Source organism: Pezoporus flaviventris, unplaced genomic scaffold (assembly GCF_033815535.1).
Source record: "Pezoporus flaviventris isolate CSIRO_AGI_PZ_B2104156 unplaced genomic scaffold, CSIRO_AGI_Pfla_v1 ptg000036l, whole genome shotgun sequence".
Classification (NCBI taxonomy): domain Eukaryota; kingdom Metazoa; phylum Chordata; class Aves; order Psittaciformes; family Psittacidae; genus Pezoporus; species Pezoporus flaviventris.
The window spans coordinates 20,847,148-20,919,236 of record NW_026892584.1 but is presented as its reverse complement, the minus strand read 5'-3'; the positions used below and the strand labels follow the sequence as shown (position 1 = coordinate 20,919,236).

The 72,089-nt window shown below is 37.4% G+C and overlaps 1 long non-coding RNA gene across 1 annotated transcript; it reads right to left on the bottom strand.

Annotated features, from left to right (window-relative positions):
• Positions 1-23,311: 23,311 nt before the first annotated feature.
• On the bottom strand, positions 23,312-32,463 carry LOC133274767 (uncharacterized). Its single transcript, XR_009745247.1, has 3 exons — positions 32,086-32,463; positions 31,029-31,163; positions 23,312-24,126 (listed from the first exon to the last, which is right to left on the bottom strand). It is a non-coding gene; the product is annotated as an uncharacterized LOC133274767 (long non-coding RNA).
• Between the last annotated feature and the right edge of the window lie 39,626 nt (positions 32,464-72,089).

The following is a 72,089-nucleotide window of genomic DNA, read 5'->3' as shown; positions in this document are numbered from 1 at the left end:
AAAATGAGGGGAAGAATGCATGATTATTGCAACTAAATATAGAAAAGCAATAAAGCTTAATGAATGCGTCACAGTCATGATTCCATACTTGTTTTTTCTACATATGGCATGATTATACACTGAAGAAATGTTGAAGTTGCTGCCTAGTTTTTAATAAAATATATATACCCTTGTGCATTTTCTTTCCCATCAACATTTCCTGTGAACAGTAGTAAAAATCTAATGTAGGATAATTTAGTATAATTGCAATGTGTTTGGATACTGCATCATAGTTATGTTGTCCTGGCAGTACAGAGCATTTTACTATGCTGGCCTACTTATTACTGCTGATGCATACAGCTGCTACCTTTTTGAGTTCATCAGTATGAATAACCTTGTCTGTGTATCTCAGGACAAACATACTTGTATGTTTCACGCTGTCGTGGTTTAAACCCAGACAGACAGCTCGTTCACTCCTCACTCCCCCAACTTTCCTCCCTCTTTCTTTTCTTCCCCCCCACCTTCTCCGCTCCGGGAAGGATGGGTAAGAGAATCAAAAGAGTGCAACTCCCACAGGTTGAGACAAGAACAGTCCAGCAACCAATGTACAACACAAATCACCACCGTTACCACCACCAACAACAATGATAAGAGAAAATAACAAGGGAAGAGAATACGTTACCACCCACCGAATAATGAGTCTGACCCAGAAGACCCCGTGTCCTTCCGGGTAACTCTCACTTACCTCCCTGGGCATGACGTGCTGTGGTATGGAATACCTCTTTGGCTAGCTTGGGTCAGGTGTCCTGTCTCTGCTTCCTCCAGCTTCCCCTCCTCCCTGGCAGAGCATGAGCCTCACAAAGTTCTTGGTCAGGGTAAACGTTACTTAGCAACAACTGAAAACATTGGTGTTATCAGCACTGTTCCAGGCTGAAAGTCAAAACACAGCACTGCACCAGCTACCAAGAAAGAAAAAAATTTACTGCTACTGTTAAACCCAGGACACACGCTTGGTAAGTGTCAGATCTGACAGACTGTGCCACAGCTCATTATTATCTTGAGCTTTCAGATCATCTAGACTGCTGCTTGATATTGCGTTTGCTGCTGAGGGTACCAAACATGACCACTCTCTCCAGGATTTGATCATTCACAAACAGACAAAACCATAGTTTCCCATAAAGTGCATGCATGTGCTTATGTCTTCCATTTCACTTCATCCTTGCTTCAGGCAGGAAGACTATAGGACTGCCCGTGTTTTTGAGGAAAAAGAATGACAGCTGTCAGTCCTGATTGAGATGAAAGTTTACTCATCTTGGCAAGAAATAAAATTTGGAAATGCTTCAGATCTTCCTTAGAATCTGTATGGTGCTTTTGGGCAGATGAAGTGGTTCAGTGTTAGCAGCAGGTACTGCAACATGAATTATTCAAACTTGATGTTGTATGAATTTATCCTTATGCACAAATTTTCAGTGTTAGTAGCTGCAGTAATGATGGAATCTAGAAGTTACAGAGCTTCTACTTTGAAAACGATAGCAAAGATGCCCATGTTTTTTCCACATGTACAGTCATACTGTTACGTTTCTGTCAATGACACCAAAACATTTACCAGCATACAACAAACTACAGTCCTTCTTTGGCTGATGGGCACTAACAGGCAGCAAAAAGCCTATTATATGTAATTTAGTCTATTTTTGAAAGAAGGGGTTTTCTACTCTGGTTAGAAGAAAACATCAAACAGGTGGATTTTTTTTGTTTTGTTTTGTTTTGTGTTTTTTTTTTGGAGGGGATTATTTTAAACTTTTCCTGTCATGCCCCTCCCTCCCAAACTATTGAGCTACAATTACGTATTCTTGGTAGTGGGAATATAACCTGGCAAGGGTAGCTGAATTCTAAAAGCATTGTAGACAGGTAACATGGCAACCCCTGGATGACAGTGGGTGTTTTATTACGATTTGTCGGGGGGGGATTATAATGGAAGCTGTGCACAAATTCTCAGTGGTGTGACAGACTGATGCTTCTCATATTCTGCATAAAAACAGGTGAAATATGACATTTGAGCTTTATGATTCTTAATGGAATACTGAAGGCATATACATTTCTTGTATCTGTCGGGGCATTTTCTTGCAAATTAGTCCTTGAGAGTATGTAAACCCTGGTGGAGTTATAAGAATTTCTCATAATGGAGGCTGACAGCTTATTCTAAAGCACTGATCATTGATTTCCAAGACTGCTGTTTTAGGCTATGAATGAAAAGAGAAAAGGAGGAATAAAGGTAATCAAATCCTGACTGGAGGCATTTAAGAAGTGCTCATGAAAGACAGTCATCTCTATAACCTGTCTGTCAAAAGTGAAGGAATGCAGTTTCCAGTCTAAAGCCTGGAGATTAAGTAATAGAAATGCAAATGACACAGAATTATGCCTGGTAGCTCTCAAGGTTAAAGTTTGTTTGGTACATGTGCTTCATATTTACATTTGTTTATTTTAATATTTTAAATTAAGATAACAAAAGGAAACACTGACCAGAGAAATTCACTCTTGGGATTATGGCACAGATGCATTTCCCATTATAATTTAGAAATGTTTCAGGTTCATTTAATTTATAAAGCACATTAAAGAGTGCACTACTGAGATGTTTTAATATGAAGTTTATATGCATGCTTACAAAAAAGTACAATTAGACTATAGTTAACAAATCCATTGTAGTTGTTTGTTCTTATTAAATAAAAATATAATACAAACCTCCTATGTAATTTGACATGTATGTGACTTGAAGCCCTGAGACAGTACAGTTCTTGTAACACACAAATGGTTCCCGCTGGGTACATGTGGCTGGATAAAATGCATTTCAGACAGTGGGGATCTATGTAGAGAACTTAAACAAGTAAGAAAACACATGCTTTTTACTTCTTCAGTTAAAAGAGTAGCTGTTCTTTGGCAATTTAACATGGGTCTTATAGCTGTCCACCAAAGTGGGACATTATTCACTTTTGTAACAATTTTTAAACAAATAAACACCCAGAAGAGTACTGTTGAATCACAGTCTGGGCAGAACTTCCAAAATGTTCACCTGCTGTTCTGGTTAGCCAAAGACTGGTGTAGATTGGGGTTACTGCTGAAGGGGCATGAAGGAATGGATTATCTCGGGTTGGTCAGAGCACCATTATGAAAATCCTTCATTGGTATAAATGGGAATAAGTAAAGCATAATGCAGGTAGCTCTGACACTGCAAGTCACTAGTGACTGATAATGTGTAGGATTCGTTGTTCTAATGAGAGAAAATGTAAACTCAGAATGACACACAAATAGGGACATACATCTGTACAAACAGGAAATTTAAGAAACATCATTGTGAAATGTTATGCCTCATTTTAATTTAGTTGCTATTGTTAGTGAGGCAAGAAACAAAATTATGTCTTTTTTGATTCACAAATGCAAACTGCACATGTAATAAAATTTCCGTTTTCATCTCCAGTGGCGAACAAATATTTTTCTTTGTTTTCCTTTTTTTTTTTTTTTTTAAATGCTTGAACTATTTTTACATTAGGAATGCTAGATTTTTATTTTTTTATTTTTAGGGAAACAGTTTATTGTTGCAAATTCTCTCCAGCTGTATGTTAAAGTTCATGCACTAATCAGGCACATACTATTTTAGATTGTCTGATGAAGACATTGAACTCCAAGCATGCCTGGAACAACTACAAACTGTGATCTTAATTGCAATTTCAAAAGGAAGGGAAGATAATGAATTAGACTGCTGTGACTAATGCAGTTTTACTTTTTTCAGTACCATTAGAACATCTCTCTCAAAAATAAAAGTAGCTGTAGTCCATTATCCCTAAATTCTCCCAGTAGTGGAGGAATTTGGCCATGCAATTCCATTATTCTGAGGGCTGAGTGACTAAATCCAGTGCAACTCTGAGAAATTAACTCTGCTACACTGATTTATCATCATCACTGTCTATTAGTCGATTCCAAACCCTAGACCTCATGACAAATAAAGTATTCCAGTAAGTGCAGCATTTTAAATTCCAGTTAAATTACATTGTGCTTTTAAAACTAAATTATCATGAAATCAATTGCAAAATTTCTTCTTACTATTAAGTATGAAGAAAATCATAGTTCTGACTTACAGCAAATGCTTAATTTTCATGCTGTTGCATGATTTATGATATCCTTCTGTATGTATTTAAAGCAAGGTAAAAGATTCTTAAGGTCAAATAAAGTACTCTAAAAATAGCATGTATTGAACAGAATTAGAAACAGTTTTGATTCTAATTTGTAAAATTACTCTTGTAAAACATATGAAGCTCTACAAGGCCTATGAAATGCAAAAAGAGTAAAAGAATGGCACAAGAGTAGGCTGTAAAATCTGACTTGTCATTGGTTGAAGACATCTGAATTACAAGGAAGAACTCTGGAGTTTGAGAATCTGGGATCCAATTACTAGCTGACTTCTTTGGGTGTAGTTTTTTATGCAGGACTTTGCAAAGCATACTATATGTAGTTTATTCTTAACCTCCATTGAAGTCCCCCTCAGAAAAGCCATACTCCGTAAGATCCTCAGCCTGTTTATTTATGATGAAGCAACTAGGACAATTCATAACCCATGCTTGAATGAAACACAGATCTGTGAATTTCTGGAGTGTATTACATAAGGTACTTCCTTAGAACGAGTTACAGTGGAAATGAAATCCCACTGTAACCATGCGGAAGTAATATATTTGAACACTTCATTAAATGGTTGATATATTAGCAGAATAAAAAAGATTACATTTTGCTTATCAAAAGATTATGCATACTCAAGAGGAGCTGTGGAAGATGCAAACTGCAAAGATGGATTTTATTTTAGAAGAAGGAAAATCTGTCTTTTGCTATATGTTACTATCATTGGAAAATAATGTACCTGTGTGTGTGACAGGGAGTGATTAGATCATTACTAACAGAGTCTCATGTACCTCCCTGCAGGAGAAATTAAGTTAACTGAAACTTCAACCAACTAAAGCAAGCAATCAGCTGAAATAACAGAGCTTGACTCAAGTGGTATTTTTCTAGGGCCCTGACAGCTGAGGTATATCTAAATTGCCAGGAAAAAAAAAAAGTATTTACAACTGTCAGCATAAAAACTGCATGTTACATTTATTTTCTTTCTGATAACTCTTGTCCAAGACACTTTACAGTCAATATGCTTTCTGCATTGTGCCCCTTATAGAACTGAGTTATTTGACTGAATTTCTCATTTGGAGGAGTTGTGGAGTGAAGAAAGTGTGTATGTGTGTGCAAGTGTGTGGCTTTGCCATAATCCTTTGCTTCAGAAGAGTTGAGAACTTCCAAGCTTCTGTCAAATGCTTTTCTTGCACCTTTTCAACTGTTAACTTGCATCTGTGTGACTGAGAGTATATAAAGCTAATTTCTATATAGCTTTTCGTTTTAAGCTGTGTTACTTTGATATCTCCTTCTCATGAGCTAGCTACTGAATAGTATTTATCAAATGAATATCTGAAAAGGATCAGCCATTAAACAAAAGGAATTCTTCATTGTGAAGGTTGTTATTTCTCTTTTAAATTGTTTTTGGCTACATTAAGGGGCAAGAGTTCTGAGACCACATCTAAGCAAGTTGTGACTTTCCTGATCTTGGAAGTTCCTTTCTTTGCTCTATGCTTCCAAGTCTGTGATATGCTCCAAGTACTCTCTATGTCATCCTCCTGCTGCACTTACTATGCACTTCCAACATGATGATTTTAAAAACAAGAGTGCTAGTTGCAACCTCTTTACTTTACTCGCTTCAAAGTAAAACTTTCCTATATAGTTGTAGGCCTTTCCATAGTCCTTTTGCTTTGCTTGCTCCTTGAATGGATTTCTGAGCACTGACAGAGTGAAATAGATACTGCATGTCTGTTGAATGGAGTCAAAGTAATTTGCAACTTTCCCAAGCTTTCATGATCACTAAGATACCTACATTTTTATCTTTTTGGTTTTCAGTTTGTTTTTTTTGTTTGTTTGTTTTGTTTTGAAAGGAGTTTCTTTAATGACTTTATTGCTGATATGTTCTTTAGTTTAAAACATTTAAACTGTTTTAAAACATTAAAACTGAGCATTTAAACTGTCCAGAAGTGCTATCACAGCTTTTGGGAATAGAAGATTTTTACAGGATATTATTTTAGCAGGAAACTTTATTTATGGGCCAACATTTCCTTAATTTGAGCTATATATGAGTGTAATAAATGAAGTATTCCTTAGGTATATATGCTCATGTCAAGTTAAGCACCTCCATACACCTCTGTTTTCTTTTGAAGCAGTTATTTAGGGAGCACATATTTCCACAGGATAGAAACTCATAATTACATAGTCTTTTAAGTATGAACATTTAGATTTATTAAAACTTTTCTTTATAAAGACAGTGAATATGTCATCCAGAAAATACCAATGAAAAATAGTTAATGGAATCTCTATAACATAAATTTTATTTCTAGGGCTCTGTCAAGTTCACTTTTTTTTTTAAAAATTGATTTTTTTTTTTTCTTAGTTCTACTGCCCTCATTTATTAAGCTCTTTTTCAATCTGAGTATGTGTTTAAGGATTTATCTCAAAGTCACCAGTAAGCAACTACTTATTTTAGTCTTGATGATATCAATTGATTTCAGTGGAAATTAGGTGTCAAAAGTTCTTTGAAGATCTGGATGTAAATGACTCACTGATAATTCCTCAAAGACTAAAATTAAGTCATCTGTCTGCATACATGAATTAAGTAATTAAATGCTTCTGGGGATCCAGTCTGTAGAAATTAAAGATTTGACTATAAATTTCTGGAGTGTTTTATCAAGAATTCGTGTAGGAAGGTGGTGGTAAAACTAAGAAAGAATTCTTGGTGCAGTTCATCTTTCCATCTTGCAGAGTCATCAGAAAGTCTCCCACTCCTGTCACAGGTTATTCACTCTTTGTGCTGTACTTGCAGTCAGGTATTGACTATTTGAACAGTGATCAATGAAACCTTCAAAGAAGAAAGTTTCTATGTGTTCAGAAGAACACTCCCATTTTTCATGAAAATTTACAGAATACTTAAAAACTGAAAATCACAAGTTTAGTTAAAAATTAATGTGCATAAGCTACCATATGCAGAAGGATCAGAACCAGTAGTGTTTTTAGCACTATGTATTTTTCAGGCTGGTAAACTCAAAACTTAAATTTTCACTTGTTTCATCCCTTTATCATTCTGAATTGGGAGTGAGCTGTGTCTGATAGCTCATCAATGATCTTCATCTTCCTCTTGCTTCATTAGGTCTGTTGCCTTACTGAAATTACTTTGCATAAAGATGGTTATGATTAATTCCTTGTACAGTACAAAATGTTTAATTAATGAAATTTGTTCTAGGTTTGTTCAAATTAAGATTGGTATTTTTGTTAGCAAGCTTTATTTCTCTTACAGGAGTACAGGATTGGAAAGTATTTCTCAAGTCACTGAATTCAGTCTTCTGTTGACAAAGAGTATTTTCATAAACTTGAGCTCCCTGACATTGAGCTCACTCTTGGAAAAAACAAACATTTGCTTCCAGAGATTGTAACAGAACCCCACTAGGGGGGTATCAGCTTTGGATTTTCTCAAGGTTGCTTTATATATTTTCTCATGGACAGCTGATACAGAGTTCACCCAGTCCTTTGTTTTAAACAACATGTTGCCAACCAGTTACTTTTTTTCAATAAGAATAAAAATTATTTTGCTCAACTTCGCCACTACACATTGATTTGAGGGTGGGGCAGGAGGGAGGTTGGGGGTTGGTAATTCCCCTTCAGTTAAGCATTCTGGAGTCATGCTTTTCTGAAATAACGGTCACAGTGATGAACACTTCTTGATACTAGGTCCAGAAATATAAACCTTTTGAAATGCACATTCAGGAGATCAGAGACTACCTTTAGAGTTCGGCGCTGGTTTGGTGCTGTCCTGATTGAAGGGACCCTTGAAAGACACAGCAAGGCACACATCCAGGGGAGCATGCTGGACTGAGCAGCACTTGCTGACACTTCTGACAGCCATCTGTGCTATCAGAAAGCCCCCTTGCAGAGAGCACAGAAGATGAGAAACCATGTGGGTTTCTCTTGTTGTCTGTGTGGCAACCTGTGGGTTGCAAGGGAAATGAGGGAAATGTGACACCTGTAAGTGAAATGTTCAACCCACATTGAAGCTTTAACTTAGACTCTAAAGCCCATTAAATACTTAAATATGCTGGGTATTTTTTTTTTGACCTTCAACTCCTTATATACCTTTTATTTTTGATGGTATTTCTGCTTCTCTTAAATCTTCCCAAAGGGCTGTAATCACAAAATAACATGTTCCACAGTGCAATGTACTATCATCTTCATTTATGAGATCATTAAAAAACAGGCTGCACTTCTCAACCTTAACTGCTCAGCAGCTTTTTGCCTTCTGAAATGAATAGTGGTTTGTGGATAGCTTGGTGCATTGGCAAAGGTTTTTAAAAGAACTTTTCACTCCTAGTGGTAAAGAAAGCAAGTACTTCTGCTGAAGATGTGTGTGGAGATCAAAACGTAAAAAAACACCATCTGTGACCTAAACTGCATCTGTTGGTTGGCCACTAAAAGAGGAGGAAGGTTTTGATTTACTAGCCAGACAGCTTTCTCAATTTTCTTGTCAGGAAATATCTTTAAACTGCAGTACAGTTATGACAGCTTGGATAACAGCATTTAGCTATACTCCAGCAGCTTTTAGATTTTACATGCTGTATGCCTAGGCCTGTCAGAGAGACCTGTGCCAGACACAACATTTCTAAAATACTTTTTTTTTCTCTTTTTCATGCACTTGCTGAATGTGGAGTCTCCTTGTTTCTTGGTATGAATTTTAGAGCTTTTTTCCCACAGATGTGGACTTTGTTGTCACTTTAATATTAATAAGCAGAACTAATAGTCCTTCATCCCTATTTAAAAGAAGTTGAAAGGAATACTCTTCATGAAATAAATATATCACCAGCACATATGTCTTACAAGAATTTGAAAGATTGGTAGGCAACTTGTTTTCTGCTGTTGGGTATTTTCTTTTTCTTAAATAAACTTAGTATTTTTTTAATGGCAGCATCTATTAGCTAACAGATCTAGTGAGGTAGTGAGTAAGCAATAGTACCTGCTTACCTTAATGAACAGTGCATTTTCATGTGGCTCTGCTTGTAACACCCCAATTGCAGATGGTTAGTAGTGTTTTTTCAATCCAATGGGACCCATTTTAATAGAATAACCAAAATTCTTCAAATACTATGAGTTTTCTCATAAACATTTCTTTACCTTATTTTCATATTTGCTCACATGCTTGTACAGAGAAAAATACAATTAATCCATGGTCTGTTTCTATTTCTCACTTAATGCTGCTCTTCATGCCTTTTAAGCACTTAAGCTTATCAGCAGAAGGATATGAATCTCGACAGGAATGACTTATCCCTGTCTTCCTGTTCTCCTGTTCTTTCTACAGAGCTGTGAATGAGTGTCATGATAAATTAAATGTGGACTGAATTTGCAGAATTACTGGTTACACCCATATAAGCACCTTGGTGGCCCAAATGTCAGGTGGACTACTGTATAAAAACCTCAGTTTGTAAAGGACTAGTGATATTGCTAGTAATGACTGCTATGTATGTAGGCATAGTAATTTCTTTATCACACAGGAAATATATATTTTAAAGATATTAAATCATAAGCCACTCAAGTATAGCTCTGTCTTATAGTTAAATTTCTTTATACTTTTGACTTAGGCCAGCATTTATCATATATACCATAAGCAGTCCAGAAGTCAGGCATCTAGTCCAGGCTTGTCATCTAAGCTCCCTTCCACAGACAACTCCAACCATAAGTTGTACTTCCCATCTTAAAGCTCCAGTGGGACTTTTTTGCAGCATTCCAGTACCTAAAAGGACCCACAAAGAAATCTGGAGAGGGGCCTTTTACAAGGGCATGGGGAAATGGTTTCAAGCTGAAAATAGGGTAGACTTAGATCAGATATAAGGAACATGTTCTTTTCTGTGAGGATGATGAGACATTGGAAGAGGCTGCCCAGAAAAATTTTGGATGCCCCATCCCTGTCAGTGTTCAAGGCCAGGTTGGACTGGGCTTTGAGCAACCTGATCTAATAGAAGGTGTCCATCCCCATGGTAAGGGAGCTGGAACTAGATGATCTTTAAAGTCCCTTCCAACAAACCGTTCTATGGTTCTATGATGTGATTCTGTGATTCTGACTATAACTTTTTGGGACTAGATAGGCCTAGACTGAAACATCATGCTTAAAATCTGTGTGAGCTATGGGTTGATTCAGTAACCTTACCGTGTTTCATTTTATTGCAATCTTTCCTGGGTTTTTTATACATCTGATTAATTGTTTGGATCACTGTAGAGCAATGAATTGGCATTTTGGTAGTGCTATCAATTACTATTCTGAAATACCATTTCTAAGTAATGATAGCTCTTTATACATAGAATTAGGACAGTTTTATTACAATTAAAATTTTAAATTTGGTTTTACTTCAGTTAATCCTGTTTGAACCCCTCATTAATGAGCTGAAGAAACAGTTACCAATTTTTACCTTTCTTTTTATGTCTGGTTCATGGTAGGTGATTATTTCTTTCTCCCATGCTTCTGGACAGCTTGTAGTTTATGCTTGGTTAAGTCACTAAATTTCTGAACTTTTTTAGAATGTTAAGTTTTATCTCAGATGTTCTTGCTAGCAATGGTAGTAAGAAAGTCATCAGCTGTGCCTATGATCCCTACTCAAGTCTATTCTGAAGTTTAGTAAGATTTGAGCTATACTATTGGAAAAATTCCACTTGTAATGGAAATCTTTCAGTGGGGAATCAACATCTGTGTTTACTTTGCAAAGTACATGACAGATATACTCTCTCTTATGCATACAGTCAGCATTCTGAGTTCCTTATCAGCTGCTTCTATGTGTCCTCTTTTCTTTTTATTACTAGTTTATTATTTCAATTAAAAAAAAAAAACCAAACAGCAAATAAAACCCCCAAACAACTAAACCTAACCATTTCATAATTCTGAGATGTCAGACATTGAACTGGTGGCTGTCCTGGCTTCAGTTATAGTTAATTTTCTTAATTTCTTATTTTTTTCATAATTTCTTAATTTTTTACCTTGCAGCTGGTACAGTGCTGTCTTCTGGCTTTAGTCTGAGAACAAAGCTGATAACAGCATTCAGTTTAGTTGTTGCTTAGCAGCATTTACCCTGATCAAGGACTTTTCAGTTTCATGCTCTGCCAGTGAAGAAGGGCACTAGAAGCCAGGAGAAAGCAGAGACAGAACACCTGACCCAGACTAGCCAAAGGGATATTCCATACGACAGGGGTTTGGAACTAGATGATCTTAAGGTCCTTTCCAACCCTAACTATTCTATGATTTTATGATTCTATGTCATGCCCAGTATATAACTGGGGGGAGTTACATGGAAGGGACCAATTGCTGCTCAGAGATGGGCTAGGTATTGGTCAGTGAGTGATGAGCAATTATATTGTGGATTACTTGTCTTTTTTTTGGGGGAGTTTATTCCCATCTCTCTGTTAATAATAATAATGATAATAATATTGTTACTGAATTTATGTCAGTTATTAAATTGTTATTATCTCAACCCACAGGCTTTACATTTTTCCTATTCTGCTCCCCATCCCACTGGGGAGGGGAGAGAAGGGGAGGGCAAGTGAGTGAGCAGTTGCATGGCACTTTAGTTGCTGTCTGGGATTAAACTGTGACAGTGACATTTAATAACTCTGGAGTTTTTGTCACTAGTGAGTAAAAAAAAATAAATAAAAAAATTAAAAAACCTTCATGCAGAGAAGGTACAGAAAAATAACGCTTCAGGAAAAACTACAGCTTTTAAAGAGATATCATGAGACATCTCTAGACTTTTATTAAAGAGTTTTAACATAGTTCTATAGAAAAAATAGAGATAGATAGGTTGTCTGTATTCAGAATACACTTCAGGATTAAAGTTGCTGGTCCCTCATCTGGTGTTTTTCATTGATAGCTGAAGACAATTGTTCAAGTGCGTGTCTCTAGTTCATTTTTCCAGATTCACGCTTTAATATGTGCATCTTTTCTCAGACTCCCACTGAAGTCATGGGTCTTGCGATTTACAGTTTAAACGATTCAGATGTCAGCTAGTAGCTGTAAGCAAATGTGCTTATACAGATAATCTTTGCACAAAGTTTTGGAACATACCGTTCCTTGTACTTACGAGGATAAACATAAAATATTACAGTCATTGGAAAATCACATATTTTTAAAGAGGAATGCATTTTTATCTAGCTCATATTTTTTAGGAGATCATGGATATTTACTCAGTTTGAAGAAGACAGACAAGGTGTTACTTGTCTTGATTCACCTCGGTTGGCCTTATATCTACGTTACGCTCTCTTCTACAAAAGGAAGCTCAGCCATATCCTTTCGCAAACTGTTTTGGTGTCTGTTAAAACTTTTCCCAGGGGAATCCTGTTGTAACTTATTTCATGCTCTTCTTAGACCTTTTTTCAGCCTCTTTCTCCTGTTGTAATATTGCTGTCAACTTTCTCCTATTCAAATCCCAAACAGCTTTCTAAAATGAAACTTAAGTTGGTTTGCCAAGATCTGATTTAACTGTTTACTTCCTTAGTTGTATGTTAAGCTTCCATAGTAGACTATTATCCTTAGATGAACAGATACGTTTTAAAAGTCTGAAAGCCAAATGAATGGAAGAAAAACTTTTGATGTCTGATAAATCAACCAGAAACTGCAAGCTGGTCAGATACCTCAAATCATCATGCCTACAAACAGTTATATTGTTCTCCAGCTTAGAAGGGATTTTTCAGCAGCTTGTAATAACCAGTTTTTAGACTTGAAGTTTCATCTCCTTGCAGTTATTGTATTCACTGGAAGGTGATGAAGGCTTCCTGCAAGCTTAATTGTAACTCTTAAAAAATCCCCAAGGTACTATTTTTTTTACTTTTTTCTTTCTTTTTCTCTTTTTACTTTCCTCTTTCTTCAACAAAAAGACATAAATTAGTTCCCTTTTTTAGTTAACTTTATTATCTTAGCAGATGATGCTGTTATATTCATAAATAGAGGGCATTCTAACATCCTGAAATTATCAACAGTCTGTCAGAAAAGAAACTTTACTTTGATCCTGAGATGCTACTTTAATGAAATGATAGACAGGGATTAAATACAAGCTATGAAAATATTTGTGCCTGACATCTAGTGTGTGGAAGTGGGGAGCATTTCTGAGCTCTATACAAACTAAAGCTCTCACAGCCCCAGCTCTCCACTGGGGCATTTTTTACAATTGTAATTGAAAATGCCCAAGGTGATTTCTTAATCAGTCTGTTCTCTAGCACATTAAAATTCACCATGACTTGCACAGCTATCTGACTCACGGGGAGAAATCTGATGTAGGATTGTCTCACAGAAATACTCTGGTTTTAGCACATTCTAGTGTCTCACCTGATCATTTCTGTCAAAGTACTCCTCATCCTTGGAGAGCATGTTAGCATAGTATAAGGGCAGATATTAGTTCTCTTTGCTTCTAGGGCTGTTTCTGTTAAGTCAAGTGAGCATGTGATTCTCAGCTTTTAACCTCTGTCCTCCTCAGAGGCTCTGAGGCAACATGGAGGTAGTATCCAGCATAGGTAATCTGACTTTTCAACCAGCTTCTTTTCCTACTATATGGCTTTAATTGATTTTGCCTACTCCTCAGTCTTTGGTTCTGGCTGAAACAAGATTCTGATAAACAGATTGTTCCTTGCATATTTATGCTATCATACGTATCCCTTTATCCTCAGAAGCATGATTGCATGATGATCTATGCGACCGCAACCTTTGAAGCTACTGTAGTAAATAACTCATGCAGAAATCACAGTCTTCTATAATTTCCCTGAAGATATATATTTAGCAGAAAACCCTATCAGAATAAGCCTCTTTCTCTGCAATATTAATACTTTAGTGATACCCCTGAATTAGTGCATTCTGAAAGGCACTGGTTGCAGTAACAAAATTTATTTCAAAAGCAGAAGGACCACATAATGTGATAGTTGGATTTTAAATATTTTCAAACTTAAATAGTAGATACAAATAATCTGTTTTACATTCTGCACTACAAATTCTTACTCTCTTTTTCAATACTTCCTTTTGGTAGTATGAAAGACTACTTTCAAGTCCCCTGTGGTTTTCTAGCTGACAGCATCAGTTTATGACAAACCTCTCAGTAGCTCTTCATAGCCATCATTCATGTAATCACAAGTGGTGGCCACACTGTATTATTCACTCCTAATTTGTCTTTGATATTTTGCTTGGGCAACTTGTCTATTGGCCTTTCTTCAGCTTTGTTTATGACTATCATCTGGCAGGGAGCCTGCACAGAAAGCAGCTCATTTTGCCCATGTAACTCTGGCAGCTTATTTGCACCACAGACAGGTGGAGCTTTATTTATTTATTCAAGCTACTTTACTAGGCTCAGCTTCTTGTGGTATTTCATTTAGAGTGAAGGAATAACCTTGAGGTTGTAAATTTACCTTTAAGTCTAATACCTTTAAGGAAACCCTGATTTCTGCTTTTACATCTGCAGCTAAGATGATTGTGTCCTCTAGGATTACACAGTGTGTTATCATCCTTCCTCACCTGGTTGTTAATTTTTCTATGTTAATCTACTTCCAGAAGAGCATATCTTGCAGAGTTCTCTTAAAACGTGTTACTAGTCAAGAGATCTACTCTTGCTTGACCTGGTAATTTACAAACAATATCCCTGGTAAACAAAAATGTGTGAGTTGCCATTCCTGCCAGTAACTCAAGTACCAAACCTTACAGGACAGTAGGTCCAGTATCGCTTGAATTTTTTCAGATTGTGGAATGTATTTTTGCTCTCTTGAAAACTTTGTAACTTACTGTAAGTTCCATTTACAGAAGTCAAATCATGATCTGGAGTTGTCACCTTTAAATATAACACAAACTGGCAACTTGGTCTTCCTTTCCATCCTGTAGGACACACGAACACATATATAACCTGTCCTGAGACAAACATGGCATCAAAGTAAGATGACAACTTAAAGATACAAGCATATATTATGAATATTTACTAGTATTTATAGTGTAGTTAAAATTAATGGCACTGATTCTTAGAGTATGTTTTGGGGCATTGATTGTTTTGGACAACTTTTACAGGCAAACATAGGAAACTAAACCACTAGAATACAAAACAAAATATTATTAAGAGATTATCTTTTTTTTTTTTTAAGAAAACATTATATTTTAGTAGTAAGACTATTATTCTTTAAGCTGGAAAATTTGATACTATAATAGCAAAAAATACACTATTTCCATACTGCTTACAGGAATCTTTTTCTCTGCTGCACTACATCACCTGATGATCAAAAACTTCTGCAAAAATCGTACGACCTTTGTTGTGTGCAGTAAGTGTCAGATTCATAGGGAGCCTAAATATTTCTCTGGTGATGAGTTTCTGAAATGCTGTAGTTTTTCATCTCAGTAACTGACATATCTGTCACTTGGAGACCTTACTCATACAGACTTTCTAAGAAAAAAATGTTATCTTTTTAATAACATGTAAAAACAATGCATCAATCATGGGGATATATTGTTATCTACATTTTTCAAATATACTTTTTTATTTTTAAAAAATTAAAATACAAAATGAATTGCACCAGAAAAAAATGCAGTTTTTATTTGGACTTAACTGCAAATGATAACCTTTCAGAACTCTTGATAAAAATACAACAGCAGATTTGAAGAACTACAGGGAAATCTATTATCAGCATTATATTATGTTCTTAAAAAAAAAAAGTACATTCTAATTAGGTATACTATTCAGAGTAAAATGCACATTCACATGATTAATTATCTAGCTGTTGATTTCTCTCAAGGTTAAAGCTATTTCATGGCATATTGAAAATTCCTCCAAAGTCTGATTCAGTGGATACTCTTGTTTTCTATATTGAATTGTACGCAGTAGACCAGTAAAAGCAGTCTGATTGATCTATCTTGTTATGATTTTGATGGCTTCTAAAGCACTAGCTATAAAATAAGCTAACTGGAAAATCAAAGCTTTAGTAACCTCTGAGGACTCTTCATCAAGTTGGCTGTTCTAAATCATGTTATTTTAAATTTAGATAGTGCATTCACAATACATTTTATGTAACAAACATTGCCTACTTGTGAATAGCCTCCCTCCCCAGTTGAACATGGAGCCTATTAAGGAAAAGTCTTCAAGTAGCTGGGAACAAACCTTTAACAATTTAGTGAAGTAGTGAATGTTTGGGTACTAAATCTTCAGAGAGGATACACACTTGCAAGCCCTAGTTTGTCAATATCCTAAGTTTTCCACAACCACATGCTTCCCCAAGCCTCTTCTTTTGATCATTTCTCAGTTACTAATTTGTATAACGAGAATCTGCACCTGCAGAGTTGAAAAGAGCACCTCATATAGTTGACTCATCTATAGATTGCTCTGGGAAGAAAAGAACAAATTTTCTGTTTCTGGTCAGAGGAAAATGAATTTATACATTTGCATTACTTCAAATACCTTTTGTATATTTAGAAATAAATCTTGTGAATGAAAGCCATAAACTTGTATCAAATTCATGAATAATGAGGTTAACTATTTAAGTTTCTGTTGTGTTAATTTTCAAATTATCTGATAACCTCTATGAACACTTTAGTTGCAAGTACTTGAAATCAGGACAGAAACTTACTGTTAAGTTTCTGCTTTGTGATAAGATGATAAAAGACATTACTTGAGAAATTTTAAAGGTCCTTGCTCAAAGCTAAAAGTGGAAACTTTTCTATTCCATTTTTGAATGTAACTTATTGACAATGTTATTGCGTGCTCTTGATAAATCTGGCTTGATCTGTAATTGAGTTTTTCTTTTCTGCAGAGTTTCTACTTATAAAAGTTGCAATCATTCTTTAACAGCATTAAAGCTGATTTAGGATGTCTTAAGTGAAACTATATTGCATGAGTTTTAATTTGAAGAAACAAAACACATTGATTAGTTAAAATTCACTGCATTGATTAATACAGGTTAATCCTATGGTGTTAGATTTTTACAGCACTCTTCATCCTTTCTGAGCTACAAATGTATCCCTCTGGTGAAATTAAGTCCATCAAACAACTATGAGGAAGGAGAGGGAGGGCAATTTCACTTAAATAGTGTCAGAGGATATAGTCAAATGGCCCTTCTCTTCATAACATATAACTTAGTGTAGAGGCTGCTGGCCTTACACCATTAGAACTTACTGAATTTCTTTTCTTCTGAAAACTTTATAAACAAAAATTGAATGTCCACATACTGAAACTTGTCTTAATTTCAAAACCAAGAAGCCTGGAGCCTTGACAATCTCTCTGCAATGGCTCACATCTGGTCCCTGGCAAGTGGCAGTCCTGTGAGACAGCAGGTCCCTGTGGCACATGGTTCCCTTGTATCAGCAACTATTTGACCACTGTCGTGCATCACTCTTTGTTGCCCTGATCTGATCTCAGAATCTGTCACAAGCAGCCCAAATGCTTCCACTGTCAGAACTTGTTGCCCTCCACCTGTTTTTCAGCTGAATATTTTTCAGAAGAGAAAGACCCACCCTCCACTCCAAGAAGTCACATGCCGTGAGGCTCCACCATTGTGAGAGTCCCTCTGCCTGCTTAAGCATATGTGTTTGTTCCTGTGCCATACGTGACTTTGGCTCTGTACTGCAGCATGGCCATAAAGAGCCTGTTATCTCTATTTTATCACCCCGGTCCTTCCTCCACCTGCTGACACAGAAACTCAACTCCCTGCAAGCCATACTTCTGCTTCTGCCCTCTGCATCAGCCTCACAAAGAGCGTGGGTTACAAGAGTGCCCTGAGACCTTACTGCTGAATGGCCACATCCTGCCATTGAGTGTGTATTGAGGGCTCTGACCTTGGAGTCACTCTATACAGGACAGAAGACCTGTGGTACCACCTTTGTTATTTCAGCTCTAGCAGTAAGACGCAGCCCTGAGCAAAGCCTCTGCAACACCAAGTGCCCACCTGTGTCAAGTGCAGCCTTAACTGCTTGAATTTCTTTCTGCACAACCTGCTGGTAGTGCTCCTGCTTGCCAGCACATCCCTGATGTGAATAGGAAACTGGGTGCAACTTTGATGTTCTCCCAGTGACATTTTCTAATCAACAGGCAAGTTCTTGCTTCTGACTCCAGCTGTGGTTCATACCTTGTGAACGCTGTATTTAACACCTCTCCCTGTGCGCCAAACAGGATGCCATTTGTGGTCCTAAATTCAGTTGCTAATAGCCAATTTTTAACGTGTGCTATTGTTTTGAATAAGTAGCTCTTTTTCACTTGTCTTTAAATAAAATACCTAGCAAATAATTTATAAAATTAAAGACCATGAAATATTAAAATGTCCCAAGAATATCCAAGGAATGTGGTAAAGGATGGGAACTATCAGACTTACAGCTGTTTGTGTTTGGGAGGATGTAGGGAAGGCTTAGAAGAGAGCCCTACTCTGCTGAATCCCACTACTGTAACTCATTTTAAACCCCAGTATTTAAAAATATTGTAACTCTTCGCCATGCTTAAAGCATTTTCTTTTTTGGAAGTGACTTCCATCTGAAAATTTTTGAGAGTTAAACCATTAGCAAAGAAACATTTCTTTCAAAAGTAGTCAGTTTCCCCATTTTCTCAACAGGTGTAAAAGGGACAAGATTTCTTTTTTTTTTTTTTCTGTATTTTCAACAGATGAAGACAATTGAGAGGAACTGATGACTACATCAGAGATAGCTAATCAGCATTTTAGTCCTATTGTCCTAATGAAAGGAAAAATATTGGACTGAAGAAAGAAAAGTCAAACAGAAGACAGCATATTGCATATAGTTCAACTTCACTAAAATAAGGGAATATGGAAAGCATATGTAACAGACCATTCAGTGTAGAATTGCATGAGGAAACTGCTACTCTTCAGCCTTATTTAAAAGGAATTTTTTGTTATAAACCCCATCAAAAGTAAATGTTTGCTACAATTGATTTGATTGTTTAACAGAGTCTTTCCCTTATCACCTTTTCAAAAGAAGCTTGACATTTCAGCTACATTTTAATAATTAAATCTAAGAAAATAGTAAGAGCTAACCTGAGTTGTACCAAAGTGTTCATGTTACTCCATCTCTCCATCTCTAGCAAAAGTCACTACAGAGTTTGAGAGTATAGGGTGAGAACAGACTGAAATTTTCTCTCCAGGTTCTGGCACTCCAGGACTTGTAATGGCAGTTATAGTATTTGCATAGGTCTTGACAGACCTGTTCGACAGGTGGTCTTTGGTGAATTTTTGACAGAAAGTCCTCCTATTCGTTTACAACGTTTATGAGGACTTTACTTCTTAAGGCAGCTAAAATGTCCAGTGGCAATGGGTTCCATATTATAGTTGCAGCTTTTATAAAGAAGCATCACTTTCTGGTTTTATTCTCTTGCCTTTGAATTGTATCTTCTATCTGTTGTGATCTAAGAAACAACAAATTCCTGGTTATCTTCTCCTTCATTTGATACATATATTTGAGACATATATTTGAGACATATATTTGAGAATCAAAGTATACAATTACCTGTATCTTTTTTTTTATCCAAAGCAACTTCAATGTTATCTGTTTCAAAATACAAAAAAACCAAAACCCTGCTGAACTTCTGCGAGGAGGCCAATTTTATCATTACTGTGATGTTAAATTAGCTACCAATTTACTTGTAAAACCTCATAAAATTCAATTATACCTATAAAAAATAAATGCTGTAACGGGAAGGATTGCTGTTTTTCTCCCACACATCTGTATGAGGTTGAATCTATTGATTCTGTGCTTCAACCGCAAAACTGATAGTTAACTGCAAGGGATATGTATGTCCATAATTCTACTTGAGTGATAAAAGTCATAAATTTATAATGTCTGTACTGTAGCTAAATAATGTAATATTCAATATATTCATGAGAAATATAGAACCAAAATAATTCCATCAATGCTTCTGCCCTACACCTCGCTTTCCATGTGCAGATGCAAGACAGAGATAAAATACATCTCTACTGGATTCATTAGATTATATTGCTTCCCTGCTCTTCTTGAAAAAGCAGGTTCTACTAGTTGGTGTTTTTTTAATCACTTCAGGCTAGCTATAGAGGAATATATACTATATATGAATATATGCATCTCAGCTATGGTCAATCTGCCTGGTCATGCTCACTTCTGGAATACTGCTCCTCATCTGTCCCTTCATGTAAAACCAATCTTTTTCCAGCCCATGTATGTTTTGGAGATTGCCTGTGAAAGGAAAGGTAACTTTTCCAAGTAGCTGGAGCTACATAAAGAGGTGATGAATGGAGGCAGCAGAGATGCAACTGATGTTTACCTATTTTAACTGAAGGAGAACAGGCCAAATGCAAGCAGGGTTGCAATAACAGTTTTGGGAGGAGTAAGTTTCCCTGATTCAGTTCAGTTAGGGTAGTAACTTTAAAGCCTTATGATTATTCAACTGGCAAATTAGCCATTTTTCCGCTAATCAGAGGATTCAAAGAGAAAAGGAATAATGATTGCTGATGATTTACATTCAGAATGCGTATGGAAGAAAGAATTCAATTGCTTGATAGAGATCTGAAAAATTTATTGTGGTGTGTTGTTTGGTGTTTGTGGTTGACAAAACATGCATTTGCAAGGTCTTGGAAAGCAATTGCTGGTTTTGTCTGTAAACCACTGCATAATTTCTGCCGTAAAGAAATGTTCTTCTGTTGGGAGGAATAACATAGCTTTTGTGATGACAGTTTTGGTTCCATAAAACTGAAGTTTAAGAACTATGATCTACCACTTTCCCTATTTTCTTTCCTGATTTCTCTTGTACTCTACAATCAAGTAAATGAAGCTTGAAATGTGCTGTGTTTTAAAAGTGCGTTCTGGTGATTAGTAGTCTGAGCATGACTCATCAAAGGGACTGTGGAAGTGAGTGAGGGAGATTATGAAACTGCAAACTGTATTATTTATTTGAAGGAACTGTATGACAGAAGTAGAGCCCATGTAACTCTACAACCCAGTATTCTTGTTTCAGAAAGTGAGATTTTTTTAATTCCTGCTTAATTATGTGAGAGTGAGCTACTTTAAACCACTGAATTTTAGGGTTTACTTTAATTTAATTTAATTTAATTTACCTTAATTCTGATTGAAAATAGAAATATAAAGATCTGTGACATTTTAATTCTGCTAACATCCACAGTTGTAGCTGTTTGCAAGTTAGGATTTCACCTTGTATAGACAAGCCTAATGTTTTACATAAAAAAGAATATGCTACAGGCAGATAAGCCTGCTGAAAGTACATAGAGCAAACAGAAGAAACCACTGAAAGTCAAAACAATACACATACAGCACCAAGAATACATATTACTCTGTTTGGAAAAGACACATACGCAAGATATGCTTATAGTTTACAAGTTTTATCTCAATTAAAGTGAACATAATGGTGCCTAAGTTTATATCTGGTAGTACCTAATTTCTTAATCCTTAATTTCCATAGTATTTTTAAAATTACATACTTTTTAAGGAAATTAAATGAGTTCAAATGGTATAATCCAATAAGGTGGAATAAGGTGGTTTCTTTAATCATCCTGAAAGTAATGGACACTGGGAGTTGAATAATATTTTCAGTTGATGTGTCACCTACCACTTTTTATGAAAAACAGTAAAAACAAAGCACTAAACTAATTAAAATACAGAATGGATGAAAACATTTGCTTGGTTCATCTATAATTACTTTTAGGGTGCCTAGGTTTCCTATGCTGGAATTGAGTATTCAGAGAACAATAAAAAAGTCCACTTTGTATCTCAACATGTCATTTAAAATATTACACACAAAATAATTTCTGAAATAGGCTTTTCTCATTTCTCCCTCTTCACAGACTTTTAATAAGAACAGAATTACATCCCTTTTCTTATTTGAAATAAGAATTGGTTTTGTTGTTTTTGTCAATGATGGAAATACCAGAACTTTGGTTTTATTGATTTATAACTTCCAACAAGTAACAACTGACATGGTTACAATATGCTATTAGATGACATATATTTATATTTTTCTTTGTAATTTCCCAAAGGTAAATATGAAGGGATGCATATGTATGTGTCTCTGTATGTGTAATTTCCAAATCGCTCCTTAGAGACTGGTTTAAAATTTGTAAACACGGCAATCTTGTTGTGAGAGTGAAAGTAAAGATTATACAGGGTCGTATATTCTGTGCTGGACCGTTTCACACTGCTGGAGTTTACCTCTTCAATTAATTTAACTCACCTTTTAAAAATACCTCCAATGGAAGCAGGTACATTATTAAAAGAGTTACATTGCTAGAGTATGCTCTAGAGAATACTGCTAGTTGAGATTTATTTCTGGAAACTTGTTTTAAACTACAGTTTCACTTTTTTTTTTTCCTTAGGCTTTCACTGCAAATAGTCTATGAACTCATATAGGGGATGCCAGATGTTTAGAAATATTAATTTTGCGAAGGCATGCAGCTCTCCTGCTGTGGCATGAAGGCACACAGAGATAAAACAATGAACTGTGCAGCTAAAACATTTAGGTTCATCTAAGTTTAATAAAGCTCAGAATTTGTAGATGCTATAAAAGAAGCAACAGACACATGTTTTATTGGTTATTTTTTTGTATCTGTAGCTGTTTTGGACTTCTAAGCTTTAATGTGTTGAATTAGGCTACTCACATGAGTCTTACTAAAGCCAGTGGAACTACTTACGGTAAGAAAGGAATGCTCATGGCACCGGATATGGGTCAACATGTAGGTTTGTGTCCATGTTCATATTGCAGGAATCAGAAATTCATGTTTCTAGTGCCATATTGGTAGCTAAAATAGGTAGTCTTTGAGACTCCATCAATGCTACAAGATCTTCCATCTTCAGATGAGAATCTGTGATGAGGACTGAAATATTTTGTGCTCACAGTCTAGACAGTGATGTATTCAACAGAGAATACTGATGCTGTTACATACAGTAGTCCATTTTCTATAAAACTATTTTAACTTCTAGGAATAAATCTTGGATTAGCCTCAGATTTTGACAATACTGACATTTCCCTCACCAGTTTTCAGCTGTTGAGAAATATTGGCTACAGTTCTTCTTTCTGAGATTTCATTTTTATGGAAATAAATAGTGAAGAAAAAAAACTTGTCCATGCCTGTTTTTCCTACAGTGTTTATTAGCTTTTCCCAGGTTTTCCTGATGTGACTTTTCTCTCTTCTGCTCTTCCACTTTCAGAAGATGCTCAGGTGAGTAATTTTAGAAATGATAATGGACTTGGCCTGAACTTGAGAATTCTGATTTTCAAAAACTTTGGAAAGTCAACACATCTGGATTAATTCTAAATCAAAAACAAGTGACCAAAAAAAACAACCCAAAATTAATCACAAGCAACACAGGCTAAGAAACACTGTTTAGCTATCTTTGAAACAAGTATTTTTGCACTGAAATGATGTTTCCTGGGGTTGTGTTTGCATGAGATTGCTCTCCTTGTTTTTCTAAAGAAGCCAGAGGACTGTCTAACTTTAAGATTCCTGTACTGGGTTTTCTGGTTCAAGATGAAGAGCACAGAGTTTAGGCTCCTGCCTTTCTGGCAGGAAGCCTGAAGCACCTGAAAACTGTTATGTAGTAGAGCTTACCTGAAGCTGCTGAAACCAGTTGTTCACTATAGAGTTCAAATTTAACCAGCCTGCATTTCAACAAAAAATGGAATCTTCTAGTTAGAAAGGATTCAGCTGTAAGGATACCACCTTAAAAAACCTTATTTCTTTTATAACAAACATAAATTCCTGTTTTCTGCAGGAAATAATCAGAGATCAACTACTTTTCCCACAAAGAGACTGTTTATAGGTGTTTACTGAAGGTGCCACCATTTTTTTCCATTAGCTGATTAGTGTACCCCAGGCTTCTAAGAAACATTTGAGCCCACAAAGGAATAAAATTGTCAGTAGCAACTATTCAAAGAAGTGGAACATGTAGGATTTCTGTCCCTATGCTTTGCTAAAGTTGAAATATAATAAGATGGAATCTCAGTAGAGTTAATTACCCTAAAGATGTATTGTCAGGAACTCTTGAGGCAGATTATTCTGAAATATGAAAAACAGGAAGGAATGATTAATTTCTCTAGCAATGGGGATGGATCTTGTAGTGAGAATATTAATAAAGGATCAATCTGTAACCAAGTCAGCTATTTAATGTTTACTTTTAACATATATTATGTGGATTAAAATGTGGCTAACTGAAATAATCTCCTTTCCAAAGCGGATGTGTATAACAGATGCCATTGCTACACAATAGAAATTATTCAGATCACTATTGTTCTGATGTTGCTGTACTCAAACATCAAAACCATTAATAAGAAAGAACAATGCTTCCATGTAGATTGTATACCAGACAAATGGCTAAATGTTCTTCCACTGATAATGGCTCTTGTTAGAATCAGACAAATAAAAAGACTTTTTAGATGTTTTCAGGTTTTTTTTTTTTTTTTCCCTCTTAAAATACGTGATCCATTCAAGAAAAGCATAAACTGATACACAGTCTCTTCATCTTTTCTTTTCAGGCTTAATAACTACCAATCCTTAAAATCCTGCTGGATTTTTTCAAATAACTTTTTGAATGTCTCTATGCTTTTAATTTCCATGATGTCCTGCAGATTGATGTTTCATAGATTAAATGTGAGGCTTTTTGTTTCCTTTTATATGTGTTGCCTATAGCGTTCAACAGCGCATCCTTTAATTCTCATTTCATGACAAACAATGAACCATTCCAACTTCCTCACAGGCTTGAGGGGTGGAAAACCTAGCAAGAAAAAGCTAAAGTTGTAGAATTAGCTGTAGAGTGAGACTAGCTAAGGTTAAGTACTCAGGACAGTGAGCTCTGGAGAAGCTGTTAAACTACTTGGGCAGCTTAAGATTTTTGTATCTGACCTCTTGAAACTGGGGTATGTCAAAATAAAAGGCCATGTTAGATGATGTGAAGCTTCATATTTTCCATCAAAGAGCAAAGCATTAACACAAGGAGGACACATATATTCTCAGATATTGAATTACCCCCCAAAACAGCTAAAATTAGTTAAATGTAACCAATTTTTAATAAGAGTACTGAAATAAAACTTGTGTGTTCTCCATTTCTATCACGTTCAAAGGCATGCGAAAGTCCAGAAAAGATCCAGGGGAATTATGAACTTTGACACATCAGTTATCATTGTACTTCAGGTTACTAGGAAACACCCCTCTTCTTTTATCAGAACGAATATATATTTGGTAGACATATTTTTCTTCCAACTTTTGCATTTCACTCCAAAATCTAGCGCATGATGGCCCCTTTCTATACAGATATTTTCTGCTATATGAGAGCTATATATGATATTCCAAAGAGAAATAATGGTTCTTCTTTTTGTGCTTGAGAAAATAAAGAAATAAAGGTATGTTTTAGGATTATGAAATGACTCATTCATTTATGTTGACAAATTACTGTATCTAGGTACCCTATTAAAATACTAAAAGTATTATTCTTCCTACAAATCATTGTTTAGCATAATGTCATGATGACAAGCTCTGATGAACTCCTAGAAAGAAGGCCTAAATAAAGGCAAAAATCAAGAGGCTTTTGAGGTTTTATCTGCTGTTTCTCTTAGAGACCATTTTAGGAAGATCTTACAGCAAACACTAAATGTAATATGCAGTTGAGCTTAGAATGTGTTGTTTCTTGAAAACTAGTATCTTGTATAATAAAATAATTTGATTTTTTTTAAAGATTTTTCCCACTATAATCTGGCTAGTATTTTTAATTTTCTTTTCTAAATATAAATTTTACAAGAAAAAAATAATAATCAGAGCTTGATTATATTTCTACGCAAAATTTACTATTCAAGTGTAGGAGAAAACTAATAGAAAATAAAAGGCAGAATATAAATCAATTGCTCAGTTTCACTCAAGAAAGCAGTTACATAGTTTATCTAGTCACTATTTTCCCAGGTGTGGTTTCTTTGTATTTTTTTTTAACTAAAAATATGTAAACCTACAGTTAATTGAATATTAGAATATATATACTTAAACAGTCTTCTTCTTCTCCCCCCCTTTTTCTTTACTTATAGAAAACTTTAAACCATTTTTAATTTTTCCTAAAAAACAAAGGCAAAAATTCTCTTAGCTAAATAAATATCCCTGAAACAGACTAGCAGAATATCATAATAGCCCGGGATTCTTTACTCCTTTGAACTATCAGAAAAACCAAAGGTCATGGCTCTCTAGCATCAACAGAAATGGAAAGAGTTTAGCCAACGTATGCAATGATCTTATTTAAATCCTTCTTAATGTTGCAAAGATCTGTGACAGTGAAGCTCTAAATTTGTGTCTCTGTAAACCATGAAAGCACCACTAGATGGTGCTCAAGAATATATATAGTCTCTCGAATTTGCAAATCCCATGGACTAAAAAACAGGATTGCATTTCTCGTGATGCTAAATATTTTATAACTCCAGAGGTTTAGTCTCCCAGGTAAAAAAAAAAATCTAGAAATAGCTATTAAAAAAAAAAAAAAAAAGTAGAAATTCTCCTCCCTGGTAGGGGAGGAGAATTAAGCATTTCAGAACTGATCAGATGACCAAAATTCAGTGAGCTTCCCAATGGCAGCCATGCACATAAGGATAGACTTGATGATAGTGCCTTAAAATTCACTCCATTCTGAGAAGAAAATGTCTTCTCCAGGAAGGCTGCTCTTACGCTCTTGGTAATGAAAGGCTCTTTGTATTCTTCCTCACAAGGACCTGGAGCTGTTACTTTTTCAGGCATGTATGTAAGATCTGTTGCTCTTGAAATAATGGGCAAGATACATGGGATTCTCTACTATAACGATTACGAGAAGTCCAGAAGGAGAATTCTGACTTATGGCCTTTATTTCAAAAACTCTTCAGTCTTAATCTGAAACAACAGCCACTATTCTGTTCCTGTAAAGCACCAGAATATTTGTCAGCTAGGAGAGATATTTGGATACCTTTAGGCAATGGAAAGTATGAGGGGTTTTAGTTTCACTATAGTGTGTCTATAATCATTAAATTATTATATATGTCAATCACCAAGTTTAAAAAGAAAGCAGCAGCACCATCTTCATACTGTATAGAACTTCACTGATTAGCTTTTCTCTGAGAGCAGTTAAGCTATGCTTAACCTAGCCACACAGGACCTTAAGCAGAGGTGGACTGTAGGTGCTTAGATAAGAATTTGTGTTGACCAAAACTGATCTGTTTTGCTCATGTACTGTAAGGAATCTTGAAAGTGATAAAAGCAAATCTGAGGTACTGATGGCACATCAGTCAAAATATAAGGTTGTGTTTTTGGGTGCCTGCTTCCACTTTAGTCCAACCTAACCAGTCTGGTACTGGTTTTGACATTCACCAGACAAAGCTTACTGTGAAATGTCTATGTTGAACAGTTCTTTCTACATAGTTAGTGAGCTTATCTGGCTATATGTGATAAATCACCATAATCAAAATAACTAAGGGAAAACGTATCTATTATTTCTAATAATGTCTGTAAATAGTGATGGAGGTATTACTCTTTTATAGAAAGGAATTATTGACTGTCGCTAAGGAAGTAGATTAGAATTGCAGATTCCTCAGAACAAAATTATGCCCATTTTCCACAGGAAATAAAAGAACCCAACAAAACCCACAAAAGAAATTTAGAGTGGACAATGAACAGCCTATGAAAGAGAGAAGGCAAAACAAAAGAGACTGAACCTCACTTTGTTTTCCTTGTGGAAAATGTCTCTGGCTTAAGAAAAGAGAGAAGAATGAAAAGCTTCTTTGATTGATTTTGCAGCTAATAGAATAGCACAAAAGCATGCTGATTGCTTTAAAATGGAGATGGAGAACTTGATTCAAAACTGGCATGAACATATTTAGCTTCCACAGAAGTCAGCAATAAGCGAATACTATGACTCTTCAGACTGCGTTCCAACAGAAGCGCGCACATGCAAAAGCATAAGCCATGAGTTATATGGCACTCACATTTATATATTGCAAGTGAGAGTTACATTGCACTATATATTTCTTGATTATATTATAGTTTTATCAATATGGTGATACTAAACACTGCACTAAACTTAGATTTTAGTAGATCCAAAGTACTTCATGACTGTAAGGCCACGGAAGATTATTGAGTGAAATTGCCATTTGAATGAGGTTTGGACCTATCCAGTTACCATATGCCTTGTATACTTTCATGCTAAGCTCTTAGAAAATGCTGGTAATGCTTGCCTTAGTAAACACTGGTGAAACATCCTCATAATTTGGAAATGCAAAATATATCAAAATTATCATGACATAAAGATATTAAGTTTGCAATAAAATTGCAGTGCCATATCCAGAGCAGGAGTGAAGAAAAGTCTTTTTCTGTTGTCACAAATTCTAAAGCAGCTTTTTTTCATAATTGCAATACACAAATCAGTATTACTCTTCTATACAATATACCAAATGAATGTAGTAACAACAGCTTCCTACCACTTGCACAATTTCTTCAGGGCTATTTTCAAGCTCCAGTGCTCTTCAGTATGGGAAAGTGAATAAGATGTCAATGAGATAGATTTAGTACATTTAGGATCAATTTAGTACATTTAGGATAGATTCAGTACATATTGGCATTGTAATATTTGCCAGCTCTTGATTAAGCAGATTGACATAACTTAGCTCTCAAATTCAGTGAAATTAGGTAAGGATGTGAACAAAAGTGGGAATGCTGTTCTTGAAGATAATATATAAACAGTTAAATAATGTTTCACCTGATATTTAGAAGTAGTAATCTCTGGACTAGTATGGAAAAGGCTGGATGGAGAATAGACCATTTATAAATCTATATAATACAGGTTAGTTCAAATGAAATGGAAAGATATTGAATAAAATTACTGAGTTGTTGAGTCGTAAAATTGGCAAGCTATTGTTGCAGTACAACCATATACTGCAGTCTCTTCACCTTTTATGTTAGGAAGGCCATGTACAGTTCAGTACTTCGACTTTAGATACCTGAGTAACGCTAGCTGCAGTGTAGTTGTAGTAGATTTGGTAACATGCCAAGAAACAGCTTCCCCCGACTCAATTAAGGATCATACAATAAAAAAAATATGTAATTTGTGGTCAGGTACAGCCTCATCTCTCTGTGTCAGAGGAAGGTGTTAAATTCAGTTATGGATAAATTTCATCTCTGGCTCATTATTTTGCTCTTTTATGCTGCATTTTGCCTACATAAATTCCAGTGGAGTGCTGTAAAATTGTTACTGTATTTTATCCTGGTAGTATAACTACTTCTTTAGAATTGACTTGACAGTTCTTCATTTGGAAACTAATATACTTCATCAGGGAATGCTGAAATGATAATGCTTAACCTTAAGCTTCCAGAGTTAAAGAATTGCAACCAAGCAGCTATTGTGACGGCAGTCATGGTAACAATACAGCACAGAGTACTAAATGTTGTTTTTCACATGGTAATGTAGCTTCTATAAATTATAGGCTATGTGATTCAACCCTTTATCACTATGATTGGGCATTCTATAATCACTGGAACATACATTAACAGTAAAGCATATCAATCCAAAATATGTAGCCATGAAATACAAATACTGTGCTCATTTCATGTAAAAGGATGTTCAAACTGACTAAAATGGCAGTATGCATGAGATCGGTTTATGAATACCAATAGATGTGGAAGCAGAAATTAATCAGGAAGCAGCAAGGGAGGTGCTGGCAAAAGCTGGAATCATATAGGGCCATAATACATGCTTTACACTTTATTGCAATTTTCCAATTAACTAACTGCTGGAAAACACCCTGCTTTAGTGTGTTAGCAGCACGGTTTGCTGCTGCTCCTGGGTGTTAGAATGCAGAGGCAATCACACCATATTGAGAGTGTTATGGACAAACAGAGCAGAACCACCCATGTAACCTTTTAATAATTAAAATTTTCTGCTTTTCTAAAATGCTTTCCAAGTGTTACAGCAGGTTCAGGACCCAGTTCGTGTCTTGTGTGCTGAAAGCGTTAATGGTTTACACACCATTTATGAAAAATCTTAATTAAAAAAATATTCTGAAAATGACATTTGTATTTTCTCTTCTCAGTCCCCAAATGAGCCTCTAAGGCATCTCTGTCTGAACAGCTTAAGGATAATAAATATATTGTGTAAATTAAAAGAAAACAGACCCTTTATAGTCTCTGATCACATCTCCAGAATGTGAAAAGACTGAATCGATGCACTGATGCACGTTCTTAGTGAGTCATCTCAGCCAAATCCTTTTCACTCTTTTTCTCTTGCACTAAGGTTTTTGTTTCATGTTTTCTGCTCCTTCTTTCTGGTATAACTCAGAGATACCCCAAGGAAGGTAAACACATTAGGTTATGTAGTTCACCATGTTTCTATAAAACAATGTACTGATTTAGGACGAATAAATATCTGGCTCTAGAATTACTAATAACTGCTGTTGTACTGGTGACAGGAACCAAAACACAGCAGAGGGTTTTGTTTACAAAACAACATACTAGAGGAGAGAAAATAGCAATAAAATACTGTTTCAAATTTCTTCTTTGGATGATGACAAGAATAGCAACCCTTATTCATCTGAGTTAGATCCACTAGATGTCTAAAGTGGTATATAAAGGCAATTTAGGAACTTGGTACTCTTCTTTCCAGATATTTTCATCACTGAATGTTACCTAACATAGGAAGTATGTATCTATGTTTTGCTAGAAATCTCCATAGGCTTTCAGGGAATGCCTTAGGAACACAAAAAAAGAGAGTGCAGGGTTGTGTCCTCCTCAACCTAAGGAGTTTGAAACATCTCGCTCCTTCTGGGAGCCATGATGGATGAGCTGATCAAGAAATCAAAGGCGATAGCATGGTCTTTCACCCTCACTGGATTTCTCCTCTTTTACAGAAATAGATATAGAAGTCAGAGAGAGAGTGTAACCACACTGTCAATGAAAAGAAATGTTAATACCTGGAAGTACGAACAAGGACCCAACTCTAATTCCACGTCGTAGACAACAGGCTCTAGAGACATATGTATTGTTTGCTTCTGGCACTGGGACATAGCTTCCCCATGTTGGCTAAACCAGTTTCCTAGCATGCCCTCCTGCAGCTAAGAAAAAAAACCACACCAAAACCACAAATGAAATACCATCTCTTCATTCTAGAAAGAATTTATTCCAGTAAATGGAAAGGAAGTGAACTGAACTTTACACTGGCTTTATTTGTATAACAAACAAAATTAAAAAAAATCCCATAATAAAGTTAATGTCTTAAAAAAGGAAAAGAAAAAAACAAAAAATCCAAACACACTGCAAAATAAAAAAATAAGTGAGAATTAAGCTTGTCACAAAAGACTACAATACTTTCCTTGAAAATTTAATTCAAACCTTTTAGTCTGATAAAAACCATTTTTTTCCTGAAAGAAAATTAAAGCTCCGAACCAACAAAAATGAATGAAGGAGAAGACAGGAAGTTATAAGGGCACAAAAGATACTCTGTTAATATTCTCTAATCCTGCTAATGTTATTTTGTTATCTGGTTATTCAGTATTGTCAGAACCTTCTCCAGGTCTTCATAGTCAAGGTTTGCTTGTGCATATTTTGAGCTGTACAGATTTGAACACTGATTTCTGTGGAACTAATTCCAAAGCAATAAATCATTCATGTCAAAATTCCATCTTTGTATTCTACTCTTAATTATGAATACATGAAATTACTTTCTCTCTAAATTTCATTAATTTCACAACAGGTCAGCGTCTATATGAGTTCCTTTTGATAAGCCTTTAGGTTGTATAAATAAGCAGCACAAATCTAGTCTTTTCATAAATATTCTTGTTTAGTACTTCAGCAAATCCTTTTCTACAAAAGTTATGGGATTCATACTTGCTTCATTAATGTGTATCCACATATATGCTAACTTTAGTGTGTAACAATTTTTACTAGCTTGACAGGTACACGTACCAAGTTTCTGTTGTTACATGGATACCATTCAGAGCACTGTTTAGGAATTGTTGTTACATTCCTTACCTTATTCCTGAGAGCAATTTAATCAAGAGACTATACAGAAAATTAACTGATGGGAAATTTCAGTACTTTCTTTAGCAGTCTCATGTGAATAGCAGCTGAACTTAGCCTGAGTTTATAGTTTATTCTACTTTCTTCACCTGGTTCCAACTTCTTTTTTTAAGAAGGAATTTTTATTTCTAATGTTTTCTCAAGGTACTGCAGACACAAGAGAGATTTGAAAAGAATCTGTGGCCGTCTATTTCTACTTATGGTTTACCCTTTTAAATTTTCCTTTTAGAATCATAGAACTGTAGAACCAACTAGTTTGGAAAACAACTTAAAGATCAAGTCCAACCTCTACCCCAGGACTCCCAAATCCACCATTAAACCGAGTCACACTTTGTCATTCCTCTTCTGGCTGTTGTGCAGGTTTTTTTTTTTTTTTCCTTCTTAAATACATTATCCTAGAGGTGCTACCACCGTTGCAGACGGGCTGAACCTTGGCCAGCAGCGGCCTACTTTGGGGGACTACTGTCCATGTATTTGTTGCTGAAAGGTATTAGGAGTCTTAAACTGTATTCCCGTGTCGTGTGCTGATCACCATCACAGTCAGCAGGCAGGTCCCAAGGATACCCAAAGGACATTCAAAACCTTCAGAACTCTCAAACGATGCTGCTGTACTTGTCACTGGGGCTGGTGTAGCTGCTGTGCTTGCCGGCCCTCCCACCACCAGCTTCTCTTTTCGAGTCCAGCTCTTCCTCCTCTGCCTTGCTGGGAAATGCTGCGTGGTCTCCTGCATCCTCCTGGGGCTCGGCGGACGGCTTCCGGGTAATGCTCTCGGCCGTCGGGGGGCTGGGCTCGGCCGCGGGGCGGGGCTCCTCCGCGGGGCTGGTCGCGGCCGCGGGGCTGGGCTCCTCCGCGGGGCTGGGCTCCTCCGCCGCCTTCTCCCGCTGCGCGGGAGCTGCCTCCTTCCGCTCCTCGACCGCCCCGACCTCCTCCACCGGCAGTCGTCCCCTCGCGGCTTCCCGGCCAGCTCCCCCCGCCGGTTGCTCCCGGGGGCCGCTCTCGAGGGCCGCTTCAGCAGCCGCCGGCTCCCGGGGCCGCTCCCCCTCAGCTCCCCGCGGCCTCACGAAGACGGAGGTGAGGGCGAGGGCCAGGCCGGTGAAGAGCAGCCGGACGGCCAGGTACAAGTCCACGGCCACGTCCGTCCTGCCCTGGTGCTGAAGCCCGCCCATATTACAAGTCATTGCCATAAAGCACAGTGAGACAAGAACCTTAGCCCAAGCCCCACACTTGATAAACACTAACACAGCAAATACCGGCTCTAAGTAAGTTACAACATTCTGAAACTCTGAGATCAACAAGAACAACTCTGAGAGCCAATAAATCAGCACTGTGACAAATGACTATTAATCCGCTCAGATCTGACGTTATCTCAACCCCTCTTGGCCCACATTGGGCGCCAAAAAGAACTGTCGTGGTTTAAACCAAACCAGACAACTCGTTCACTCCCTCCCCCCCCCCTTCTTTCCCTCCTACTCCCGGAGGGACGGAGAGGAGAATCAAAAGAATGCAACTCCCACGGGTTGAGATAAGAACAGTTTAGTAACTAAGGTATAACACAAATCACTACTGCTACCACCAATAATAACAGTGATAAAGGAAATAGCAAGGGAAGAGAATACAACACCTCATCACCAGCCGACCGATAACTCCCCCCCCCCCCCCCCCCCAAGCCAAAGCCGGCTGGCTTTGGCTCTGTCAGACACAGGGTTGGCTTCTAGAGGCTTCTCACAGAAGCCACCCTGGTAGCCTCTCCTGCTACCAAAATGTTGCCTTACAAACGCAATACACATAGCAATAGTGAAATCAAAACTATATACACACATATATTTGTGAGTGTATGTGCCTGTGTACACGTCCGTGTGTATAACATACCAACATATACAAATATACACATACATAACACACTTCTAATACACATATATAACACTTCCTAATGGCTTGTTATTAACTTTACATCTATCCAATTATGTTGACGTTACTGGTGGCTATGAAACTTGTTTACTTAAAGATATGGGATTCTTTCTAGCCTACAGCATAGGAGTTAATCATAAAATGTTAGTACTAGTTTCTGATTAGTTCTGATATGGCATGTGTAGGAAATCTGTGTTGTGGTAATACTACTTTTCTTTATTAAATACTGAAATTTCTGCCATTCCTGTATTTTTTTTGATACTTCCTATTCACACCCTCTGCCATTGCATAGTGTTTTTAATATGCTACCAATTTTTCTACTTTAGCCAAGTTTCTGATTAATTAGCATAACCTCAGGTATTAACAAATCATAGATTCATAGAATCATTTATGTCAGGAAAACTCTTAAGATCATTGAGTCCAACTGTAAATTAGAAGAAATACTGGTTTTTGATTGGAATTGAAGTCATCCTGAAACAGAGTTCATGTGGAAATTGGTCCTTTGCTAGCAGGAGTGCTGTAAGTCCTGCTAGATTAATATTATATCTGGTAGACAAACTGTATCATTGCCTGAGGCCCAGATTGTGGTCACATCTATTTGACAATTTTTCTTTTTACTTCACCTCCTCTCTCCCCCACCTCCTTATTATTAGGAATATGCCAATTTATTAAAACCAGTTTTCAATGTAAACATTAGTTTCAATAAGAATACATTTCTGGGCAAAATCTGAGACCTTTGTCACTGTGCTTACTACAAGTAACTCAGTAGCTGAACTGAGACAAGCTTAAGCTGTCTCATAGACTCAAGCCAGACATTTGAACCTATCTGGTGACCCAAAACTACTAAGGCAATTGTTATTCTGGTGTACATCTCTCATAAGAGCTCCTGCTGGAGATGTTTGAGTATTTGAACATTCAGCAAAACAAAATAAATTTAACATTGTTTTTTGTTTGGAAGACTCCTGTCAATGTGTTTACTGCTGAAAGGAATTAGGAGTCTTATTTTTTTTTTCCTGAAAAGGGTGAAAAAGGAAGAAAGAAAGGCAAAAAATAAATGCTTATTGTAAAGGGAAAAGAAGTCAACATCTGACTAAACTTGTTTTGTAAGTGCTGAAATAAGCAGTTCCTCAAAGGATGAGTTTCTTTAATAGAATGGTGTATAAATGCTCATATAAGTGCTAATATCATGACCTAAGCTGCTAGGGAGCTTAGACTGCTAATAGAAGTATATATACATTTATTTGGTTGTAATATATTATGATTCAATTTGGTATGGAAACGAGAAGTGTTTAAGTATCTCATCATTTCTCATTCCAGTAACAGAGTCAGCACCCCTGTTGTTTGTGGTAGTTAGAATTATAAAGCTAAATGTTTTCTGGACTGAGATGTCTCAAATTTTATGACCATATGGAGTTTTTAAATACTATTTTTCCATTGTTATCTTCATATATCGCAATGCCAATAGTACCATTTCTATCAGCAATTAAAGTTTTTACTCTTACTTAATTCAGTTAAGAGTTTGTTTTATGCAAATTTTCTCTGTAGAAAGCTTTAAGTTTAGACTTCATATTAAATTAGCAAGATAATTACTGTTTATGGTGAAATATAACATCCATTTCAATACAGAATCACAGAATCATAGAATCGTAAAACCATAGAATGGTTATGGTTGGAAAGCACCTTACAATCATCTAGTTCCAATCCCTCCGCCATGGGCAGGGATGCCTCACTCTAGACCAGTTGCTCCAAGCCCCAACCAATCTGGCCTTGAACACTGCCAGGGGTGAAGCATTTACCACTTCTCTGGGCAACCTGCTCCAGTGCCTCACCACCTTCACAGTAAAGAACTTCTTCCTTATATCCAAACTGAACTGCTTCTGTTTAAATTTGAACACATATATAGCATTGATAGAAAGAATGGCAACATGAGCAAGTACTTGAATAGACTGTTTTCTGTATAACAATGGTTTTTCCTCTAAAAGAAGTCAAATTGGAAAAAATCTGTTATTGTGATGAATGGAACTAACATAACGTTGATGGCTACCTGACTTCCCAAAGGTTAAAAAGAGCAGATTTGGTAAAAGATGTTTGTTGACAGAAATTACTGTTGGGGTCAATGGTGCATTTTGAGAATAAAAGTAATCTGTGTGATGGCAGAACGTGCATGCCCCGTTATAAAGTTTGCCATGGTTGCTCTGAGTGCTTAAATGGATGATATCCTAACTTCTGTGCTAAGGCTGACAACGATGAGTCAAATATGTATTGTACACACAAAGATGCTTGCTCATGTTATGAAATATATGTTATTATCATGGTCTAAGCCATCACAGTCTTGTGAGCTATTTCAATGTAATAGACAGCATAATTTTATATTAAATACCGCCAACTGCATGTCAAGTTAGATGAAAATATCTAAACTGGTAAAACAGACAAACATAGTCATGCATAGAATGATCAGTTAATCTTGATGCACTTTTAGAGTATATTATGTTCCTTTATTATTTTATTCACTTATGAAAGTAATCATGTTATCATTTGCAGAACTCTATTTGGCTAGTTCTAGTGTTTTATTAAATGTGAACTTAGGGATAGTTTTAGAAATGTGACCATACTGTAATGTAACGTATCAACACACCACACTGTGATTCTAACTCATTAAAAGTCATTATGTAGGAAGGGTTCTTTTCATCAGCTTTATCTGTCCTTACATGTAAAACCATATATGTGGTAAGATTGTAAAACTTCCTTGCTTGAACCCTCATTTTGATAAGAAGCAGTATTCATATATGTGTAGGACAATGAAAAGATATGAATTCCAATGCCTTGATATAGAAGTATGTAAACTCATACCTAAGTTATACTAAATAGATTTACAATGCAAGAATAATGTAAGTTTAATGTACCTGATCTATGTAGAAACACAACCTATGGTTCTATTTCAAAAGTAGATGTGTATGTTAAGATTTCCAGGAATGGTTTTAAACTGATTTGAAATAATCATTATGAAGAAAAATAAATGTTTTAACCCCATAAGCAAATATATTAAAATATCTGTAAAATACATACTTATGTATTCATTTAATAACTAAAAATATTAAAATTAGAAATATATGAATATATATAATACATTAAAATTCTTTAGTCATGTTCAATCACCACAACTGTAAACTTGGCCTAACAAATATATACAGGATTGAACATTTCCTTTCTTCATTCATAAGCATTTATTCACATATAATCTATTTTTTATAATTTATCAATCACATAATTACCATCCTCCCCCAGAAGAAGTGTTTTAGAGATAACCATTGCAAAAATAACAGTGCTAATATTAGAAGAACTTCAAATTTCACTGACTTTACCTTCTTGTGTGTTTTTCCTTTGGTTTACTTGCATAACAGTGTAAACCCAGTGTTGAGTTTGTAGCTGTGTTACCGGATGACTAAACTCCCATTTGTGTTCCTGCTCTTGCATTGCTGTCTTGCTGGCATCTGTAAAATTACATGTTGAACTGTGCCATAGACTGCCTCAGTAGACCTAGAATAAAACAGAAAAGCCCTGGAACTTCCAACAGTATGGCAAAAGAAAGTTTTCTTCCCCTAACTAGTCAGGACAGCCTCACTAAAGAAGGAGAGCCTTTACTGGCTGTCTTCCTTCTCACAGAGGAATCTCTGAAGTCTTCCTAAAGGAGATTAAAAAATTTTGTGATAATTTCTCTAGGACAACATATACAAGCATATCTTCTCTATTGAACTCATGCCTTAAACAGAAGCTAGGTTTACGTTTCTAGATTTCAATAATATAGAAACTTTCTGGACTCTGCAAATCACAATATAGAAACACTACCATTTCAGTAAAGGGTTTGTTTGGCTATAGCAGAAACATGCAATCCTCTTCTTCCTACAAATACTCAGAAACTTTCATATTTACTTGAAATTCTGTTTCAATATATCGCAGAGCTATACAACTTTTTTTCTATTTTCTTTTCTGAAGTCTTTCTCTTTCCAATTTAGCATGCATAATGCTTGTAAGTTGTATTCAGTGAAAATGAAAAGCTTTACGTCTCTGAGACTCATTACTATGTAAATGAGCTAAGAAGCGTGTACAATGCAAAGCAGAGGCTATAAAAAGTAAAATGGAGTTTAGTTTACCAATATTTTGCAAGTGTTTTAACAGCTTGCACAATTAAGTTTGCAACTATGGTGAATTAGATTGTGTGTGTATTTTTATCTGTTTGATTGACAATTTTTTTCCTTTGTTTAGCTCTGATTACTTTTTCGGGTTACTTTCAAGTTGGAGATTTACATTTACTAGTCATCATGTATTGTTGCTATCCTATATCACATGAAGATATATATCCATATGTCCAGTTGCTTGGTTGTCGAGGACTAGTGAACAGAGAGGAAGTAAATGAGCTTATTAAAATCCAAAATAATGTCCGCGAAATCTATGTCTGGAAGAAACTGCATTTCCCAGCTAACACATTTTGAGGGAAAATTATTAGATAATGAGAACTATCATGGAATCGTAGAATAGTTTGGGCTGGAAGGGACCTTCAAACACCATCTAGTCCAACACCCCTGCAATGAGCAGGGACATCTTCAACTAGATCAGGTTGCCCAAAACCACATTCAGCCTGGTCTTGAATGTCTCCAAGGATGGGGAATAGTGCATCTACCACCTCTCTGGGACACCCCATACAATATTTTACCTCTCCCACTGTAAAAAATTTCTTCCTTACGTCTGACACAGTACTAGGCATGTGCCAAAGTTGAACTATAGGGAATCAATAACATTAAAGTCAAGTTATATTAGGCCCCACTGTGATCTCATGGGATGCCATGTATACAAGCTGGTATTTTTTGTTGCAGTCTTTTTAATTCGTTTATGCTGTGCACCTAAGACCTCTTTCAGATATAGTTCTAAATCTCTTACAAAACTTTTGATATGTTGCATGTTTTGCACACTATCATTTGTTGTGAAGCTATTTTAGCATCCCCTAGGTACGCTTTTACAATAAAACATTGTTTTATCTAGTTCTGTTCAAATATGTTAGTCTAATATCAAATCAACCTCACTTTTTTCCTGGTATGAAAAAATTGTCTAAATATTTTGAATCACTATCACTGTATGTAACACTATAAGCTGTAAGCTACTCCTCTCCTATCTAGCAAAAAAATCAAACCAACAAACAAACAAGAACTAGAAAAGAGTTACGTGCTTCTGCAAAGCCCATGTCTGAAATACTTCACTAGTAGCAAGATTCCTTTCACATGCTTTGTCTCACAACTGACCTAATTTGTCACGAAAGCTGAGACAACAAGTAGCATTTAGAGTTGCATAAGGGACTGGAGACCCTTACAAAGGAGAATGACATCTAAAACTCACAGGGAACTTCATGGCTTGCAACTGTGGCATTGTGTCACAAGGGGAAAAGATCTCTTACCAAAAATGTTGCTCTTGATACCGAATGCAACAGTCCCATCTTTTGGAGACTGAGTGTCCTGGGTTCAGCAGTAGTAGTCATTTTTCTCATTCTTAGTAGCTGGGGCAGTGCTGTGTTTTTGACTTTCAGCCTGGGAACAGTGCTGATAACACCGATGTTTTTAGTTGCTGCTCAGTAATGTTTAGTCTGACCAAGGACTTTCTGAGTCTCACGCTCTGCCAGGAAGGAGAGGAACCTGGGAGGAAGCAGAGACAGGACACCTGACCCAAACTAGCTAAAAAGGTATTCCATACCACAGCATGTCATGCCAGTATATAAACTGGAGGCAGTTACCTGGAAGGGCTAGATGACTGCTTGGGTTGGGCTAGATATGGGTCGGCGGGTGGTGAGCGGTTGTATTCTCTTCCCTTGTTATTTTCCTTATTGTTATTATAATTGGTGATAGCAGCAGTGGTTTTTGTTATCCCTTAGTTACTGGACTGGACTGTTCTTATCTCAACCCATGGGAGTTACATTCTTTCAATTCTCCTCCCCATCTTTCTGGAGGGGGTGGGGGGGAGTGTGAGAGAACAGCTGCATGGTTCTGGGTTGCTGGCTGGGCTTAAACCACAACACTGAGAAAGAGAATGTTTAAGGCCTAGGGAAGATTCCTCTATTAATAAAGAATGCCCATCACCCAAAACTTTTCTCATAAAATTTTACAACTACCAGCTGAAGCCCTGTTATCTATTTTCACATTCTGGTTTAAAATAGTAATGAAACAGTTCAGAGGTATCTGGACATCAGTAGTTCAAATTGAACACTTATTGTATTCAGACCATATAGGAAGTCTAGGGGAGCATAGTGAACAAGGAAACTGCATATTGCAGAAGGCTTATACATTTTCAGAGCTTGAAATGTCTTCAGTTTTGAAACTAAATGCTTGGCAAGACTTGGCAAGATGAAATATGGTAGAAACAGTTTAAAGGATGGAATGAAATGACTGAATTTGATGTGGTGCATTTTGTAGCTTGTGTGGCTGTTTCTTTCCAGGCTCAAAGTCTAGCCTCTAGTACAAGTCGTACACGCTCTGCACATTTTTTTTTTTTTTTTTTTGAGGAACTGACTCAGGTATCTGTATTGCCCTTGGAATAAAAGGAAAACAGTTAGTTTGTTGATGGCAGGGGTTAGTTCAGATGACATGACAGGAAAGAACCGAGAATGATACTTTTCTATATTTACCTGCTGTGCTTGCTGTGAGGCTTTTTAATTTGCCTTGAAATAAGGCCGCATATATAAAATATATATATAATATATAACATATATAAAATGATTTTATGACCATTATGCTTGTACTTGGCATATAATAGTATATGTTTAACTCAAAAAGTAATCCCAGTTCCAGGGAGAATGGCTTTGAGGAATTCTTAGAGTTAGCAGCATGAAATTGTTATGTATGTCTAATTGCATATATATAATAAATACATATAAATATGCACACAGAACATTTCAGTACATATTTTTTACCATTCTTCAATAGAAATTAATATAATTTCGATAGGACACTATATATGAATAGCAGAAAATTGTATGAAAAAAAGAAAAAGTGTGAATAACATCTGCCAGGTACGTGGGTATCATTAGTGGAAAACAATATCTGAGTCCATTCATATATGACTCTGTTCCTTATTTGAAAAAGTGGCTGGCATATTTTTATTTGAAGCTGTCACTAAATGATGTTTAAAAATTTAGCATGTATAAATATTTTATTAGAGCTCCTGAAGTCTCCTTATCTTGGTCCTGAGGAAATATTAGTTACTAATTTGAAAAAATATTCCATAAAAGGACTTCTTAAATAAATTCAAAAGTACATATTGTTTCAGGGAAGGCAAACGTCAGTACTAATTGGTCTTTACAGTGTTTCTCAAACACAGACTAAGGGCAAACAAATTAAATATTTTTTTTCATGCTGTCAAGGCTTCAAAGCAATTTATAGTTCATCTTAAGAAATGCTTAGATTTTTTAGTTACTCCTTTGTGCTTCGATTTTCGAATCATACTCAATTCGAAGGTGTGTAGAGCCTTTATGTGAAATTTAACCTACATGCCGTCATAAATGCATATTTTTTAGAAATTTACATTCACTTAATACATGCAAGGAAAGGATTTGAAAAGATATTTTCTATCTCTGTTCAAATTCTTACCTCAGAAATACAGGAAAACTAGACTGAAAGGTGTAATACTGAAAAAAATTATGAAAACCAAACAAGAACAGCAACAGAAGTTCTACTTGACATCCAGAAAAAAGTTAGAAAATGTATTCAGGGAAACAGAGCCCTAACATACGATAAAAATGGATCTTTAACATAAGCAGGTTATTTCACATGGTTTTTGACCAGAACTTTTACTGTGTTTTGAAAATCATTTTACAATAGTATTTTGATACTAAACAGTTCCATGAAGATTGTTGTTCAATAAAATGCATGATATATCAATGGATTTAAGTCTGAGTTCTAAGAAACACTCTTTAGAAGACACATTTAAAATCTGCATTAGAACCTTAAAATTCACTGTAATACTGTCAGTAATATTTGTTACCTGAACAGTTAACGGAACAGCTGTGAACATATTTCACAATTTCTATGCTTAATATGCAGCATATTTAAATACAGTAAAAACACACAGTGAAAGTATATTTGTGTGTTTATGTAAATGCTGAACTTACAGTGGTCGTTACCCTGTTATATTTTGGTTTGTCATTTATGATTCTTAAGGCAAAAACTGCCTAATTGAAATATCGACTGCATTATGTGGTAATGCACTATGCATTACCACAGCTGCATTACCTTGTGGAAATTCACTATTAAAACATAATAAGGTTTCTTTCCTTTGGTACTGTTTGTTTATTTTTTGGCAGTTAGATTTGAGCTGGATCAGCTTCCTAAAGGAGTTCAGCTCTAGTCTCTAAAATGTGACTATTGGCAGAGGGGAGAGGGTGAAACCAAGGAGACTGAGCATAGTGAAGGAGACTGGTTTCACTGTGTGTTGGATATAGATGACATTAAGCTGAGATGGAATTACACGCCTTATTACTTGCACTTGATGGAACTCACCTCTGATTCCAGGTCAACACCCACCATATGATGGCAGCCTGCATTTTGCAAAGTGTAGATTAAACATGACAACGACTTGTATTAGCTATTCTACTATACAGTTCTTTTCCTTCATGTTAGTAAGATAAATATTTACTACAGTAAAGCATTTTTCAGCCCAGTACATCTGTTTGTTAGCAAGTGAAATGTGAAGAGGAAACTATTTGTTTATTTTGCTTTACCTCTCATGAGAGTGCACATTTTTGAGCAGAAAAGACTCAGCTTCAGTGAAATGCTGAAAGTCCTGGTGAACTGAATACTTCACATCTCATAAATTACTTCTCTGATGCAAAATAAATATATAATGATTTCTTCAAAAAGAGTGACTTCAATAGTTTGTTGGATACGGGGCCAAGTATAGAAGATAATAATCGTAAGATGTTAATATAGCTTGATACAGAGTAATTAAAAAGTTTCTCTGTACTATCTGCTTCCTCATGATTAAAGAAATGACCTGTGTATTGATAGAATGTAATTCTAATAATTTTAATTTTGGACACTTAAAGTAGGTAATATAATTTTAAAATTTCTTCTTTTTATTAGAGTGAATGACTAGTCTGTTATCAGTACATCGATTTATTTTGCAATGTCATACAGTACCCAAATACAATGTATAATTAGATCAGAGCTTTTCAAGGAGTAAAACGAGATACAAGTGTCCACTTGAGAATAAATGGATCTTCCCCATGAGTAATTCAGTCTTCTGGTCTTATTCTACAATTTCAGTTCTAAAAATGTATATATTTTTTTTAATATATCATAAGAGAGACAATAGTACAGACACCGTTTATCTTTCAGGGAAGGAATGCATAAAAGTCCTTTTATTTTGCTTGACCTTACAACAGATGACCATCTGGATAACTGCTGTGCATGGTGCCAAAAAAACCGTTAGCCACTAAAATAAATAAATAAATGTAATTAAAATGAAAAGCTGCCAAGAGTGTGTAATCACAGGTCTCAGAGTCAAATCTACAGATACAGGTCAAATATTGATTGTCAAGAAGCTCAGCTTGCAGAAGTGTCATGTACTAGGAGGGAGAACACCCGCACTGTTTGATGTTCCTTACTCACATAAACACTTTGCACTCAGTTTTATCTAACTATTACCTGATTGAGGGGGTAAGGAGTGTGAATGCCATTTCTGCCAATGTTACTGTTATAGGCAGATGATTTACACAGTAATTTAACTTATGTTCTTGCTTTGCTCATCAACTTAGTTCAGTTCTCATGATTACAGTAGGAATTGCAAGTCCCTGAAACCATTGAAAAACAGGCCATAATTCCTCTGATCCTTGTCTGCTTACCTGCAGTAATACTGTAAGGTAAAATAAGTGGAAATGCTGCAGCTTTAGAAAGCTTCCGGACACCCTGGGTAAAGCGCTGTAAAACCGTTGTCCTGGGTTCAGCAGTAGCAGTCATTTTTCTCCTTCTTGGTAGCTGGTGCAGTACTGTTTTTGACTTCCAGCCTGGGAACAGTGCTGATAACACCAATGTTTTTAGTTGCTGCTCAGTAATGTTTAGTCTGACCAAGGACTTTCTGAGTCTCACGCTCTGCCAGGAAGGAGAGGAACCTGGGAGGAAGCAGAGACAGGACACCTGACCCAAACTAGCTAAAAAGGTATTCCATACCACAGCATGTCATGCCAGTATATAAACTGGAGGCAGTTACCTGGAAGGGCTAGATGACTGCTTGGGTTGGGCTAGATATGGGTCGGCGGGTGGTGAGCGGTTGTATTCTCTTCCCTTGTTATTTTCCTTATTGTTATTATAATTGGTGATAGCAGCAGTGGTTTTTGTTATCCCTTAGTTACTGGACTGGACTGTTCTTATCTCAACCCATGGGAGTTACATTCTTTCAATTCTCCTCCCTATCCCTCCGGGAGCAGGGGGAGGAAGGGGGCGGGGGGAGTGAGTGAGTGGCTGCGTGGTTTTGGGTTGCTGGCTGGGCTTAAACCACTACAAAAAAATAAATACAGATAATGTATGAAACAAGTGAATCCTTATTTTACTTTCACTATGTGATAACCACAGAATCATAAAATACCAGGTTTGAAATAAACCTCAAGGGTCATCTGGTCCAACCTTTCTAGGCAAAAGCATCATCTAGGCAAGACAGCTCAACACCCTATCGAGCCAAATTTTAGAAGTGTCTAATGCTGGGGAATCCACCAGTTCCCTAGGGAGATTATTCTAATGACTGGTTGCCTGCATTGTGAAAAATTTTCCTCTTGTGTCCATTTGGAATATTCCCGTTGTACCCATTGTAACCATTACCCCTTGTCTTTTCCATGTGACTTCTTGTAAAAAGGAGTCTTTATGCTCTTTGTAGCCACCCGTTAAACACTGGAACATGTAGACAGGTGGATCCCATCCCTCCCTAACAGGCAATAGTCATCAAAGCATTTTTCTTTTTTTTCTGTCATAAAAGCCAAAACTTGACAGCAGCAGCCCCGAAGCCAGAAGTTGATTTGTATTATACATCTATTTCTTTTTTTCAGTCTTTTCTCTTAACTGGTAAAATGAAAGAATAGATAACTTGGGTAGCAATATTTTTTACTTGCACCTCCAAGACTTTGCAGCCTTTCTTGATTCCGCCCAGGTTCAGGCTTGTGGTGTCATCATTCATGCCTACATGGCAGAGTAGCATAGATAGTAGTCTGTGCTCTTGACAAGTTGCGTCACCCTCTCAGCAACATTTTGGACCTTAGCTCTTTGAAGGCAGCAAACCTCTCGTAAATCCCTGTCAGGCTGTCAGACGGGTGCCTCAGTGTATCTTAACCAAGGTTTACCCTCTATGAGTGCTCCTTGTTTCTTTTTACAGTGTCACTGTGTGCTGCTGGTGCAATTTCTGCTTTCAGGCCTTGTTGTGGGTGTCTACAGCTGTTGTATCTGATTTCAGCTGTAATGCTAGAGAGTAGGGACTAAAGTAGAGTCCAGTTTTGTGCACCACACTTTTCTCTGCCCCTTATAATCTAAGAAAAAACACCTGAGATTTAAAAATATTTCTAAGACCATGTGTTATATAATACTCATCTGTTGTCATACAAACTGCTGCCCCTACTTCACTGGCAGGTAGCCCACAGATCAGACTTTGCTTTGTGATAATACAGTGCAGTTTTTGAAAGGTATCTATCTGATTTCATGATTGGGACTTCTGAATTTTTTTAAAATCAGGATACTTTATAAAGTTTTAAATTGACCCAGACTGATACCAGGTGAGGTAAGCAGCATATCTAGTCACAGTAAGGCTCTGGGAATAGCTGAAGAGTAGAACATTCAAGCTTTTGCTACCTATTTGATTCTAGTGGTTTTATTACTTCTATCACTGATAAAATAATAAGGGCTTTAGAATGCATTAAACTAGCTTTTAAGCTCCCTTACTCAGCTGTTACAACATGCTTTAGAATGCATCAAACTAGCTTTTAAGCTCCCTTACTCAGCTGTTACAACATATCTAGTACTGTTTAATGTATTTTTTTATTCCATTTTTGTTCATGTGAAAGGTGTTTTGAAAATGAGCAGAGAAACCTTGAGCTGTTAGAAACAAACTTGCATATAGAATAGTTTGGGTTGGAAGGGACCTGCAAATGCATGAGTAGAGGAGGACTTAATGAAAATTTTTCTCCCTGAGAAGCAAATTCTTTTGGCTCACATGCTTTCAGTCATTCCTGATGTTTCTCCTGACAGTAGCTCAGGTTGTTGCTACTGACTCTATAAGTTTGATTGTTTGGATACCTGTCATGCATAACTGGAGGGTAGTTATAAAAAAAAAACAACACAGGATTAATCAAAGTAGGAATACAATTTTCTGCAACAGCTGTTCAAACCGATGCCTCTGACTGCTGAATCTGATCCAATGAGTCCTCCCAAATTATAAAATAAAGTAATTCTGAAATCAATGGCCAGCCCACTGTAGTTTGTAAGAGGAAAATCTTGGTAATAAAAAATAAAGCACTCATTTTAGAAGCCTGAAAATCATATTTGCTCTGAGAAACTACAACTGCTATTCTGAGTACCTAGGACTCTGTAGAGAGAGGATTATGTTTATAACTGAGTCCTGCTACTATCCGATTCTTTTCAGTGATTTTTAATTCTCTCTTCCTGAAAAAATAATGTTTTTACTGTCAAGAGTTCTGCTTCATTTATGTTCAGCAGAAATTGTGTCCTCACTGTGGGGAGGACTGTTCCTGCAACATCTGTGAAGAATACCTTTCCGGCTGATTGTTTTTCTTCCGGGAGGGATGAGTTCCATTATTTTTGTATATTTTTCTTTTGGCACTGCAGAATCCCCATTAAAAAAAAAAAAAATCTTCATCTAGAGAGTGGCAACAGTGTATCTGAGCAAGAGTAAAAATGAAAAATGGCAGACAATGGAGAGGACAGGATGTAAAATAGATTGATCTAAAATATGTGATTTGTGGGAGAAAATAATCTCATTCTTTTTATGTGCCCACTTTTTATGTGCTCACAGATAGAATACTCCCTGATAATTATATTTTCTTCTTGTAAATGTCCACGTTTCTGTTTTCCTTTGAGAGGTGAAATAATATACCATAGTAAACATGTAGATTTGCCACAGCATTCTAAAGAAATGATAAGGTGCTGCAGAAAAATAGCTAGAGTGGTTGGTTGTTTCAGTTTCTGGAAATGTCAGGCACTTTTATCTCATGATTCAAAGTACCAGCAAATACTCCAGTGTTATTTCTTGATGCAGAAAGGATCTAGGAGAACCTTTCCTGTCCCTTGTTGAGAAAACTAAACCAGAGTTGCCTGAATGTCCTCTGTAGAAGCCTGAAACAGCAAATTTTAAAGGCACAGTGTGATCATTTTCTGAATGTTACAACACATGTTTTTTCATCAGAGAGGCTCTGAACTGCATCCTGGAGACTAATTAATCTTTAGCAGAGTGCAAATTTGCTAAATGTAAGATTTGTTTAATATCTAAAGCTCTTCTGTTTCTATTTGTGTCTGCAGTTTGCTTACTGCCCAAATCATTCTCAATGACACTCAGCCCTTCTTCAGACAAGTCTGATGGAGTTCTATGACACAGGTTGCGTGGGTATTTGGAACTTTTTCCATTCTAACTGCTTGAGATGTACTAATGAGACAACTGAGGAAGCTCTCCCATTAGTGTAAAAAATAAAGGAAACCCTCTCTAAAGGACTTCACTCTACCGAAAAACTAAAAACTGTTAGCTCAGATCTTGAAGAATACTTATAAAAGGGTACTACAAGCTATGAAAGTCAGAAAAAACGTTTGCAGCAGAAGTACATATTTCAAATGTTATTTATAATGACTTGCAGATTTATAGGCTTTGCTGTTCTGATTTACTCTGATGCTTTTTTATTTTAAAACATTTTGAATTAGTGTGTTTTAAAAAGCCATAATAAATATTTGTTGATGTAGTAGCATTCTGGAACTAATGAAAAGTGTAAGAGGACTTATCAGGTGACCAGGATAAAGGTTACTGATATTTCAGAAATCTCAGGGCACATCTAGCCTCTGGTGCCCACTATGCAGACAGAATACTGTGTAGCCCGACTAAAAGCAGGGATTTTAAAAGTAGAGGCTAGACCTAATCTCAGGTAACTGATGGAGGTAGCACAGGGCTTTAAATTGTATTATGATGGTAAATTGCTCTCATGGACATCTTTCAATAGATCTTGATGATAAATGTTGTCATTTGCCAATAGACTCATCTGTAATTTGCCCAGTAGCGCCTTTGCTGAATGCAAAGATATCTTAAATTAGTTAGATATTAATACCATCCTCTGAGACTTTCAATGGAGGAAAGATCTCAGGCACTGTATTAAAATTCTGAGCAGTAGCAAGGCACTTCTCATGCAGAAGTCGCTTAGTCATAAAGAGAAATTGCAGCAGGGAAGAATGAAAGGAAGGTAAACAGATAGCTAGTACCTGATGCTTTCAGCAAATACAGTCTATAACGAGGAGCTTGGCTTTGCAGCAGTACAGCTGAAGAGGTAGTGAAAGCATCGCTGAGGTTTCTGTGGGATGCTGGAGAACAGCGCTTTGTTACTCTTGTCACGATCTACTCAGGTGAAGTGAGCTTAGAGGAGAGGGTGCAGCAGGGTGATGGGCCAAGAAAGGAGACTGTGTCTTGAATACATTATGAGGCATCAAGCAACTGCCTTTGAGAAACAGCCTTTTCAACAGAAACTTTGAAAACATTTCTTTCAGAGTCTGCTCTGCACAGCTGCCCTTACTCCCATTTTCCTCAGCATAATCAAGAACACCTCTGTTGACAGTAAAAATGGCTAAAACTCCTAAAAATGGTTCCTGTATGTATATGGTCACTGTAAGGTTTTTAAGTGTATGTACTCTAGATTCTATCTATCCCTCTACCATAAAGGCTTTTCTTTCTCCTCAGTCATGTACATTTGGCAGAATTATAGAGGATTATGTTCATGGTTAACAGTTTCTCTAGTTTACAGAAGCTTTTTACCCTACAAAATTAGTAAGCAATGGAGACCAGATTGTGAATCTACTTTTGCTAAGAATCGATTTTTGTTATGGGTCTCAGTTCAGGGAAATCCCGCTGGGCATACTAAAGCCCCACTGACTTCAAACTTAGCATATACACAAATGTTTTCTCAAACAGGAGCCAGCATTGGCTCTAACATGACATCTAATTGCTTACTAGTATGACTAAATGGTTCACAATCTGTCCTAAGTGTTCATTGGTGCTTATTTGCCTTGCAGCTCTTACAGCAATGCTTAGACAGCTTGCAAGATCAAGCTCCCATAGCTATAAGATTCTCCTCAGGTCTCTGTTCCTCACAGAGATCAAGGAAGCCTGCTTTAGAGAGAATTTGAAAGGTAGAGCTGCAGTGACATATCTCCTGATATGAAGATATGTTTTCCTACCTAATCTCTTATTACCGTAAAAATTGAAAATAGAATACACATTTTCTCCTCAGTCTCCAAAAGTATGTTTTTATTGGTTTAACCCCTCATTACTGAAAGTGAAATGCTTCCTATAAAGGTAATAATTTGCTTGATTTAATATTTTTGACTTCCTCATTTATAACGTTTTTTGGTTTATAAGTTTCGTATAAATGAGAGAAACAGACCTTTATTACAGCTACAATTTATTCTGTATATTATACACAGTAATTTTGGGGAGAAAAATTTTCTATTTCTTTTCTTATTTTGCAAATTAATATAAGTTTAATAAAGATGTTCACAAATTCCCATTTCTAATTATTTAGTTACCAGTACAATTAATTTCCTTTGAGACTAGTGAGCTAAGAATGCATTAAGTTTTTTTACATTAAATATTTGTGTTGGAGTTTCTGTACTCTGAGTAAATTCTGTTTGGCATCTGTACAGAACAGCATTACTCCAAAGCATTTTATTTTGACTTTAAGGACCACTTTTTTTTTCTTGTTGCTGTTAACCCTTTCTGATTTGTAGAAGATTAATAAAATTTAATAGAATAATTTTAATACTCTGCTTTCATTTTCATTGTTGTAGCCTGAAAATATCTAGAAGGATTGCAGTATATTGTTTTCTTGATCAGTGCTATTCTTAATGTAATTATTTCAGGAAGAGTAATGTTTGATAAACTTCTGAAGAGGTAGGATAAATGGCTCACATTCCTCTATTAGACGATAAATGGCTCATATTCTTCTATTAGATGTCTTCTAACTATTCTGTGAATGATTCCACAGATGAGAACCATTTCAAAAAAAGCCTTTTTTGTATTTCTTTAATATTTTTTCTTTTGATCAAAACCCAAAGCAGTTAGACACAAAAAAGCATTAATGGAAAAGCAACAGAGAGGCTTCTTTGAGTTCATTTACTTGTTTTTTTTGGTTGATTAGGTTACATGTACACAGTTAAATGTGTCATTTATGGCACTATAAGGAAGTTTAAAACATGAAGGTGATGTATGCAACAAGCCACGCAAAAATACAGTTTACCTCCAAAGCAGTGTTCATTCCTTGGGGTCAGGATTTCTACTTGATAACACACAATGCTTCCACTGATGTTTTTGAAGTGTATTTGTATAAAACCTTTAAAATAACTGAGCAAGTCTTTGACTGAAAGACTAACAGAACTAGGATTTCCATTAATCCCCTTCATATTAAGAACAAGTTTTGCACATATTTAGGTGACACAGAAACAGATCAGAAAGCATAAATAGCAACTGGCACCTACTCTTTATGCTTCATCTGTCTGTTGGCAAGATGTTTTGCAGAAGGTCTAGCATGACTGAAAATGTGTCTGTTTCCAATACTAACAGTTTGCCTAATAAAATACTCTATTTCTCCCTACATATTTTGCTACTTTTATGTACTTAGATTTTCACAGCTACAAAGCCTTTGTGTCTTCAGTTATGTGTTAATTCCCTTTGATCTTTTAATCTGACTTCCTGTGGAAATTGTGCTTAGACAAACTTTTTCCGTGGATCAATGCTTTCCTTTTGAATTTATTGATGGTTTCCCTTCAATTTTCATCAGAGTGATTAGAGAGTCAAAGGTAATTATGTTCTTAATCATTTTAGGCAATATTTGGTCAAGCAGATTAGGCAGACCTTGTAAATTCCCTTTCTGAAGAGAAGTTTTGAGAGGTCTTGGAAAAAGTAGCACAGGTACAAAGAAAAAAGCTTCAGTCAGACCTTGTTCCCTGAATACCAAATTCAGTCAAAGTCAAGGTACTAACACATGTGAAGTATTATTTCAACAGCTGGGGTAACAGTTTTAATTGCTTTTCAAGAGGATGTACTATAGAAGGGTAATTTTCATAAATATTTTTCTTTCACAACTGTAGCAGAAGTCATCGTGGCACTCAGAACTACTGAAAGAGCAGAAGAAAAAGATGGTCTTCATAAGCAAACAAATAAGTAAACATGATGACACCTTTGCAAATACATCCTTACTGCTTATGGATTCAAAACATATCCAAACTCTGACTATTTATTGATTTTATAAAATTTTACATAGGTTCAAAATGGCATTATACTAATTATCTTTAATCAGTACTCCAGCTTTAGTTCTGTCATTTGGCATGTAAATATCATTAATCTTGTCAACAACATTTTTTTCTTCAGCTAGAGAAGGTCACTACTTCAGTTGAAATTGAATTTAATTTTGATTTGAAATTTTAATATTTAATGTGTATAAAAAATATGTTAGATAAAAAGATATCTTTTTTTTCTTATTTCATTTTTTATTTTTTGCACCATTTCAAATTTTGACTTTGGAATCCTGAAACTAATGTTTCTCCTAAATTTCTTTAGGTCTTTCTAAGACAGTATTTAACATGGTAGTTGCATCACCTCCATGCTAACCACTGTAACAACTACGACTTTATTTCGGTATGCAGTGAAGAAGAAGGTAATTCCTCCTACATCTTTTCTGCTTTTAACAGTAATGACTCAGCTACCAACTGGAAAGTGGCAAATGCAAAGTTCTCTCCTTCCTCTGCCTGAGGAAGCTTTATTACCAGTCACTCGAGAAAGCAGCCCTATTTCCGTAAATTTTGATAAGGAAATGGAGGCAGGAAAAGATCTGTGGTAGTGTCACTTTGTACAACACAGTTCATTAAGTCATTGTGTCAGTTAACCTTTGGTATGTCACTTCCTCATCATATTTGCTTGATTTTACAGCAAAAAATAATTACAGTATTTGATGAAAAGAAAGACCAAATCAAGTTGTTGCTCCAGCTTTACCAAAGTAGAAAGTAGATTAAATTACATTGCCACATCTAATATTAAACTGCCATTAGATTTGATGTTAGCTAACAGACCAAGTAGAATAAGATGCTTGTAGTGAAATTTCAATGAATGAAACATATTATTAGCATTTTATTGAAATTCATTTTATTCCTTCTGCCTCTTCGTAGAAATGTGTATCTCTGCAACAGTGAGCACAATTGCAGCTAATATTTGTGAGACCTTCAGTATTATGGTAATTAACTTAAATGTTCTTTGTTAATTAAGAATATTTCACATAAAAGGCAACTAAATTACTTTTACCAATTAACTATATCTTTGAAATTTTTGATCAATTATCATAATCAACAAGCATTATGGCAATAAAACAATAAATGAATCTGAAATGCCAACTGGACTGTTTCCAAGGAAAGGGAGTTTGAGTTCTGGAACTCATGATTAGTCTCATGCAAAACCTAACCATGAGGTAACCATCTCTTCTAGATAGCATGGGGTAAGAAGGTAGACTATTGTTTCCTGGGAAAAACTGGGTTTTATTCTGATGAATTTACTGTTATAAATACATAAAGCTTTATGGTGATAGAAGCTCTTTTCATGTCCAGTTCTGAAAAAGTTTACACTGAATCAGAAGTAGAACTGCTCTACAGAAACTGAGGACTCCTGCAACTGTAAGCCATCTAGAACATCATATAAGATTTTAATCAATTAATCAACCAATGGATGGCTGTTCAGCTTTCTACCTCCCTTAATTTTATTAAATAAGAAAGAAGTAAAATCTGTATGTCAGATAAGCAACATCACCAATGTCATGGCTGCTTCAGCTTCAGCTTAATCCTTAAAATGAAACAATGTGGCTTAAATCCCTTCTGCTTTAAACATGGATTTCTATGGGAAATCAATGAGGGCTGAATGCTTTGATCATGCCTTCTTCACTGTGCCTATTCTTCATGTCAGAGATGAGGGGCAGGGAATTCTGAAGTTTTGGCAGCTCTATGTCACCCTAAGTTTATCCTATTCAGGGAAATGCCCATGCTGGACATTCAAGCTGACTTCTAACCTCATTTGCATCAACACAAAAAATACCAGTGATTCTGGCCCCAGAGTCTTCTTCTGCTTTAAAAAGAAAATCAAACAGCATGACTGAACCTGGAAGACTGAACAAATAGCTTCATCTGAATAAAGAAGCACAAAAAGGGAAGAGAAGGTAGCTGAAGCAAAAGCATGTTTTCTTATTTGTGCTTTGCACTTTGACTCCAGTAGATCACATACCTCTGAGCCTGTGCTCAGAAAAATAGCCTGTGTGTGATGTGTACTACAAAGAGCTCAGCAAAGCCTTCCACTGCTCTGAAACAGGGGTCTAGAATTTTAAAGTAAGTAACTAGTTTTTAACTGAAAGAAGAGCCAAGGCATCCAGACACTTCTGTGGTTCTGGAATATTCTTTGGGGGTGGCTATTTTTCTTATGTTTTAATTTTTCCAATATCTCACATATTTTTATTTTTTTAACATATGGATATATGATTTTATATGTTCATTGTGATTTGTATTTTATCTATATACTTAACATATATATTTTTTCATGTCTTTGCATTTGTATTTACTTCTCTTTAAAAAAAAAACAAACAAAACCCCTCTAATCTGACAGGCTAAAGTGACAATGCTCAAATTGTAATGAAAAGGTTATTCTTTCATGTGATCTGCTCCTGCAAACAGTAGAACTTTCCTTCTGAATCTGAAGACACTTAGGATCTTGCCAGATCATCCAAAAAAGTTTTAGTGTAGGAGAAACAGAATTGAAAAAAAAAAAGCCGGAGCACTTCTCCTGTAAAGACAGTCTGAGAAAGCTGGACTTGTTAATTTCTGAGACCTTCTAGCAGCCTTCCAGTACCTAAAGGGGCCTACAGGAAATCTGGAGAGGGATGTTTTATAAATGCTTGCAGTGACAGGACAAGGCACAATGGTTTTAAACTGGAAGAGGGTATATTTAGATTAGATATTAGGAAGAAATTCTTCACTGTGAGGGTGGTGAGGCACTGGAACAGGTTTTCCAGAGAAGCTGTGCATGCCCCATCCCTGGCAGTGTTCAAGGCCAGGTTGGACGGGGTTTTGAGCAACCTGGTCTAGTGGAAGGTGTCCCTGCCCATGGCAGGGGGTTGGACATGAATGATCTCCAAGGTCTCTGCCCAAACCAAACCATTCTATCTTTAGATATCAATATTTGCATGATACATTTATTCTATCTGCTGAGTGAAAGTGACATAGAAAAATTAACCCTAACCCAATTTTTTTATTGTTTTATTTTCCTTTTGAAACTGGTTAAACTGACATCACTACTCCTTACTTTCAGGTGGTTATTAATTTTTTTACAATACTTGGTGTATTTGTAGGAGCAATGTAAAACGGTCTGTAGTCATTCATCAGCCTTTGTGGTGACCAACATGACTGGGTTATGTCATTACAAAAGAGTTGAGTTCATCAGCTTTCATTTTCAGTACCAATTTATTAAATCTGACATCAATACCAAAGTTGTTTTAGGAGGATTCGGTGTTTGGAGTTTCACCAGGACAGCTGCTGCTGTCATGCATAATATATACTGCTAGTTCATTAGGTCATGCCACTTCCAAAGCAGCTCCTTTTTCTCTTTTAACAAGTTTCATCTGTAAAAAAAACAGAAAAAGACAAACTGCTCTTGGAATAGTGTAAGTAATAAAATCTGCTTTGAAGGCATTTTTGAGATGCTAAATCTATGTTTGAGCAACGGTACATTGTAAAAGGTACTTCATGCTAGGATGGGAAAATCCCAACAAGAAATTCATGCTTGTCGTAGCTCAACTTTGTTGCAAATATTGTGAATATGTTTGGAAATAAGCAGTCAAGGTTTTCTGCATTTCTTCAAGAGAACTGCTAAATTTGTAAAATAAAATTGCAGCAAAGGGGAAACAAACAAAAAAAAAGATTTAAAAAGGGCAAAGAGGGTAGAAGAGAACACAGTAGTTACCAAGGAATTATTAGTACTTTTAGGTGATGGCTTTTACCTTAGTAATGTTGACCAGTCTTTGGAGGTGCCTGCCTCTTTCCACAGTGCTTTTTATTCTAACTGTGCCTGAAATAGGCAGTGGCATTGTTTGACCTCAGAGATGCAAATACCTTCCTTTATGGGTTGGGTTGTTTCATTTTTTTTTTTCCCCTAATTTTATATACTGAGGAGGTCAGTCTAATTAAGTCAAGCACCTTAACAAAGCTTGTGCAAACCTTTGCACATTGAGTAAATGTAATGAGGTCTACTCAAGTACGGGTTATATTCTCTTAATTTCTTCAGTGTTTTTTTAACTTTTCTCATCAGACACTGAAGACATTGACATTTCTGTGCTTTCTGTAATCTAATCTAATCTAATCTATTCTACAAATTCCATAATCCAGATTTTACGTTTAATGACAACACTTTTATTTTAAAACTGGATCTAAATCAATAAGTTCAAATTATCAAGATAAATAGAAAAAGTCTCTGAACTTGAATGTAGTTTTGACCAGGCTGGCTAGTCAAAAGTACAAAAGGAAAAAGACAGAATGACATGAAAACCCCTGAGCATAAAGGAATCGCACAATGCTCTTGTCTTTTCAATCCTCCTAAAAAACCAGACATAATCATGGAAAATCTAGCAGTACTCAGAATTTTCCTGCTGTTGAGCAGCTGGAGATGAATTTGAACCTGTAGGTACAGCCATTATGATTTATCTTCCTGTAAAACATTGAGACAGTTGAGATAATTAAATGTTTACTCCTTTAAAACAGGGGTTTGCACTTGTCATCCTCTCCTCTGATCCTACTGCCCTTGTTAAAGGCCTAAATGTGTTTTGTTTTCTTTTTTCTCCTAATATCAAACTCATTGCAAAAGGTTGTGAGATTAATTTAATGTAAATAAGTTGGGAATAACTTCCTTGAAATAATTATACTAAAATTTTTTGAGACATTTGAGTGAGTGTGGCTCTATTCTTTACAACCCAGTTTCTCGGCTTTTCCAAGGCAAATTGTACCCATTCATGATAACAATTAGTTAATGTGGCACAATGCATAAATTATTAGTTTCTGTTAAGAATATGAGTAAAACCTGAATTTACAGCAACTGCAAGCTGAAATTATCAAGAGAAATGTGAAAAAATACTTTTATAGTATAATTTTTTTAACTCTGCCTAGTCAAAGTGTCTTGGGGAGAAAAAAAAAAGGGTAAGGCTTCTAATCTAAAAAGCCTTCATAAGAGTACCAGTGGAATAATTTGAAGTGAACAAACAAACAAGAACGTAGAGCTGTTAACATCATGTATACATGTTAACATGATGTCTAACATCCGAATTCCCATAGAATGTCATGTGCCACAAAAGTGCCTGATATTTCCTTGGCACTGAAATTTCTATAGCTAAGTTTTTCTGAAGCACATTGCCTAAAATTTCAACTTTGAAATACAGCCCAGAGGTAATGAAGAGTAAGGCTTAATATAGCTGCATGAATTGCTGTCAAGTATCTTCTCTTCAGTCTTTCCACAATTAAGAGATCTTGACAGGAAAATGCATACTTATGTTCTTAGGTTTTCTATGTGCTACAGCATTCTCGTTCTTGTTTGTGTCCTGATCAGCAGTAATGAGCTTGAGTAGCACACTAGGTTGATGGTCTCATGACATATTTGTCACAATGCTGTTATACATTTTTTCTAAGTAAGACCTTTAAGTAAACATCTCAGTAAATTTACTTTAAGTAAACGTCTCAGAGTTGTTCTTGTTGATCTCACAGCTTCAGACCGTTGTAACTTACTTAGAGCCGGTATTCGCTGTGTTAGTGTTTATGAAGTGTGGGGCCTGGGCTAAGGTTCTTGTCTCACTGTGCTTTATGGCAATGGCTTGTAATACGGGCGGGCTCCAGCAGCAGGGCGGGACGGACGTGGCCGTGGACTTGTACCTGGCCGTCCGGCTGCTCTTCACCGTCCTGGCCCTCACCCTACTCTCCATCTTCGTAAGGCTGCGGGGAGCCGAGGGGGAGCGGCCCCGGGAGCCGGCGGCAGCCGAAGCGGCCCGGGAGAGCGGCCCCGGGGACCAAGCGGCGGCGGGAGCGGGGCCGGAGGCCGTGCGGGGACGGCTGCCGGTGGAGGAGGTCGGGGCGGTCAAGGAGCAGAAGGAAGGGGCTGCCGAGCAGCGGGAGAAGGCGGTGGAGGAGCCGAGCCCCGCGGAGGAGCCGAGCCCCGCGGAAGAGCCGAGCCCCGCGACGGCCGAGAGCATCCCCCGGAAGCCGCCCGCCGAGCCCCAGGAGGATGCAGGAGACCACGCAGCACTTCCCAGCAAGGCAGAGGAGGAAGAGCTGGACTCAGGAAAAGAGAAGCTGGCGGTGTGAGAGCCGGCAAGCACAGCAGCTACACCAGCCCCAGTGACAAGTACAGCAGCATCGTTTGAGAGTTCTGAAGGTTTTGAATGGCCTTTGGGTATCCTTGGGACCTGCCTGCTGATTGTGATGGGGATCAGCATGTTGGCACACACACAGACTGTGTTCTACCCACAACCATTTTGTCTGATCTCAAAAGTTAAACAGAGTCAGGTTTGGGTCTTGTCTGGGGTTAGACGACGATATAGGGTGACCAAGAGATTTTCCCCAAAGCTGGACAGTCATGAGTGGCAGGGTGTGTGGGACAGTATGGGCAAGTATCTAGTCCACTGGGCCCCTCCAGTGCTTTGGAAGCGTCGGAGATGGAAGGCAGCTGTATGGAGTCCCCGGCAACAAGCTGCAGAAACTGCTTAAGGGGACAGTGAATTATTTTAAGCCTGCTGGGCCCATGGCACTTCAGGCCATCAGAGCAGAGATGCAACACAGAGATGGACTCATGATCGAGGGGTGGACTTAGCAATGGACACTATTGCCCAGGTTATTCACAAGTGTGAACACTGCACACAGTCTCTCCTGCTCTGGAAGACTGTTACAAGAGGTGGAGCCTGACATCATGGACCAGATGGACACAGCAGCTTTGTAGGGACTGGTCCGTGCACTAAGATAAAAGTGCACCGAGATAAGAGTGATGGTATATTGAAAATGTGGGATCTGAGCATGATGTGAATGGTATGGAATAAGGGGTGGATAATGTCCTGGATTCAGCAGTAGCAGTCATTTTTCCCCTTCTTGGTGGCTGGTGCAGTGCAGTGTTTTGACTTTCAGCTTGGGAACAGAGCTGATAGCGATGTTTTGGTTTGGCCAAGGACTTTGTGAGCCTCATGCTCTGCCAGGGAGGAGGGGAAGCTGGGAGGAAGCAGAGACAGGACACCTGACCCAAACTGACCAAAGAGGTATTCCATACCACAGCACGTCATGCCCAGGATGTAACTGGGAGTTAGCCGGAAGGGCTGGGAGACTGTAGGGTTGGAGGAGGTATGGGTCGGAGCTTGGTCGGGCTGTGGGGGGCGAGTTATTGGTCGGCTGGTGGTGAGGTGTTGTATTCTCTTCCCTTGTTATTTCCTTTATCATTGTTATTATTGGTGGTAGCAGTAGTGATTTGTGTTATACCTTAGTTACTAAACTGTTCTTATCTCAACCCGTGGGAGTTGCATTCTTTTTGACTCTCCTCTCCATCCCTCCAGGAGTAGGGGGAGGGCAAGAAAGGGGGGGAAGTGAGCGAATGAATTACCTGACTGGGTTTAAACCACGACACCTGCGTAATGTTAGATAATGGAGTGATTCTTTTGATATGCCCATTTTCTCCATAAGTAGTGAATTAAAAAGATACTTGTAAAGGCTAGTGTTGTCAGCTTGGTAGAAAGCACTTCAACTTACATCTTATGATGGTGTGCAATATAATAATGATAACTGTCTTTGTCTTAGAAGTTAGTTATGGGTATACCAGCTGAAGTGAAAATTGGACAGGGAAATATATCCGTGTTGAATGGGAGGCATTAACTGGGGAACTCATTTGGCAACCAGCTATCCTATGTCTGATTGGTATCAGAATTCACATTACTTACCTACTGGAATGGTGGTAACCTACAGAGAGTTCCCAGCTGTAGTAATCATAACCTGTAATAGTTTTGGACTTACCCTAGGTCAGAAATAATGCCCTTTCTGATGCTATTGTCACTGTTGGTAGAGACAGCTAGGCTATACTTAGGATTACATTTATCAGCTGTTGCTTAACGTTCTATTACAATGGTATGCTTTTATAAATTTACAAGAAAACGTCAAACAAACATATAGGTTTTTCTCGAGTAAATGTGTGTTTGTGTTTGTGCTTGTGTGCAAGTGTAAACACATCTGCATGCACTAATCATGCAGTCAGCAGCACAGTACTTTTTAGTGAGCTTGCTTAGCTGTAACTATACCAAGACACAAATACTGTCCTCTTACGTCCAACAAGTTATCTCAATATATGCGTGTATGAGCTCATGTAGGCACACACGTAGAGTAGGGCACAAGACATTTCTTAAGGGAAGCCAGTAAGTGGTAGAGACAGTTGTACAGACTACACAAATTGTGAGAGAGTATTGAATGGCTGTTCAAACGCAGTATCAATAGCAAATGTTTGGGATACTTTCACAAATGGCCATATGGGATCATATTTTATAGCACAACATATGTTTTACTGTGTGTCTTTGGTACAACTGCTTCTGGGCAAGTGGCAAAAAAGGTTCTTCCAGAATGGTCCTGTATGGCATATTACACTTGTAGAATAGACACTGCCTAACTCCTCATTGTCTTTGAACTGCTAGCTGTTTACTCTTCATGAAATGTGCCTTGTCTTAGGACAATCATGCAGGAAAAGCATAATTAGATCTTATGATATTTTGTTTTTCTGACATTAGCAAACAGTGACTGATTTTGCTTTACACAGGGCTTCATTCTGAAGTGCATGGCTTTTTTTCCAAAATGTATGATTACTCTTCTGGCACCTAGGCAATTTGAAATAATGTTGACTGTAAAGCTTAGAATGCTGATACTTGATTTAATGCTTTGAAAATACTCCTTAGGATAGTGTCCTGGGTTCAGCAGTAGCAGTCATTTTTCCCCTTCTTGGTAGCTGGTGCAGTGCAGTGTTTTGACTTTCGGCCTGGGAACAGAGCTGATAGTAATGTTTTGGTTTGGCCAAGGACTTTGTGAGCCTCATGATCTGCCAGGGAGGAGGGGAAGTCGGGAGGAAGCAGAGACAGGACACCTGACCCAAACTGACCAAAGAGGTATTCCATACCACAGCACGTCATGCCCTGGATGTAACTGGGAGTTAGCCGGAAGGGCTGGTGGACTGCGGTGTTGGAGGAGGTATGGGTCAGTGCTTGGTCGGGCTGGGGGGGGCGAGTTATCGGTGGTGAGGTGTTGTATTCTCTTCCCTTGCTATTTCCTTTATCATTGTTATTATTATTGGTGGTAGCAGTAGTGGTCTCTGTTATACCTCAGTTACTAAACTATTCTTATCTCAACCTGTGGGAGTTGCATTCTTTTCGATTCTCCTCTCCGTCCCTCCGGGAGTAGGGGGAGGGAAAGAAGGGGAGGGAGTGAGTGAACGAGTTACCTGACTGGGTTTAAACCACGACAGATAGGAAATAATCTTCTTAGGATAGGTTCTATAGCAAACCAGCTCAAAGGAACTGGAAAACAATATTAATAGTTCCTAACTAGCTTTTGGATAATATGTACCTTTTCATTGTGGGATAGGCATTCCATATGTTCATCTAAAGATTTTTGGTTTACTCTCAATGTTATACATTCTCCAGAAGATGGGGTTGCAGACAAGAAGCAGAAGAAATGCTTTATAACGTTAAGTAAAAGTGCTATAACACTTCAGTTGCTGATTTTATGGAATTAAATCCTTCCTAAAAAATATACATTGACTAAATTTGACATCATGATTTTGCCTTTCACTATTTCCTTCTTATTGTGCTAATGCAGAAAATATTTTCTATCCAATCTTTAGTGTTTCTTTTGTTAGTGTGATCAATTTAAAATGTAAGACACACACTAGTACAGTAGCATCTCTGCTTTTATGAGCCATGTTGTTGCATGTCATAAAGCTACTCAGGTGCTAGAAGAGTTTGTAGAAGCAATTAATCCCAAGTTAGGACTGGAACAGACAGCCATAATGTGTGGTCCTAAATAGATACTAAATTCTAAGCTTAATTAATGTTATTTTTCTTGAAACTGTGTGTTCTAAGGTTATGTGTCTACTGACTAATTGTGTGATTTTTAAGAATAAGAGAAAGGTCTTTCCTTGTGTTTTAAAGCTAATTCAATAGAGTGCTATCTAACACTTGTGCAAATTTGATGGATTAAAGTGCCATTAAAAATAGTAAAAGAAAAGGTTTGTTTGTTGCTTATTTTTTAAAAATGTGTTTATTTAACTTTAACTTATGAAAAGATTTAAAATAATTGTGAGCCCACATTTTTTTACCTTCCAGGCATTCAGAAAGAGGGTGAATGTTAGAGAAATGAGATTGTTAGAGAAATGTTATGCTGGTTAATGACAGCCTTTAAGAGGACAGGCAGATGTGATGGACAGATGGGTGGACTAACAGAACTAAATGCATTATTAGCTGCACAGACATTTGTTGAATGTCAGCCAAAACTACTGAAACATAGCAATCGACCGTTGTTAAACATATCCCACAGGGAGAACAACTACATACACAACAAAAAATATGTACTCTTTTTGGTTAAGATGCAGAGACAGAAAAATGATGTACAAACTCATGTGAATCAAACTTTATAAACAGTTGAAATAGTTTGTTTGCTTTTAAAGTGGCTATGTGAGTTTAAATTATCAGTACCTGTGAAATGTATGACTGTTTTACAAATATTAATATCCCGAGTTCCTCTTGCTTCTACACATCAAGAAAAATAATAGCTGGTATTTTTATTATGCCTCTGAATCAAACATTTTGGAAGCATTTTAAAAAAAGGCACTTGTCACCTCTAACATTTATTTTATTCTTCACTGAAGCACAGATATTGCAAGTGTATGCTGCAGCTAACAGCACCAGTGTGGTACTGTTCCTTGTAAAGTGTTAATTCATGCTCAGGTTGTGGTTTTATTTGTTCCCTGATTTCTTTGATCACAGCTGATGGATAATTAAAACAGTAATTACATTTACAAGAGAAATAGAAATACACTTTTTGTCCCAATTCCCTTGAGATAAAACTGCATCTCCATAATATGCAGAGGCTAATTGAAAATGGACTGCAGCACCTCTGAAGGAGGTCAAGATGTGAGGTAAACCATAACAGTGAGCAACACCTGGGAAAAAAATGGTTGGCTTTCTAACATGACAAGAATGATTTGCAGTTAATAATAGAGGGAGAAAAGGCCAGTCTTTTCAGTTATCCTTGGCTTCACCTAGGACAAAAAATTACTTTGGTAGCTGTGAGCTACTTGCTTTTTCCCAGTCATTATTGTTTAGTTATAGTGATATAACTAAATATTTAGTGATAAAATCTGTCATTACTGACTTTATTGACATTAAATTTGATTTATTTGCATGCCTGGTGAATAAAAACTGCATTATGTTGGTTTTCAGATTGCTTGCGTACTGGAGATAGTAAGTGTTTCACTGACTTAATTGTCTTTTACTGGTTCACTTGCTCTCTAATCTCAGTTTGAAAATAATATTGGGTCAAATTCATCCTTGGCATAAGACCACTGGCTTCAGTATTAGTGCTCTAGAGAAGAATATGATCTATTATTTTTAAGCAGAGTCAAATGATAATAGAGAACTGTCTGGATGATAAAGCTTTTTTTTTTTTTTCCTGTTGCAACATGTGTCAGTCAGGAAGCAACAAGGTAAACTTTAAAGCCAAATTCTGCTCTCAGCTATAGACTAATGTTGCTGAAAAATCTGAAAGACAATTTTGACAGTCTTATTCATAACATCTTCCTGTTCCATTCTTGGTTAAAGCTTGATGAAAGATTACTTTCTCTATATATGGGAGGCCATATCCTGCAAGTTGCTTAGCACCTAACAACAAATGTGGAAAGTCTTTTCCTCCTATTGATTTTAGTGAAAGATATGAAGTAGCCTAAGGATTATACTGCTACATTTAGAGTCCAGAGTTCAGACCAAATCCATGAAGGTGTACCTTAATCTGGTCACAGAGAACCATGCTTATCTTTGCAGTGGTCTGAATAGGTCCACTCACTGAGTCAGGAATCTAGATTTTTATAGCTGAGACTGTCTAGACTAAACATCAGAAAACCTGGGAACACTTCTGACTGCTCCAGTCCTAACACTTTTTAAACCAAGACTTTGAACCTACACCAGATACAACACTTCTAATATAGCATTACTGGGAGCAAGACATGAGGCCTAGATTTCCATCCCTGACGCAATTCTGTCAAATACTGCTGTTTCCCTTGTTTCCAGGGTAAAGACAAACTGACTGAAAATAGCATTATCACACAGTAGTGGCAGAATTTATAAATGACTAGGAAATAAAGATGCCATTTGTCCTGGGTTCAGCAGTAGCAGTCATTTTTCTCCTTCTTGGTAGCTGGTGCAGTGCAGTGTTTTGACTTTCGGCTCGGGAACAGAGCTGATAACAATGATGTTTTGGTTTGGCCAAGGACTTTGTGAGCCTCATGCTCTGCCAGGGAGGAGGGGAAGCCGGGAGGAAGCAGAGACAGGACACCTGACCCAAACTGACCAAAGAGGTATTCCATACCACAGCACGTCATGCCCAGGACGTAACTGGGAGTTAGCCGGAAGGGCTGGGAGACTGTAGGGTTGGAGGAGGTATGGGTCGGTGCTTGGTCGGGCTGAGGGGGGCGAGTTATCGGTTGGCTGGTGCTGAGGTGTTGTATTCTCTTCCCTTGTTATTTCCTTTATCATTGTTATTATTGGTGGTAGCAGTAGTGATTTGTGTTATACCTTAGTTACTAAACTGTTCTTATCTCAACCCGTGGGAGTTGCATTCTTTTTGACTCTCCTCTCCATCCCTCCAGGAGTAGGGGGAGGGCAAGAAGGGAAGGGAAGTGAGTGAACCAGTTGTCTGGTTTGGTTTAAACCATGACACCATTCAAGTACCATTAAGGGAAATAGTACTATGCAAGAGTAGTAGTAATAAGCAACGCTGAAATGCTGGGAGAGTCAGAGGTGGTGTCAGAATTGGTGCACAAAATAACAGCAATAAAAACCTCATTGCCGACAAGGAAATCAGTGGAGAATTTAGGTCTTTTTTCCTTCAATGAATTTAGTCTTTAATTCAGCTCATGAAGTATGTACTCATATGCCTTTGTTTTAGGTGCTCTAGATTAAAGATTTTAGCCTTTGCTCCTAATTGTCTTGTGATGTGTTTTTACTGTAGGGGGGGAAAGAAATTAAACACTGACTTAGAAAATAGAGTTTTACTGGAGAACAAATATATTAAACCGAAGTAAAATTTCATTATTTTAATAACCAAATATTTCTTTAATGTACTGTTCCAAAACTGAGAAAAAGTTTATTCATTCTTCTTCCAGCAAAGCTTCCTTCTACTTTCTGAAAAGTTCTTTAAAGTAAGATAGCAAAATCTGTAGCAATCTGTTAAACTATTTGCTACACATATATGCAACATATTTGCAGATTTTAGATTGTTCTCCCAGAATTGCACTTTCAGCTAGCCCTTCTGAGATGCACTGGTCAAACCACTCACCTTCACTTGGACTTTTCATGTTAACACAGATAACGTTTACCATACGTCCCTGAAAGAATAAAAAATTTGAAAATTACTTGAAATTTTCAGATCTAAAAAATCTACTACAGTGTGTTCACTGATGGAAATGGCAACAACATTTTAGCCTTAATTAAAATATGGAATTTCTTGAGTACCTGTAAGGAACAAATACAAAATTTCTCATAGAAATGTGCTTAAAATGGAACAGTGTTGACTGTACTTGTGGAATGTTCAAAGTTTTGCAGTATAAAAGGCAAACTTTGCCTAGTTATATAAAATAGAAATACTGCTGCATTGCAGGGAAACTGCATTCTTTGTGTAAAACAAATTACTCTTGAATTTTGTTGGAGGTTTTTGTCTTTATAAAACCAATTTCTGGCTCTTTACTGGGTATAATACCAGGAAGCCTGCTGAGATGATAGTGAAAAACACCTCACTAAAATTCCCTTGTAGTAATTTCTCAATAAATATGTGAAGTGACTTCTCTCCTGAAACAGCTTTCCATTTCCCAAATTTTCCTGTTAAATACAGTCACTCCCCTTTCCCCTAGGATTTTAATGCTAGCTCCTGAGTTTTCATAAAACATACTCTATGATTATTTTGAGTGCTTCTGGGTGCTTAGGATCTACTAGACTAAAAGAGTGTGGTTGTTGACTCTAAGATTTTTTTCTGTTTTAATGTTTTGCTTTGAATATGGTACCAGAATAGCAGCCCAAATTCATGGGGTGATGCAGGTGGATTAAAACTCAGAATGCCATTTAATTTTCTTACACCCATAGAAAACAACGTGTTATTGTTGACAGATGCTTGTACAATATGTGGTGATGGAGATTCCAGTCTTCTTCAGGAACATGTTCTAGGCGGTCATTATTCCGTTAGAAAGATGTTTTAGTGTTTCGGGAAAATTTTTCTAGCTGTAATTGAGAGAGTTTCTAATTGTTGTTATGCTCTAATCCTGGTAACAAGTGCAATGTGGCAGCAGGCCATTTAGAGACTGTGTAAAGAAACAGAGAATTTTTGGAATGACTTTTAAATGTATTGTCTTTTAGCTTTGTTGGACAGGGTCTGAGGCGACATGTTCTAGTATGAGGAGTCCCATTCCATGGTAGGTGGGTTGGAACTAGATGATCTTAAGGTCTTTTCCAACCCTAACTAGTCTGATTCTGTGATTCTATGAAAATTGCCCTAGAAATATGAATTAAGGTGTCACTCATGTTTTCCATTATTTACAATAACATTACAGTGTAATTTCTGTATCAATTATGTCAATAAAGGTTGTAATATTTTAAATCTTCCCCCATATCTTATTCTACTTCATGTTCTTTTGTGTCTTCCTTCTAAAGGCACATCAAAATATCACAAAATATATAATTATACATAATCGATCATCTATATTTTTCAATAGAAAATATTTTTTATTTTCTTTGCAGGCTTTTTCTTTTCCTAGATACATTAAATAATTAATAAATTGTCTGTCATGAAACTGTTCTTTAACTTCCTGATTGATGTTGGCTTAGGAGGTATTACTATGAGTGAACTAATGTAAAGTGACCAGCCACAATACACACCTTATGCCTTAGAAATTTATAGAATCATCGAATCATAGAATAGTTAGGTTTGGAAAGGACCTTAAGATCAGCTAGTTGCAGCCCCCCTGCCATAGACAGGGACATCACACACTAAACCATGTCACCCAAGACTCTGTCCAACCTGACCTTGAACACCATCAGGAATGGAGCACTCACAACTTCCTTGGGGAACCCATTCCAGTGCCTTACCACCCTTACAGTAGAGAACTTCTTCCTTATATCCAATCTAAACTTCCCCTGTTTAAGTTCTAACCCATTACCTCTTGTCCTGTCACTACAATCCCTAATGAAGAGTCCCTCCCCAGCATCCCTATAGCCCCCCTTCAGATACTGGAAGGCTGCTATGAGGTCTCCATGCAGCCTTCTCTTCTCCAGGCTGAACAGCCACAACTTTCTCAGCCTGCCTTCATACGGTTGGTGCTCCAGTCCCCTGATCATCCTCTTGGGCCTCCTCTGGACTTGTTCCAACAGTTCCATGTCCTTTGTATGTTGAGGACACCAGAACTGCACACAATACTCCAAGTGAGGTCTCACAAGAGCAGAGTAGAGTGGCAGGATCACCTCCTTCAACCTGCTGGTCACGCTCCTTTTGATGCAGCCCAGGATATGGTTGGTTTTTGGGCTGTGAGCACACACTGAAGCAAGCTCATGTTAAGTTTCTCTTCAGCCAATACCACCAAGTCCTTCCCCACAGGGCTGCTCTGAATCTTCTGTGCCCAGCCTGGAGCTGTGCCTGGGATTGCTCCAACCCAGGTGTAGGACCTTGAACTTGGCATGGTTAAACTTCGTAAGTTTAGCATCAGCCCACTTCACAAGCACGTCAAGGTCCCTCTGGATGGCATTCCTTCCCTCCAGCGTATCAACCGAACCACACAACTTGGTGTCATCAACAAACTTGCTGAGGGTGCACTCAATCCCACTGTCCATGTCAGCGATGAAGATGTTAAACAAGACCAGTCCCAACACTGATCCCTGAGGGACGCCAGTCATTACTGGTCTCCAGCCGGACATTGAGCCATTGACCATAACTCTTTGTGTGCAGCCATCCAGTCGGTTCTTTATCCACCGAGTGGTCCACCTAGCAAATTGATGTCTCTCCAATTTAGAGACAAGGATGTCATGTGGGACAGAGTCAAATGTTTTGTACACGTCCAGATAGATGACATCAACTGCTCTACCCCTGTCCATCAGTTCTGTAGCCCCATCATAGAAGGCCACCAAATTGGTCAGGCAGGATTTCCCCTTAGTGACGCCATGCTGGCTGTCACCAAGCGCCTTGTTGATTTTCATGTGCCTTAGCATGCTTTCCAGGAGAACCTGCTCCAAGATTTTGCCAGGCACAGAGGTGAGACTGACTGATCTGTAGTTCCCTGGGTCATCCATTTTCCCCTTCTTGAAAATGGAGGTTATACTTTCCTTTTCCCAGTTGTCAATAACTTCCCCTGACTACCATGATTTTTCAAATATGATGGTGAGTGGCTTAGCAACTTCATTTGCCAGCTCCTTCAGGTCCCGCGGATGGATTTCATCAGGTCCCATGGACTTGTGTACTTTCAGGTTCTTAAGATGGTCTCAAACCAGATCCTCTCCTGCAGTGGGCCTAAGGTCTTCATTCTCACAGTCCTTTCATCTGCCTTCCAAGACTTGGGTGGTTTGGTCAGAGCATTTGCCAGTGAAGACTGAGGCAAAGAAGTCATTAAGAACCTCAGCCTTCTTCAAATCCAGGGTAGGCAGTTCTCCTGAGAGCTGGGATCAGGGAAGATGATGCTGGGGAAGGACTCTTCATTAGGGACTGTAGTGTTACGACAAGGGGTAACAGGTTAAAACTTAAACAGGGGAAGCTGGATATAAGTTGGATATGAGTTAAGTTGGACATGAGTTAAGTTGGATATAAGGAGGAAATTCTTTCCTGTTAGGGTGGTGAGGCACTGGAATAGGTTGCCCAGGAATGTTGTGAATGCTCCAGCCCTGGCAGTGCTCAAGACCAGGTTGGATAAAGCCTTGGGTGATATGGTTTAGTGTGAGGTGTCCCTTCTCATGGCAGGTTGGTTGGAACTTTATGATCTTAATGTCATAGTCATTTTCAATATAAAACAGAACTTTCAGAATTCATTCTGTAGCTTCTGTTTCCTTAACGATCTCCTGTGAAGGATTTTATCAAAGACATCTTGAAAGTCCAAGTAAATTATTTATATTTAATGGGTGTTTTTCCTATTCATCCAGTGTTATTACTTTGACAATATAAAGCAGTTGCATGTAGTCCAGCAGGGAGAGAATGAGAAAGGTGGTGCTTTCTCAGTTATTTCCGGTTTAAATAGTCTCAGCAGTGGTGGTAGCACCTCTGTGAGCGAAACAGCTCTGAAGACACCAAGCTCAGTGCAGAAGGAGGAGAGGAGGTGCTTCAGGCATCCAAGCAGAGATTCCCCAACAGCCTGTGGTGCAGAGCATGTTGAGGCAGGCTGTGCCCCTGCAGCACGTGGAGGTCCATGGTGGAGCAGATATCCACCTGCAGGCCATGGAGGACCATGCCGGAGCAGGGGGATGCCTGAAAGAGTCTGTGATGGCATGGGAAGCCTGTGATGGAGCAGGATCCTGGCAGGACCTGTGGACCCATGAACACTGGAGCCCACACTGGGGCAGGGTTCCTGGCAGGACTTGTGACCCCATCAGGACCCATGCTGGAGCAGTCTGTTCCTAAAGGACCATACCTTGTGGAAGGGACCCACGCTGGAGCAGGGGAAGAGTGTGAGGAGTCCTCCTGAGGAGGAAAGAATGGCAGAGGCAACATGTGATGAACTGACCACAACCCCCATTCCCTGTCCCCGTGCCACTGGAGAGGAAGAGGTATGGAACTCGGGAGTAGCGTTAAGCCCAGGAAGAAGGAAGGGGTGGAGAGAAGGTATTTTTAAGAGTTGGTTTTATTTCTCATTACTCTGTGTCGTGGTTTAAACCAGCTGGTAACTCAGAATGGTGCAGCTGCTTGCTCACCTCTCCCTCCACCTCCTGCCTTTCTTCTTTTCCAGCCAGAATGGGGAGAAGAATTGAAAGAATGTAAAACCCGTGGGTTGAGATAAGAAGAGTTTAATAACTAAAATAAAGTAAAATATATAGATAATAGAAAGAAAACCAACAATAACAATAAAGATAATAAGAAACAACAAGAAAAGAAATTAAAGCTCAGAAAACACAAAAGGTGCACAATTGCTCATCACCTGCTGAAAAATAACCAGCCCAACACAAACAGCAATTGGTCCCTTCCGGGTAAGTCTCTCCAGCTTATATACAAAGCACGACATGCTGTGGTATGGAATACCCTTTTGGCTAGTTTGGGTCAGGTGTCCTGTCTCTGCTCCCTCCTGGCTTCTTGTGTCCTTCCTCACTGGCAGAGCATGAGACTGAAAAATCCTCTTATCAACAGCTAAAACGTGTGTGTTACCAACATTATTCCCAGACAAAAGCCAAAACACAGCACTGCATCAGTTAGTAGGAAGAACAGCGCAGCTACAGGTTGGGCAAAGAATAGATTCAGAGAAGACCTGCAGAGAAGGACTTGGGGGTGTTGGTCGATGAGAAAATGAACATGAGCAGGCAGTGTACGCTTGCAGCCCAGAAAGCCAACTGTATCCTGGGCTGCATCAAAAGGAGCGTGACCAGCAGGTTGAAGGAGGAGATCCTGCCCCTTTACTCTGCTCTTGTGAGACCTCACTTGGAGTATTGTGTGCAGTTCTGGTGTCCTCAACATACAAAGGACATGGAACTGTTGCAACAGGTCCAGAGGAGGCCCACGAGGATGATCAGGGGACTGGAGCACCAACCGTATGAAGGCAGGCTGAGAAAGTTGTGGCTGTTCAGCCTGGAGAAGAGAAGGCTGCATGGAGACCTCATAGCAGCCTTCCAGTATCTGAAGGGGGCCTTTAGGGATGCTGGGGAGGGACTCTTCATTAGGGACTGTAGTGATAGGACAAGAGGTAATGGGTTAGAACTTAAACAGGGCAAGTTTAGATTAGATATAAGGAGTAAATTCTTTCCTGTTAGGGTGGTGAGGCCCTGGAATGGGTTGCCCAGGGAGGTTGTGAATGCTCCATCCCTGGCAGCATTCAAGACCAGGTTGGATGAGGCCTTGGGTGACATGGTTTAGTGTGAGGTATCCCTGCCCACGGCAGGGGGGTTGGAACTACATGATCTTAAGGTCCTTTCCAACCCTAACTATTCTATGATTCTATGAAAAATGAAATATTACATCTGAAGCCAGGACACACTACTCTGATTTGATTTGTAATAAATGAAACTAATTTCCACAAGTGAAGTCTGTTTTGCCTGTGATGGTAATTGGTGAGTGATCTCTCCCTGTCCTTATCTGGACCCATGAGCCTTTCACTATATTTCTCTCCCCTGTCCAGCTGGGGAGGGGAGTGATAAAGTAGCTTGGTGGGCACTTGATGTCCAGCCACTATCAAGCCTCCACAAGTGTGTTTTATTACCTATGACATTTTGCTTATTTCCCGTGTATCCAAGCTTTTGAAATGAACTGCAATATTGAAAATATTCTTGATATCAATCTTAATCAATACAGTAAAACTTAATGAGTCTTCCCTTTATTAGGGCAAATGATGCCTTTGTAAATTCTTTGTTTTAGTTTGCTTGTATGGTTTTGTAAAAGTATGTGTCAGCAGTTCTTACTCCTGCAGGATCATTACAATAGTCAAGATTTTGCAGAATTTCCCTAAACTGGGTGGCCTATCTGAACAATTATTACTCGTTATGTCTTCAAAAGTATTTATTGTGAGCAGGAAATATTCTGCACTGTTGTGTTTTAAAAGTTTTTGGAGTTCCTTAAATGAATGATAAATAACTTGCTAAGTAGTCTGACTTCAAGAGACAGTGAGCACAGTCAGTATGCATTGACATTAGATGAAATTACAGCTACTTAGTAGAGGCAGGAGCTCACACCCGTCACTTCCATGAAACACAAAATATGTCTAAGGCTGCAGTTTAGCAGCCGGAATGTGGCTTTCAAAGTTCTCTTCATAACACAGCACAATTTTCTTCAAGGTATTGTTTCTAAATATACTAAATGGAAATGCATTTTGCAACCAGTATGATCTGCTATTTTAATGCTAATGTGGTAAACAGGGTATACTTCAAGAAGGATCTCTGCTCAGGGGTCCAGAAGCACATAGAACACTATATACTCGAAATATTTTGCATCTGTGTAGATTTATACTCATTTCCATTTTTTCTGTAACATTGTGTTAATAGAATATATAACACAAATTGTATAATTATTCTATTTATTAAAAAAAATACTCCCCCATATTCTCTAAAAAACTTTTTTCTAATAACTCAAATCTCTTAAAAAAATATATGTAGTAAAACAATTACAGGTAGACCATCTTAGTGACTTGGAAAAAAAGTCAGAAGAATATGAGACTAACTTAAAAATTGGCATAATTAATTTCAGAATTTTTCTTAAAAAAGAAAAAAAAACACCCCAAAGATATTTTTCCATGATGGGAAAGCATGTTAA